At 42.8% G+C, this 72089-nt stretch overlaps 1 protein-coding gene across 1 annotated transcript; it reads left to right on the top strand.

The window, feature by feature from the left end:
• The first annotated feature begins 38095 nt into the window (after nucleotides 1-38095).
• On the top strand, nucleotides 38096-53425 carry LMO4 (LIM domain only 4). The gene is made up of 5 exons (XM_033151653.1): nucleotides 38096-38240; nucleotides 40889-41127; nucleotides 48154-48250; nucleotides 48585-48740; nucleotides 52668-53425. The coding sequence occupies exons 2-5, from the start codon at nucleotides 40892-40894 to the stop codon at nucleotides 52674-52676; spliced, it is 498 nt and encodes a 165-aa protein (XP_033007544.1). The 5' UTR covers nucleotides 38096-38240; nucleotides 40889-40891; the 3' UTR covers nucleotides 52677-53425.
• The last annotated feature ends 18664 nt before the right edge of the window (nucleotides 53426-72089 follow it).

Genomic DNA, 72089 nt, shown 5'->3' with positions numbered 1-72089 from the left:
TTCCAACATATATAAAAACATAATGAAACATTAAACATTTTTTGAAAAAACCCTGTCCCTATACAGTTCTACCTTGGTTGTCAAATGCCTTGCGACTCAAACGTTTTGGATCACCGGAAGTGAGTGTTTGTGAATGCTATTTGAAACCAAAACATCTGATGCTGCTTCTGCGCCTTCCGATTGAGTGCAGGAAGTTCCTGCAGCCACTCAGAAGCTGCACCTTGGTTTCCGAACATTTTCAAAAGTCGAATGGACTTCCGGAACGGATTCTGTTTGAGAAGCAAGGTATGACTGTACAGGATTGCCTTCAGACGGCTCAGGGAGTCGGATAACTCCATACCCTCCAACATTTCTCCAGTGAAAATAGGGACGTCCTAAGGAAAAGTGGGACCTTCCGGGATCAAATCGGAAACTGGGACGGCTTCTCCAAATCAGGGACGTCCCCGGAAAACAGGGACACTTGGAGGATCTGTGAAACTCCTGGGCCTTGCTCTGAACCTGGCATCTCCTGTTCTGCCTTTCGACACAGACGCACCCTCAGCCTCCAGTGACCTTCGTTCAGAGGAATGTGCTGGAACCCCCTCGAGCCTCTCCGTGTTTGGACATGGGGGGTTGCATAGCGATGTGTTAAAGCAATGGGATTATCGCAGGAGACGCCTCGCGAGTGCTGCGGTTCGTGCGCCAGAGGAGCAGAGACAAGAGCTCATTAACTCTCCCTCCTCCACAGGCCCACGCTCAGAGAAGGATGCTGGCACCGCGCTCCCTGCAACCGAGGAGACGGGGAAGACGTGTAATTAAACATGATACCCGATACGCAGCCTTCTACTTGCGCTGCCCTTTCAACCATTTGCACTACGGCTGTGTCTTAGGATCTCAGATAACTTGCCCTTTCATTATCTTCATTAGGGAACGGCTTAGAATGAGGATTCGGGGCCATAGTTCAGTTCTTGGCATATGCGTCTCTGGAGATAATACAAAATGTTCTGGCGGACAAAGAGCAAGTTTTTAAGCATCGATTTGATGGGAGCACCGCGTTTTGCACGTTAGCCAGCAGATGGCGCCATTTATCATTTATTGACACTCGTGAAACAGCTATTTTCTCCCTTTTAATTTAGAAAAGTATTATAACCAAAGTGTTTTCAACTTATTATTATGCATGAGCGAAAAAATCCCATGAATGTGTAAAATTTCTCCCGCATTTCCCTTTTTATAACATCATTTACATTCCGTATTAATAATTAAAAATCTTCAGGATTTTAATCACTTTTCTCATCACTAAAATATCTAATGGAGAGATCTATCCACCCACCCTCCCCGCACCCCACAACTTGAAGGTGAAATAGAGGGAAACTACTAAGCAGGGGGAAAAGAGAGTCTGCAAAAAGTCATTTGCTCAAGGTGTGCACAATTGCTTCCTGTTCTTTGTGCGTTTAATGAATAAGGTTTACAAAATCCTCAAGATTTCAATAGTCTTGATGTTAATGGAGAAAAACACACACTACTTTATTTGTTTTTTTATTTTTTTGCTGCATGCAAGTTTAATTATGGCGCTGTTTGTCTGATAGCTTGTTACTGTAAATAAAAGAGATAAAAGGAGCCCTTCACTTGAGTAGCTCCAAAGCTGTGAAATATGTACCCAATTAAAACTATTGGTGTAAGAGGCTAATAAAGTACATGTGGCTCCTCGATGTCTTATTCTAATGAATCTCGGCTAATTTGCTTTGACTGATGAATTTCGGCGTTAGTAGTAGGGGCTGAATAATTATGAAATTTATCACAAGATACAAGGACTCATTAAGTATTACTCAGGTTCAGCTGAGGAATGCTTTCTCTTGTCGTAGGCCCAGTCCTAAGCCTAAAACAATTAGGAGGTGCCTAAGAGGGCCCAGTTTGCCTCCCAGCTGATGAGACCCCATTCACAAGGGCGTAAGACTGAGGGAAGGAAGGTCACAGCATGAAGAAGGCACCTGTGTTTCATTAGGAGACACTGGAATCCGCCACGGCAAGTACTTTTCTGGAAAGCAATATTTATTGCAGCAACTGCTCTCTTTTAATCCGCCCACCAGGATACTTTTCGTCACATTTTGAAAGAGGAAACTGGGGGATAGGACTTATTATTATTGGGTTTCTGAAAAGAAAGTTAAGACTGGAGGGCTTTGAAAGATCCCGTTGCTCTATCCCCACCCAAGCTGTCTTCATTTGACAGTTTGTTCCCCCCTGTTTTCTCCCTGTTTCTCCTGTGTTTCCTCAACACGAATCAGTGTTGAGTACTTAAGAATGCAAGACATTTCTCCTTATGAGAAATTTGGTCTTAAGTCAAATTCCAGAATCTCTGGACAGGCCTTGTCTGAGTCTTCCCGGCCTCTGGGGACCAAGCCCTTCTCCTCACTTTCCATTTCTAAATGGACTGTCTACTTAGGTGGAATCATAGTTGCAAGGGACCACGAAGGTCATCTAAGTACAATCTCCTGCAATGCAGGAATCATTTGCCCAATGTAGGGATCAAACCCACAACCCTGAGATTAATTGTCTCATGCTCTACCAACTGAGGTGTAAGCAGCTTGTTGCTCAGCCCGTTCGTCTTGTGGTCCCTTGGCCAAAACACTTGTTGCGGGTCATCCCTTCCAATCCTGTATCTCCATAATCTGAATGGAAGGTGACGCTCCTGCTATAGAGAATAGACAGGCTACACTGGTCTTCCAGCCTCTTATTGTTAGGGCGCCAACAAGTTGGCGTGCTGTAGCGCAGCAGTCAGTCAGATAAGCCAAGGTCAAACAGTCCGGGTCAGAAGCCAGCCGAAGTCAGGAATCAGTATGGGGTTAGGAGAAGCCGAAGTCAGAACAGTCCAAGTCAGGAACCAGCCAAGTCAGTCAGGGAAAAGCCAGGAACCAGGAACAAGCCAAGGGTCAGGAGCAAGCCAGGAGTCAGGAACAAGCCGAGGGTCAGGAACAAGCCAGGAGTCAGGAACAAGCCGAGGACCAGGAACAAGCCAGGAGTCAGGAACAGAACGAGCAAGAGCAACCACGCACTCAGCATGTCAGTTGCAGGTGCTAGTGAAGGGAGCATTCAGCCTTTGTTAAGTAGCTGGCCTGCAACCACGTCTCTTACGAGCTACAGCTGCCTCTAATTGTTCCCTGCGTCTCTCAGCTCTACGCTCTACAGCTGAGAAGGGAGGAGGGGAAGGGCTGTTTCTCTCTTCACAAGGGCCTGATTCTGGCTCGACTTCCTCCTCCTCCTGTTCTGGTCTTTCCCCCTCTCCATCTGACTCTTCCTCTTCCGAGGAGTGCCGCCACCAGTCCTCTCCAGGTACGAACTCCTCCATTTCCCCAGGTTCTTCCGTGGGTGCAGCCTCACCAGGGGGGGGCTTGCCACCACTCCTCCTCATCCGGCTCAACCCTGACACTTATCTTATACTAGTCAATCTGGCTCAAAAGTGTGCTTAACCTCAACCTTTTGCAACATTTTTCTCCCGAAGAAAGATAGGAAAATGATTTGAAGCAGTGCCATTTTTTCTAGAAAAAGAGGTGCCAGAACTCACCACGAATGCATCCCTTGTTCTCTTATAATGGCAGTGGTGGAGGAACTGATTTTCTGGCGATTTCTGGCTGGGGGAAAAAAGCCTTGATTCTGAAAAAAACACATCCCAAGCTTCAAATTCATAAATAATACTTTGAATTTACATACAATTTAAGGTGCACTGTGGCTGAAATGTTCAAGGTCTGAAATGATACAACTTTGGTTGGGTTGTGGCCAATATGAGTCTCAGTGTCTTAAGATTAATTACCCCTTATCTATTTAAATTTGAAGTGTTGCATAGGAATTTGAAGCTGGAGATGGCCATTTTCAGATGGCATAGGGCTCGTTTTTCTGTCTTAGTCAGGGGTGCCCAAACTTTTTTCAAAGAGGGCCAGATTTGGTGAAGTGAACATACGTGAGAGCTGACCAAAGTTGTTGAGCTTTTTTTTTCAGGATTTAACCGCAAAGTTATTGAGCTTTTCTTAGGATTGAAATTGTTGTGCTTTTTCTACGGTTTTACCCCCAAAGTTTGTGAACTGCTTACAGAAGACAGTAGCCCTTCCACCCCACCAGAAAAAGAATGAAGAAGAAAAAAGGACCATAAAGGTGGGTGTGATGAATTTTCCCTAAAGGAAAGTTGGGAAAGAGGACAAGACTCCTTCTTGCACTTTTAATAGAGAGAATTTCAGCAGGTGCCATGGAAGTGACACTTGCAGATGCAACTTCCTTGCGTTCTTGTCTCACCTGCCGAATGTGCATGCAGAAACCAGGAAAGGATCTGCACAGGTCCAGATGTGCAGAGAGACCAGATGTGTGATAGGGGCCCATCTGATTTACATCAAACTCCATTCTCATACAGGCCCCCCTCTTTTTCTTTGTGGCTGAATAGCAACAGCATTGACGGGCTTCCCGCAGTATAATCTGATGCCATTAGGAAACAATGTAAAATCCATTCTGTTTTAAGAATCTCATAAATTCAAATCCACTTTTTGTTATTTTGAGGCGGAGGGGAGAAGGTTGGAATGACTCATGTTTTTTAGGAGGTTGGCAACGCGAGGACATTCAGTTACCCCAGCTGTCAGGAAGTCTCAGCGAGCGAGGGAGGATTTGTCACAATTTCTGACGTTAATTGTCACATTTATCAATTATGCTAATAACAGAGGCACTTCATCTCTGGCACTTACTTCCCATCCTTTCGCTGCCCCAAGTTGCTCGACAAGCGACGAAGCCTTGTTTAGGCTGTAGTCCTAAGCAAAGTTGCTAGAGAGCAGGTCCAATATACTCCGGCATGAACATTCATACAGGGCTGCACATAGTGAGAAGATATATGAGGATCGAGACAACTATTGTGCTCATCAATAAATGGACCGATCCTGGGCTTTAAACTAGCCTTGTTGACTTGCAGAGCAATCCTAACTATAGAAAGCTGGCGTAAATTACATTGGCATCAGTGGGACGCGGGTGGCACTGTGGTCTAAACCACGGAGCCTCTTGGGCTTGCCGAACTGAAGGTCGGCAGTTCGAATCTGCATGACGGGGTGAGCTCCTGTTGCTCTGTCCCAGTTTATGCCAACCTAGCAGTTCAAAAGCACACCAGTGCAAGTAGATAAATAGGTACCGCTGTGGCGGGAAGGTAAACGGCGTTTCCATGCGCTCTAGTTTCCATCACAGTGTTCCTTTGTGCCAGAAGCGGTTTAGTCATAATAGCCACATGACCTGGAAAGCTGTCTGTGGACAAGCGCCAGCTCCCTCGGCCTGAAAGCGAGATGAGGACCGCACCCCATTTGACTGGACTTAACTGTCCAGGGCTCCTTTACCTTTACCTTTACCTACCTGCATTGGCATCAATTATTTCGGCTCCAGTTACACCATTGAGGAAGAATTTTACTTACATTGCCCTTTTCCCAGGTAAGTTCTGCCAGGTTGCTAGGTCATGTGACTGACCCCAAAAGGGGTTTGGAAGAGGTGCAAAGCTCTCCTTACACCATCCCACCCTTGTCCAGTCCCCATCACACTGTTTGAATGACCCTTTTGGGGGGCAATTTATACTGGTGTAAGTTTCATCGGCTGAGCTGGGAAACCCCAAGATCTGCAGAATCCAAACTCTTTCTCTCTCCCCCCCCATGTCTCTTGGGTTTGGATTGTGCTGTTAGTTGGGACACAATGGATTAAAATCCCGTTGTTTTGCAGCTTGAGTTCTTTGAAGTGACTGCATAGCCTCTTCAAATCCGCCAACGGTTTGCAGAGCTCAAAAACAAGTTTTCGAGGCTGCATGTGCGTGGCTAGAGCAGGAGATGTTCTCAGTCCTTGGGGCACATAAAGGCCACACAGCTCAGAGTGGTTTGCATGCAAAAGCTCAATCCCTGGCACCCGCAGGTAGGGCTAGGAGATAGCTGTCTACAATGCCGGAGAGATGCCGCCAAGCCATGTAGACGGTGCTGACTTAGAGGGACGGATGTTCTGACTTAGATTAAGACTGTGATTCCTGAATTGTAGGGGTGTGAACCAGACAACTCTTTGGATCCCTTCCAACTTTACAACGCTATGGTCCTCTGAGTCTCAGGTAGCTTCTGGTGCTCCTACATGGTCCTATAGTCTACTCTTCTGAAAAAGCTCTGCTAGTGGCTGTCTATGCTAGAAAGGAAATGTCTAGCGGAAATCAAACCAGCATGCGGGGAATTGGAGTGCAGGACTAAGACCTTGTGAGACCAGGGCCGGGTAGCAGGTGATGTGAAGGACTGCTGCCTGAGATCCTGGGGAACCATGGCCACCTGGAAAAGACAATATTGGGTTAGATTAGGGCTGCAAAAATGGCGTCCGGGCAGATTGTTGCTGAATCGTCAAAATGTCCAGGAAAATCTGAACATATGGCAAGTAGGGAGATTTTTTTTTTAATGCTTTTTTAAAAAGCCCCAAAACTGTTTTTTGGGGGGCGGGGAGATGTTCCCAAAAATAGCTTTAAAAAAAGCATGTTGGCTCAACTGTGGCATGAATCATGTGCATGTTGGTGCCCAGCAGAAGTGCTAAACAGAGCTTAAGGCCATATAACCAGATTAGCCAGCACCACTGTCTTAATGATGCAATCCGACCTCTGACATATCAACATCAGTGGCAGAGCTAGCATCACTAAAATGGCGATGATGGAGAGTTTATGCCTGCAAAGAAGTACACAAGCCGACTAAGGACAACCTGCACAGAGTTCCTCCCCCGCCCTGCCAACAAACCAAAATACTTGGAGCCAGGCTGGGGTCTCAGGTGTCATACCTATGTTGACTACATCTACATAAATAACTGGGGAATATTGTGCGAATCATGCAACAGAGTTTCTGCAGCCATCATTTTTGTTATCGCCTTTCAATTGCGGTAGTTATTGGATTTTTATTGCTGCTTTATTAGCAATATTGCTTGTGCATTATGCGGGTTCCTATGTGCACAGAATGTGATTTGTAAACTTTTCAGATGATTGAGGGAACCAAGGGGGTCCAGATTCTCCCGTTTTAAATCCTTTCATGCCAAGCTGTGTTCGTTCTCATGAGCAAAAAGACACTTGTGGAAGAACAGCACCAAAGCCCTTTTTAGGAATTTGGCTTAGAAGTTAAGCCTAAACTCCTGGAGGCTGTCCATCTGAAGTGGGGAACTTATGAACAGGAGTCTCCAGGGGTACAGGAAGCTCCCCGCTTTGGACAGACGGCCTCCACAAGTTGATGAGCAATGGGATTGGCTGAATACCATCCAGTGTTAGAATGTGTCATATAAACAGGAGCAGCCAGGAGGGTCATTCATTTCCACTGCCCTTCCAGAAGCAAGATCGTTGGTGTTTTGCAGTTCAAGCTACTGGTGACGAGGTTGGAACACTGTGCTATCTGCTCCAGTATATAAATGCTTTATACATAAATACATACATTTAACTGGAGATGCTGGGATCTGACTCTGAGCCCTTCTGCATGCAGAAACTGTGTACTTCTATCAAGGTATGGTTCCCTCCTTGGCTCCTGATGGCTACTTCACTTGCTAGCAAGGATAGCTAACAGGTTGCCCTCTATGCTTTGTTGGACTCCAGCTCCCAGCCAGCCTCTGCCAGAGCAGTCAATAGATGACAGGAGCGAGCAGCAGTAAATCACACCGAGTGAGTTGGAGTTAACTCTTTATTAGCAAAACAGGATCTACACGGGAGTGTCAGGCCCAACTAGCAGAGCAACTCATCTCCGTCAGGTCTTGCGCCTGTGAAGCAGCTGTCGAGACTGCTCTCCCCGCAGCCGCCTATGTCTCCTCTTCTGTGGGAATACACTTCGTGGATTCGTTAGAATCCGCGGTTATTTGTTTATATTAATGTTTATTATGAACTACTTTTCGTATCCTTCCGTTTAAAAGTGAAAGTAAAAGTAAGACTCAGTGGGCACTTTGCCACTGAGATCACTCCGCCTAAAAATTGTAGTTCCAGAGGTTTTTGAAGTTGTCAATGGACGTTTATTCTGCTTCCCGCCTTTTTGGGAGGCAGCAACAGCATTTCTATTGGTAATATATCAATCGTGATGTCACACATGGTTATCAGTAAAAGGCTGAGGCTCCCCACTTAGGCACGTCTTTTGTTTTAGGTCTTTCACCTTTTAGTTTCTTAGTTCAGTTTAGTTTAAGGGGTTTTTGGGGCTGCGGGTTGGACGGGCTGGACGGGTTGGAAGCGCGTGCAGGTGGTAGTTAGGGTCTAGCTCGCGGAAGATTTGGCGGTAAAGGTTAGATAGCCTTTAGACCTAGCATAGGTTTAGATTGCGGAAGATTTGGCGGTATAGATCTAGCTAGCCTTAGCATTGCAGAAGATTTGGCGGTGCAGGGACTGTTAGTTTAGGGAAAGCTTAGCATAGGGCTAGGAACAGTAAAGTGTAAGAGCCTATGTGGGTCAGCCAAAGCCATAAAAGAAATATCGGTGTCTGTCTTTATTGGGGAAAAGGTAAAAAGATTTAATTTAAAAAACGTTAGGGGTTTCACTTAGTGCTTTAACTTTGCCCTTAGTTTGGTCGCCTTTTGCTTTAGTAACATTACAGGAGGTCGCAAGTGGTTTCAAGTTTAGTTTCGAGGCATCATCATTTCCGACTTACTCACGCAACTTCAGATTATGAGGCTTGGCCGGCGCCCGTGCCAATACGCACGTGGAACGCTGGCTGCATTTCCCCGGCAACTGATTTCCCGTGTGTAGGTAGCCTAAACTTACACACGAGAAGCTCCAGCACCGAATCCCCGCACTCTTCTCCGTGTTTTTCCCCAAGCAATCAGAGACTGCGCCTGCCTTTGCTCCTCCCATTTCATGCCCCTCCTGATTCTGGGAGAGGGGAGCTGGACGCAGTAGGAGAGAGCAACACCCATGCCTCTTCAGAAGCCTGACCCATCTCTGCTTCTTGGTCTCCCTCTTCTCTCGGTTCAGCTTCTGGACTTCTCTCTGCTACAGACTCTCCGTGCTCACTAAACTCTGTTACCTCTTCAGCTTGTGACAACACCTCCTGCCAGTCCTATCCCTCTGACCCCTCATAGTCATCCCACCACTGCTCCCTGGGCTCTGAGCCTTGTTCCCTTGCTGGTTCCTCCCACCATTCCTTTGTATCCAACCAGTCCATGACAATAGACAGGGACGGTGGAAACTACGGTAGGCCCGCAACTCCCCAAAGTCACCATGCCAGTTACCCCTGTCCCACTGTGTTGGTGAGGTACAATACACTGTTTGCAATTACACAAGGTTGTGTGTGTGTGTGTGTGTTTTAAGGTTCAGGAAGTAAAGGGGGAAGTGGGTTAAAGATACTGTATTCTGGCTACAGACGGTCCTGTGTTAGTTATGTTTACATCAAGAAAACATGTTTTTGGCCACAGCAAAGATGTTGATTTCAAAAGTCTTAAGCACCTTTAATTCTGTGTTGGGGTAGGAACCATTACATTCGGTCCCTATGCCCCAATCTTCTTCTAAACCCACAGTTGTTAAGTTATGAATACCCGGCTTGGAGCAAATGCTAACTTTTTCACTTTTGATTTTCTGCCATGCGCCTCCTTCCACTCTTTCAACTTTTATGGCATGCCCGCAGTGTGTGTGTCTGATAGGCCCAATGTGCACTGCTGTTCAGTGTTCTTTTTAAGATCCAGTAATTAGGTAAGTAGCCTGTCTGAAAAATAAATGGAACAGAAACAGGCCATTCCTGATGGTCGTTCCCCACCCCCTCCACCCCCAGAACTTTTGTTTTCTTTTTTCCAAAGGCAAAAAAATTAAAAATCAATAGTGTTTAAATGTGTGGCTAACTTGCCAGATGGAAACTGTGGTTCCCAAGCCTGGAGAGATTCTACAGCGTCTTTACAGAACAAACTTCTCCTGAGTGTTAATCATCCCTAATTTGGAGAGACCCTTTCTAAGGTTGACAGACAAAGGTCATTGTCCAACCCAGGCTGATGCTTTGTAAGCTGTGCTGGCAGCCACAGAGTAATGAAGCAAATATCTGCCAATTTGGAAGTGAACAGAGACGAACAATGTGTTTCCCATACGTTACTATAAAATGGCTGTGTTTAATTACAATTCACCTGGCTGGATATTAACCTGCGGCCTCCAGGGGAATGGTTCGGTATGTTTGCTGAGTGATCTCTCTGTATCTTCTTATCTCTGGCATAGCCGCTTTGGCATTTCAAAGGTGATACTTTGCCGACTTCCTTGAATGAAGAGGATTGAATGACGCAGTGTTCCCTTGGGGGTACTGGTCCCTTCCCTTGGCAGGACTCAAGCGATCATATTTGAATGAGGGCGAGATCAAGGCTCGGTGGTAAAGGACATGCTTTGAATGCAGAAGGTCCAATCCTTAGCATTAAAAGGAACAGGCAGCAGGTGATGTGAAGGACCTCTGCCTAGGACCCTGCTGTGCCACTGCTAGTCAGAGAGACTGTTCTGGATTAGATGGGCAAACAGTCTCACCCGAAAGAAGGCAATTCCATTAGTAAACACAGGTGGTCAAATGCCCACCTGCTTGGAAGTCAAGTGGGGCTACAGATGAAGGACCCTGCGTGAGAGACTGGGAAGGGGAAATCTCTCAGGGTGAGAAGCTGGGAGAAGAGAGGGTGTGAGCTGCTTTTCTGTATGGGACAAAAGTTAAGATATATCTGTGAGTCAGGATTCTATCTTTTCTCTGTTCTTCTATTCTTTTTCTTTTTGTGTGTGTGTGTAATTAGTTTGTCTTTTATTGTAATGTGAAAAGTGTTAATAAAAGTTTACCGGGGGTGGGAGTAAAGGAAGTCAAATGGGGCCTCCCTAAATTAAGGGAATGGTTTAGATAGATAGATATTTATTATTACGGCCATTGGCCCATCGCGCACGATTTTTCAAACAACATATATATACTTAGCCTTTCTACTTAGAACTTCGAAAGGACTTTAAAGTAACAGACTAAGCAGTAAATTTACAACATAAAACATCACCCCCTATTTATAAAATTATAAACGTCAATTAAGGTAACACATAATTACATCCTGAGTCATGATTTAAAAGGAATGTCCAATCCGCCCAGAAGTCCGTTTTTCTTCTTTTGGGATAGGACGGTGATCAGAAATCTAGCAACTGTAAGTGATCTTGGAGGGTCTTCATCATTCAGTAGGTATCTCAGTTTGGCTTCGTTCGAGTCACCGGCAATTCCCTTTAAATATGGAGCAAAAAACTTACTCCTGGACGATGAGTGAAGAGGACAATCAAAGATTATGTGATACACCGATTCTGGTGCTCTGCAATTACAGTCACATAAGAGCGATAGTTGTCCATTGGAGAATCTATTTCCCAACACGTTGGATGGGAAGGTGTTAAATCTTGCCTTTATAAAGGCATATCTATGAGCTGAGGAAGTTAAGGAATTCAAATAATTTGGGAGTTTTAGGGGGGGGTAGTAAACCAAGGTTTAGAGGTGAACAGGTACCATTACCCAACACCATTTTCTGCTGCAAGTCCATCTCCTCTAATCTACCCGTTACTGTTCTTTTAGCAGGAACTATATCCTGCTCTAGTAGTTTAAAAGGGGAGATTCCCATTGCCCTAAATTAAGGGAATAGTTTCTATATTTGTTGGGGATTTTGTTGGTATGCAGAAGTTTATATCGCTGTAAGTTAAAAACATTTGTTTTTTTAAATAATAATAATACCCAAGATGGCCCAAGAAGGATCTACCAGGTTCCAGGATTGAAGGCAGAGTGATAAGATGTTAGAATAACTCGTCTTGTGGTTCCATGATAACATGGAATACCAAAGAGAGGAGCTGGGAGTCTTTGCTTCTCCCTTTTGTTTGGAGGAATGTGCAATGCTGCACCATCGCAGCAGTGATAAAAATCTATAATGTCTGTGGGTAACTCTGATTTCCGCCTTGGAAGTGGTGCAAAACACTACACACACACACACACACACACACACACACACACACACACCTGCAAGACTTTGGCACCAGTTTGGAGAGGGATCCCAAATGTTGGGGTTCACAGTTCATTTTCCTGTCTAAAATGAAATTGTGATCTAGCAGACTGTGTGAGTCTCTCAATTTAGCCTATGGCTGATCCCTGGAATGCAAGGATGCGAGCTGAATGGGAAAATGGGGAGAAACAGAAGGCAGGAGGAGAGAGGAAGGTGGCCTCCTCAAGCATGCGGGTGTCTTATAAGGACAAGATTAGGGTTGGGGGAAATGCATGGCATGACCCTAAAAACCTTGCCTTTCTGTGCTACGCAGGGATGTTTCAGGAGGCTCTTAGTGGGAACACATCTTCATTTCAGGAGATTGAAATCAAGCCACACTATGCATTAAACTTTTAAAACAAGTTGCAGAGTGTTTGATAAAAGAGAGACATAAAAGAGCTGTGTGGGGGCACAGCCCATTGATGGCCTCCTCTTAGCAAATTAATTCTCTGCTCTGCATAGCAGGGGTTAAGTGCCACGTAAATCATAATCCTCAATGTTCAAGGTGGACAGGCAACATACTTCAGCATACTGCCTTGGCTTTCTCCATCAGTCATGAAGTCTCAGTTTATTGACATTTCTGGAAACTCCTATCTTGTGTCATCCTCAGATCTCAGCAATCTGCCATTTGCAGTTCCGTTTTAACAAACAAACAAACAAACACCCCCAAACCTTTCCCATTGCTGTTTCTGAATTGCGATTCCTGATTTCTCCGAATCATATAGAGAGCCAAAAGACAAAAGTGTCGGCCATATGCTGATGACATGCAGTTCTACTTCTCTGTAACACCAGAGGCCGGGCATGATCCGGACTGTCGTCTGGGCACAGTGGTGGGGTGGATAAGGACCAGTATCTTAGGGCGACAGAGACATTTTGAGTTGGCGGTGTGGGATATTTGCAATGCAGTCAAACCAACCATGCATGTTTGCTAGATAGGCACATGATAGGAGCTGTAGCTCACAGAGTTTTCCTGTAGGTTTGCTAGAGAGGATTCTGAGAGCCACTCCTACATAGTCATATATATTCCCCTTACCTGAATGGGCACAATATCTTTTGCTTCTCTTCCCTCTTACGTCTTCATCTCATCACCACCAAGCCAGAAATGTGAGAACAACTAAGTCTGAGTTACAGCTCAGGCTCTTATCTTAAGCATGTCTTTGGAACTGAATTACCATTTTGAGCCTGTCTGAACAAAGCTGCTGTAGCTGTTATTTCGCAACTTTGAGCGAGTAAATGGTTTTGGGTTGTTTTTACCTTAGTTTAGTTTTTGTTTTTACCTTTTACGAGATTGTTTGTGCGATCATTGTTTTAAGGAGGAAAGAAAAGGGGGGGATGCCATTGAGAATCCCGTCTGCCTTAAAGCACCCTGGATTACCGTACATCATAAACTAAAAGGCGAAAACTAGCCTATTTAAGTAGCCAAGCCTACAGCACCAGAAAAATGTGCATTGAAACACATAAAGTAACCGCTGGTGCTTGTAGCTAAGGATGATGGCAACCCAAGTTTGAGAAAGTCGGTATAGGATCACCCAAGATTTCCTGGACTGTGACTTTTACTTTTTCATTTTGTTTGTTGCTTTGCTTTATTTGTGTTTTCTTTGTATCAGTTTTTTTTAAGGAAATGTCATTGAATATTGCACCTGTATTGTTTTTAAGCTACCTGTACAACTATCTGATGTTTAGAAGACATCTGAAGGCAGCACTGTTTAGGGATTTTTTTATGTCTGATGTTTTAATGTCTTTTTAATCTTTTGTTGGAAGCTGCCTAGAGTGACTGAGGAAACCCAGCCACATGGGCGGGGTATAAACAATAAGGAATAAGGAATAATTTATTATTGGCCAAGTACATTTTCCAACATACTTGGAATTTGTTTCGGCTACATTGCAATGTAAACATACAAACACTGTTCCACTCACAATACAAAGAAGCAAAGAAACCCCACCCATAATTGACCTCCCCTTCAGCTACACAACTACGAATTTAACAATTTAATGGCACAAGGGAAAAAACTATTCTTGTGCCTGGCCGATTTTGTATATGAAGTCCTGTAGCGACGTCCAGATGGAAGTAAATCAAGCAGATGATGACCGGGATGTAAAGGATCTGTTACAATTCTCTCTGCTCTCTTCCTAACTCGGGTAGCATAGATTGTCTCTATTGTAGGCAAGCTAGCACCAATTACCCTTTCTGCAATTCTTACAGCTCGTTGAAGCCTTTTCTTGTCTATCTTGGAGGCTGTACCGTACCAAGCAGTAATAGAAATGCAGAGAACAGTTTCAATGATGCCTCTGTAAAATTAGATCAACACTTCCTGGGGCAATTAAAATTTCCTTAGTTTACACAGGAAATACAACCTCTGGTGGACCTTTTTAATAATACTATTGATGTTGCTTGACCAATTTAAGTTTTGAGAAATTATAGAGTCCAGGAACTTAAAAGACTCTACTAGTACAACCATGTTACCAAGGATGGAAAGTGGTGGCAGGACGGAAGAGTGCCTTCTGAAATCAATTACCATTTCTACTGTCTTTTGGGCATTTAGTACCAAATTATTTCTGGTGCACCACGAAACAAGATGGTCTCCTTCCTGCCTATATACAGATTCATCGTCCTCCTGGATAAGCCCAATAACTGTTGTGTCATCAGCAAATTTCAAGATTTTAACCATTATAATAATAATAATGCAACCCATTTAGAGAGTTTTTAAAAAAATAAAAAGTGGTATAATTTTCAGTTAATTAATTCACAAGTCAGGTTGTCTAGTTCAGAGCACAAATGCAAAGATCTGGGAGGATTCGCAGGAACCGTAACATAATCCTTTCAGCAGCTTTGAGATAGGCTTCTGGTTTTTATCTGTATGTGTCTGTCTATTTATATTTTTTAAAAACCTCAACAATGCCCACCCTCCTGCCCCACCTTGGCTCACACTTTATCTAGGATTTCTTTATTAACCCTCTTTAAGTTTTCAGGCTGACACCTGTGCTATTGTATGGCTTATAAAATTTTAAAGCTGATAGTATAACAATCTCAAATAATAACATTCTGGATGTTCACAGGCAACCGGGGAGATATAACTTGGAAAGTCACAGGAGGAAGAAAGAGTTCCTGTGTGTGTGTGTGTGTGTGTGTGTGTGTGTGTGTCTTCTGGTCTGAAACATGCTTGTTATTTTGCAGTTCTGGAAAGCGAAGCTGTGTTGCATCTGAGGATCTTTCTGACTAATTAGTTTCTGGCACCCAAAATGGCACATTTGCAACTCATTTGTTGAGTGCAGCCCACACACCTTTCCTATATCTCCTAGACCAGGGGTCAGCGAACTTTATCAGCAGGGGGCCGGGTCCACTGTCCCTCAGACCTTGTGGGGGGCCGGACTATATTTTGGAAAAAAATATATGAACAAATTCCTATGCCCCACAAATAACCCAGAGGTGCATTTTAAATAAAAGCACACATTCTACTCATGTAAAAACATGCTGATTCCTGGACCATCTGTGGGCCCCATTTAGAAGGTGATTGGGCCCCTGGGCCTTAGTTTGGGGACCCCTGTAGAGCAGCATTTGCTGCTTTCCCATGAGTATTATATGGGGCCGCCATATTTCAGTATGAAGAAACGTGGGGGAAATCACCACAAAGTTTGTTTCTTTATTTCAGGCCCAGTTGCGGTGTTACCACCCCCCACACCGGACAGCGGCTGAATGTAGAATGAGATTAATAAACTCAAGCAGGTAATATTCTGGGTTAGAAATGGCCACAACTTTATTGATTACAGATATAGGTGGATTTGGGGCTATGGCATTGGATGTATAGCCATTCCAGCTGCCCCAGAGGGAAAAAAATAATAATTTAAAAAAGCTAAGGGAATTTGGTTCCTCTGAGTTCCCATTCAAAACCCCTCTGGTGTTATAGGCTGAGCGACAGAATGCAAAGGACACCACGTCTGTACTACTGAAAGGTTCAGCTTTGCTCACTTCCGCTTTGTCCAAAACTCCCTACTATCGTTAAAGAGGTACAGGAGCTTTATAATACTACTACTACTACTACTACTAAAATAATAATAATAATAATAATAATAATAATAATAATAATAATAATAATAATAATAATAAATTTTTATTCGTATCCCGCCCTCCCTGGCCAAAGCCGGGCTCAGAGCAGCTAACAACAAGTAAAAATAGCACAATGTACAGTGGTACCTCGCAAGACGAATGCCTCGCTAGACGAAAAACTCGCTAGACAAAAGGCATTCGCTAACGAAAGGATGACTCGCAAGACGAAAAATTTTCACGATTTTCTCCCCGTCAAACCGCTCTTCCCCCGTCCATGCTTCGCAAGACGAAATTTTCGCTAGACGACAGCACTCGCAGAACGAATTAATTTCATCTTGTGAGGCACCACTGTACATAAAATCTCAAGTCAATTAATTAAAATACATTCTAAAATCAATTCAGAATCAAATACTGGCAACCACTGGGTTAGAGTTCTATGAGGATTACAGGAGAGAGGGGGTCAGACTGTGCCTTGGCCAAGGGCCTGGCGGAACAGCTCCGTCTTGCAGGCCCTGCGGAAGGCCCTAGTCTCTTGTGACAGAGCATTCCACCAGATCGGGGCCACGGCCAAAAAAGCCCTGGCTCTGGTCGAGGCCAGCCTAACCTCCCTGTGGCCCAGGATCTCCAAGATGTTTTTATTTGAAGACCGTAAGGTCCTCCGTGGGACATACCCGGAGAGGCGGTCCTGTAGGTACGAGGGTCCTAGGACACATTGGGCTTAAAAGGTTAAAACCAGCACCTTAAACCTGATCCTGTACTCCACCGGGAGCCAGTGCAGCTGGTATAGCACCGGGTGGATGTAATCCTCTGGCGAGGATCCCATAAGGAGTCTTGCCGCGGCCTTCTACACCCGCTGGAATTTCTGGGTCAGTCTCAAGGGCAGCCCCACGTAGAGTGAGTTACAATAATCAAGCCTGGAGGTGACCGTCGCGTAGATCACAGTGGATAGGTCAGGGCAAGAAAGGTAAGGAGCCAACTGCTTAATGCGGCGGAGATGGAAAAATGCCACCTTTGCTGTGGCTGCAACCTGCACCTCCATAGAAAGGGAGCTGTCAAAGATTACACCAAAACTCTTAACGGATGGCGCTGGCACTAAATGCACCCCCGCAAGAGATGGGAGTTGGCCCCCCAATCCCATATCATCCCGACTTTGTAGCCTGGTAGATGGAGAATGTCAGGTTTCGTTTTTGCTGAATAATTTTACTGGCACCACAACTTTTGAGGTGGCCAAATTTCTTTTTTTGGCCCTTAAACAGCGTAAGGTCAAAATCGATGGTATCGATATGGGTTTTTATGTATAATTTACTTTTACTGTATGTTTTAGTGTAAACCCCTCTGAGTTGTCTCAGGTTTTTAAAATTTGTATGGATGATTGTGTTCTGACTGACGGTCGAATAAATTGTTATTGATTGATTGATCACATGATGCAGTGCACACACACCATTTGAATGGCAATGCCCATCAACTTTTTGAGGGGGGTGGCCCCCTCAAATATTTTATTGAGGGACAAAGACCACCACCCCCAGTCGCTAGGAGTTGGCTCCTATGGCTGCTTCACCTTAATGAACTTGTTAACGGTGATTTTATCAAATGTTGTTCGCATTTTCATTGTATTTTTCTAGTGTAAACTGCTTAAGGATTTGAATTTTATTAGTGCCTGTCCACTGTGGCAAATTACATAACATGCAATTTACTTAATGAATTATGCAAATTACATAGTCATTACATTTGAGTTTCCGTGGCAGAAAAAGCAACTACTGTAATAAGCTTTAACATGTTGTTGTTGTTGTTGTTGCTGCTGCTGCTGCTGCTGCATTGATTTCCGTGCTGGACATGGGATAAATAAGCCATTTCCACTTCTGATTCTGTTGAAATTCTCTGACTTCCCTGCTCTTTGAGGGCCATTTTGTTTCAGGTTCCACTTGTGAAACGTCCAAATCACTTTACTTTTTTTGGGGGGGGGCAACTGCGAGGCTAAGGAAACCGGCCCATTTGATTCCAAAAACGTGACAGCTTACAGGTTCCGAATATGAAAATAAGGACAGAAACAGAAACTTTTACAGACTTTTACAAGAAAAATAGACAGAAAGACTCGCGAGCACTCAGCCAAATGTAATTGTCCCCGAACACAAGCCAGATCCTGTCAGCATATTGAGGAAAGCCACGGGGTGGGGGGTGGGATTCTGTCTCATTTGGTGATGTACAAACGTTAAAAAACAATTCTTTATGTTTTAATTGCAGTAGGAGTGGGAAATGTATCTGGGGACCACAGCCCAAAAAGAAAAACCCACGGTAGAGAGAGAGAGAGAGAGAGAGAATCACAGCCATAAAATCGGGTGTGTATGTTTGCCAAGCTCTGCCTGCTTTTCTCTTAGGGATTCTATAGCTTCTCTTCATTCTTCACTTCTCTCATATTACAGAAAGAAGGTAATTTTTCCTGGCCATTTACTAAAGCTCATTAAAGACCGGAGAGAACAAACAATGCTACTCCTCAGAGGCTACCATTCAAAGTCACACTGCAATTCTCTCTTCTAATACTTGAGACATATTAATTATTCCTTAGTGAAAAGTGTATAATTCCTATTCTTCATTTTGCTGGGCGGGGGGTGGGTTGGGGACAAATAATAGGAAGTTTCCATCTGAGTGAAAAGCTGTCTGAGCTGAAGGGAAATGAGGAGGGGAAAGTGTGTTGTTCTAAGACGAGTAAAAGCAATTATTCTAATAATAATTCGAAGGGATATTAATGTCTTTCTAAAGTGGATTGCTTTCAAGTAAACACTTAGGTTGAGAGAAGCTGTTTTATTTATTAATCATTCCAAAAAGTTCGCTCTTTTAAATGATCAGCTTCGTTGACACATAATGGATTTAGTTAAGTGGCAACTTGAAAACGTCGAAAAACTTTTGTAACCAGAGACTAATTTGTTTAATGCATTGAAAATGTTGTGCAGACATGAAACTACATATTAAACTTCAAAGGGAAATGCTCCAGAGACTAAATCATTTTAAAAGCAGGAGCAGTGGCACTAGCAGTTATGCATTACACATAACAGATTTTAAAATTCACCTATCTATCTATTTTTTGGTGGTGGGGGGGGGATGAAACTGAGGTGTTCATTGACCTGCTTTCCTTCATCTCAGGACTGAGGTGCAACGCCTGCGTTTAATGTCTGAACCAAAAATTTGAAAGGGGAAATATTTTCTTTTGTATCTCTATTAATTAGTCCCGTCTCCATTTGCCCAGCATATAGTGCTGTTGACATCACCTTTTCCGTATGCTTTAAAGAGTCCCAGGAGAAATCTATTGCAGAACAAAAAAACGAAAAGTTGGGTGTGTGGGGGGGGGGGAAGAGAGAGAATACATTTGGAAACCATTTTATCCCTCAATTACCAACCAAAACGTATGGAAAAGATTTACGCTCTATCTGATTTACACCATAATTATACTTTGAAAGCTTGGAAATAAGTGGCATGATCCTAGGAATCATTAGTTACTATACCCAATGTAATTGGTGTAAACTAATGAGTTTACTGGATGGCTGACCCTTAATTACTGATTAAAGTTAAAGCAGAACTCGAACCAATCCAAAGCTAGTTTGCTTTCAAAAAGCTCAGAACTCTTTATTATTATTTTATTTTAAAAGAGCACATTTCTAAAGTAAGCTGCTTTATGATTAGCTGAGGCACATGGCACAAGCCTTTTTAAAGCAATCACATGCAACTTCTTAACAACGGTACAGCAAGCTACTTTTACTCTCATTAATTAAGGCCCATCTGACAAACGTGGAATAAACTAAGGTCATGATCTAGGGCCTTTTAAACTTGAGGGAGGGGAGAGATAGTTGTTTTTGTTTGTATGCCTTTATATTGTAAGCTGCCCTGAGATGCTTGGAGGAAGAGCGGTATAGAAATTTAATTGATGGTGATGATGATGTATTTTGATGCCCTTTCCTTATTCCATTCCATCCTCTCTTCCCCTTAGATTTCCATTTCCTCACAACAAACATTCTGTGCCCACGGAGCACACTCAGTTCTTACTGAGTGTAAGGTTCCCTAAGATTATCCCTCCCCCAAACCCCCTCTACTTCTGCAGAACTTCGGCCTCCCTTGATCATGCTGTTACTTCACTCTTGCGTCTCAGGCACCTGTTTGGGCTGCTTCCCTATTGTTACTCACAAGATGTGTTCACTGTTGGGAGGAGTGATAAGACAAAGCACAGAATCCTTCAACCGCCAACTCTTCATCTGCAACAGTCGCCTAGCAGATCCAGCGTGCATTTTTGTCATGTAAGGATCCACTAGTTTCTAGGCTGCTTGGCTCTGAACCAGGGTGTCAACCTGCCTCCGTTATGGTGGGACTTGGCCTAGGAACATAAATGAGAGATTAATATATACCCATCCCCCAGCTAAAAGAGATAAATCTGTTCCTGGTAGCAGATGGCCTTTTGTGGAAACTTTCTAAGCCAGATGACAGATCGCATGATGATCGGGTGCTGTACTTTGTGGCAGCCTGACCCTATCCTAAGCTACCTCCACATAACAGCACCAGTCCATTTTGATGCATTGCTACGTTCCGTAATTGTGGGCTAGCCACTGAAAATGGCATTTCGTACATGCCATTAAAAGTGTACTCTTCATTGTGTGTTAGGTATGTACTTTGGGCCTAACCCTTTCGAAGCCTGGTCCTTAGATTCCTCACTAGCCGGCCTTCCTCCTGAGTCTCTAGTGCCGGCTTGATCTGCAGAAATCATCGGGCAATGCTTTTCTTGGCTTTTTAACCTTCCTCTGCCGAGTTTGCCCTGCTTCTCCTCTCCCCACTGCTGCCAGCACTCCCACTGACCAGAAGCAGCCCCCCTGGCTCCCTGGAAATTTTTTGGGGGTACAGCACTCTGCACTGGTCCTGCCAACCTAGCAGTTCGAAAGCATGTCAAAGTGCAAGTAGATAAATAGGTACCGCTCCAGCGGGAAGCTAAAGGGCTTTTCTGTGTGCTGCTCTGGTTTGCCAGAAGCGGCTTAGTCATGCTGGCCACATGACCCGGAAGCTGTACGCCGGCTCCCTCGGCCAGTAAAGCGAGATGAGCGCCGCAACCCCAGAGTCGTCCGCAACTGGACCTAACGGTCAGGGGTCCCTTTACCTTTACTCTGCACTGGAGATGAAGGGATGAGGAAATTCCCTTTGCACAATTGTCCCTGCACTCTGGATGCAACCCAGTCTTTTTCAATGAACCCCCCCCCCCAATAAGCAAACACAGGATTCCATCCTTAGGGTTTTATCAGTCAAAAACACAATGTTAAATTGTTTCTGGAGATGTCCAACTGGAATGTGGCAAGTATGGTGGATATAGAGTTTCTCCTCTTTTACTTACGAGTTTATAAACTTCTAATCGGAGGCTACCTAGAAACCAAAAACATCAGGCCTTCCTTCCTTAACAGAAATACTATTACAGTGAATAAAATATACAGGCCATGTTTAAATGGATTAGCTGCTTTCTGATTGGATGAACCACAACATAAATCTCTTTCCTTCAGCCAAGCAGAGTGCAGCTATTCAGTAACGGTAAGATGAGCAACTGTCACTTTGCTGCACCAACATACATCAAGGCAAAAATAATTCCATTTTCATCAGTCATGTAGTAAAATAGAAATATGCAAAGCAATTGCAAGAGAATCTCAGGATCCAGGATACTGACTCTGAAAATAAATCTCCTGGCTTTGTCTTCTTGTTGACTTTCTATAAATACCACAACTTTGCCACGATATCTATTTAACGGCAGGAAGCCATTATCCGACGGCGTTCTTTTCCATTAAGAGTAGCTTTTAATTGCGAGATTGTCACAAGACTTTGCAATCGCGAAGTGGCAAGTGTGTGCAGTCTGCTGCAGTTAGGTCTCATTCAAGCATTATTCCCTTCCCGGGGCATTGCATGATACAACTTCCACTGGATTGGCCTATTGGGTAGGCTTGCACAACAATTTGACTGGTGTGCCTCTTTTTGCAGTCCCAGGCAGGCAGCAGAAGAGTTATTGAATCACTGGTGACCTATTGTCATATGCATCAACTTATCTTAATTTTAGAAGCTCTAAATTGGTGATGACATAATTTAAGACGCCTTTAATGGAAATTGGCTGGATTTCTTAAGTTTGGCCAGCTTAATTAGACCAGCTCCATCTTTTCTTAAGCCTCAACCCTTCCCCCTACTACTGTTAGCAAACCTCCAGATGTTATATGAGTAAGTTCAGTTTCCTGTGTAGGAAGCCTATCTTACACAAAGGGCATGGGTAGAATGTGGGTTCACAGCCATGGAGAAAATATGAAGTCATTATCCCTACATTTGCATGGGATTGGAAAACCTCATTTGCCTAGTTGTCTGTGATTAGTTGGTTTGTCTATCCTTTCTGTCTTTGGCTACATGGCTCTTCCTGACCAGGGGCGTCGCAGGGTGGGGGCGAGGGGGGGTGGGCCGCCCCTAGGTCAAGGGGAGGTGTAGTGACACTTTGGCCAGCCCCTCTCACCCCGCCCCGCTGAAAGGAAGCAGAACAGGCGCATTGAAGCGCTTGCTCTGCTTCTTTTTGCCCTTTCCTCCGCTTTTTTCCGGCAGGGGGGGCCGACCAGCGAGGGGGGGTGTCAAACCTGTCACCCCTTCCTCGCTAGCCACCACCCCCTGCCGAAAAAAACGCGGGGGGGGGGGGCGGGAAAAGGAAGCAGAACAGGCGCATTCAAGCGCTTGCTCTGCTTCTTTTTGCCCTTTCCGCCGCTTTTTTCCCGGCGGGGGGGGGCCGACCAGCGAGGAGGGGGTGTCACGCTTGCCCCCCCTCCTAGCTGGCCACCACCCCCCGCCAAAAAAAAGCCTCGGAAAGGGGGAAATTCCCCCTTTCTGCACACACATGCATCGTGACGCCGCCCCCAGCAGCACTGAGGCTAGCTACGCCACTGTTCCTGACGACTGTAACCAATTGTTTTCAAAACCAGAGAATAGACATGGGAGATTCAAGCAGGAGTTTCTTGGTAGGTAAGGAGAGAGATTCAAGCTGGAACTTCCTTTCAATGGGGTAATCCTCCTGTTTCTTGATTCTGAGGCAACTTGGGTCTGCCTTCATTTTGAACCAAACCATATTTGGATATCGGGCAAGACTGCATACATGCCATTAATTAAAAGCACATAATCCTGGGAACTGTAGTTTAGGGGTGATAATAATTGTAACTTTGTGAGATGCAAACTAAAGCCCCCCATGATTCTGTGAGGGGGAATGTGCTTTAAATGTACTTTCAGTCTATGATTTGCATGCTGGCCACGACATCTAGGACCATTGGTTGGTTGGCATCTTGGGACACAGTGGAAGAGTTTGTGCCTTTGGAGGTGAAGTCAAACCATTGGAAAGTTACAGTGCCTGCTGTGGCTGCAGAGACATGTTTTGTTGCAGCTGGGACAGATGAAGTCATCTCATTGTGCTGCTAAAGATGCACTACGGTGTTTTCCTCCCAGTGGTCATTCGTCGTCCAGTCACTGCTGTGGATACACAACCTGACTGTCTGCAGTCACTCTCAGATAATAACCCACCACACTTTTGTCTTGGCAGGTTGAACGGACTCCCGTCACTCCTTCAGTTGAGTTGAAGGCATGTGGCAGCAACAGAGAGAAGAATATAGAATAATATGTCAAAGAGAGCTGGGGCGAGAACACAGCTCTGGAATCATAGAACTGTAGAGCTGGTATAAAGGTCTATTTCTACAGAAGAAACTTCTTATGCTTTTTGCTAGTTTCAAAATACTGCTTCCCTTTTACTTTTAGATGCCATGAAAACTCTGGTTTCCTTTAGAATAGTTCCCCCCCCCCCTGATTTGAAAGCACCTGCCCTGGATTTGTCCCTCTCATAATTTTTTTGGATCCATTTTCCCAGACTGATCTCAATATAAATACTGGAGTTCTTTGAGATAATTTATTCCTGCATTCTAGCTGCTTCAGAGAGATCAGATGGTGTTAGAAAACTCTGGATTTTAATTTTTTTATTTTTTACATAAGTTCTCAACTTTAAAAGTCTATTTTGCAGAGCAGACGATTGATTAAGAACAAAAAAAATCAGCATGCCTCCACACCTCAGATTACGCAACCATCTTTCTGCTTGATTTAAGGAGGGTCACTTAGGTTATGACGTATTTTCAGATTCCAATTAGAGACTCCTCTAATGAAATGGAGGGGGCGGGGGGGGGAGAGGAACATAACATGCAAAAATGAAAAATTGTTTCAGAAGTGACACATCTTGTGGAGCTGATTCATATTAAAATGTTGTTGAAACAGTGTGTGCCACCCGTAAGTCTTCGTGTAGCTCAAGCAGGAAACCAATATGCAACTTGGGAACATAGGGAGTTGCCTTATTGACAGGAGAAAGCCAGCAGTAAATCGGGCAGAGCAAGTTGGACTTAACTATTAGCAAAAACAGGATCTGCACAGGAGTGTCAGGCCTAATGAGGCAGTAAGTCATCTCCGACCAGTTTTGCAGAAATTGAAGGTCCCTGGCTCCCCACAGCTGGCTAAATCGCCTCCTCTCCAGGGTTTCCCTAAGCAATCTGGAACTGTGCCTGCGTGAAGTTAACTTCTCTGCTCTCTTCATGCCTCACCTGGTTCTGGGAGACCAGTGCAGAGGGGAGCTTGTCACAACAGGAGGGAGAGACGCCAGCACTTCTTCACCAGCCAGACTCATATTTGTCTCTTGGCCTCCCTCCTTTCCTGCTTCAGCTTCTGCCTCTGATTCTGGACTCTCTCTGCCATAGACTCCCATCGCTCACTAAGCCCTGTAACCTCTTCAGCTTCTGACACCTCCTCCTCCTAATCTTCTCCCTCTTCTCCCTCTATCCACTCACTGTTGTCCTACCACCAATCCCTGGGCTCTGAGCCTTCATCCCTTGGAATTTCCCCAGCTGATTCCTCCCACCATTCTGCTGCATCCAACAAATCCATGACACTTATACGGAATCAGGCCCTAGGTCACTCTAGCTTGGTACTAACTGGCTGTGGCTTTGCAAGTGTTTCAGGCAGGGGACCTTCCCAGACCTACCTGGAAATGCCAGGGCCTTCTTCATGCAAACCAATTGCTACAATCCTTCCCCAGAATTCAGGATGAATTATTCTGCAGAGGACATGTCAAAGAGGATTCCATGTGTCTTTCTGATCCATAGAAGATTCTGTTGACTTGAGAAGCCAGTGACTGAACCATCTATGGCCATCTTCAAAAGACCCTGAGGAGGGTTGAAAGTGGAGGGCGTTTTTTGGCTTGTAAACCCCACACCTGAGAACAGTCGTCTCAAATGAAATCCTGCATTGAGGTCTCCACGCAATGTTTTGGAAGGAAGTGGGAAGCAGTTGGAAGACACCCAGGAAAAGTAGAGAAACATGATGGCCAATAGGGCAGATGCTCAACTACAGCAACGGCCCCACTTTTGTAACATACAAAGCTGCGTTAAACAAAAGCAGACAGTTGGTTCATCGAGCTAGGTCAGTATTCTCCGCACAGTATTGTCCAGGGTTTCATTCCCAGTCCTACCTGAAGATCCTTGGGATTGATCCTGGTACCACTTTACCATTAAGCTTGCTGCCTTTCTTGCTTCCTAGCAGGCAAAAATAAGACATCAATTGTAAATACTGTTTATGCTGTTTTGAAATTATCAAAACTTCACAATATATAGTCGTTGGCAATGTGGTAGTAAACAATTCATTCCCTTTCTGGGCTGATAACAGGGAAATATGCTAGAACTTACTAACTATGAGACACTAGTTGTAAGAAGAAATTTTAATGCTGCCCTAAATATTTATCTGGTCAGAAAGGAAGTGAAACAATCAAAATGAACCAGTCGATGGGTATGCAGTCATTTGGGTGCAATGCTAATATCCTCTCTGAATTTTTAAAACTCACTTGGCAGAAACATTTAGAAAAGAAAGCTAAAGTTGCTTAACTTTTTATTCTTCCTGTGGAACAAATTATTCCTGGATATTGTTCTTTATTAGCTACTCTCTTAAGTATATTTTCGGAGCTGATTCCAGACTGCAGCGAAAGAGTGAGTGAAAATATAAAACCCGGGGACGAGGGTCTTCCTCCCCGCCCCCCAAGCTAATACTATCTTAAAATTAACTAGTGAAATCCATGGTCACTTTGCATTCTGAAAATATTCAAAACAATTATGGTATTTCCTGTTCTTTACAGTGAAATGACTAACATATTAGATTTTACTGCTGGAATATTCTGAACTAAGGCCAGGCTTAAAGAAACAGTAGTGATTGATCCAAAACAGTTTAGTTATGATGCCAGAAAGGATGAATCATGCCATTGTGACACATACCTTGTGCTAACTAAACCAAAAACCAGTTGGATCAACTGAATTAGCCAAATTTACTTATTCATTTTAAAGTCCCTGTTTTATTTGTTCTCTTAATTTGCTCACTAAAAATATTATGTGAAATTTTGTTTTGCAGCACCATGTCAAGGGTATGTGGCAGGAGAAAGATGAGCTAAAATATTTCAATGTGGGCTGGGCTTGGGGAAGGACCATGGCAAAGTCCAAAAGCCTGACCTTAGATTTTATTGAAATAATTGTTAATATTTTCAGTCTCAAACCTTAACAAAATGTTTTAGTGCTGAGCCCTATCTACCCAATATTCCCCTCACATAGCTACAATTCCCAGAGTTCCCTGGGAAAGAGGATTGCTTGCTAAATCATTATGAGAACTGTAGCTCTATGTGGGGAATGGGGTCTCCTAATAACTCTCAGCATCAGGGCTTTTTTTCAGCCAGAAATCGCCAGAAAATCAGTTCCATCACCTCTCAGATGGGTGCCATTGCCATTATAAGAGAACAAGGGAGGCGTTCATGGTGAGTTCCTGTACCTCTTTTTCTAGAAAAATAGCACTGCTCAGCATCCTTAACAAACTACCATTCCCAGAATTCTGGGGGGGGGGGGGAGCCATGATGGTTTAAATTGGTATAATGGAGTTTAAACTTATAGTGTAAATGGGGCCCAACTGTCCTTTTCCAAACACGCCCATAAGAGCGACATGATGCCCTCACACTCTGGGAACTTTTGAGTGAAAAGAGTGGCAGCTACCAAATGGCTAGAGTGAATTTGCAGTGGTGAATTTTGCACCCTACCCCACAATTTTGGCTCCCCCTCAGATCACCTGAATTCCCTCTCTGCCTCCTCCCCACTTTCACATCCTTATGAACGAGGCAAGGAAAGCAGAGGGGGATATTTATTCACTCAGTATTAATATATTTTTGGAAAATTTGCCGGAACTTTTGCTGCATTTTTTATAAGGCTGTGTATGCACCATACATTTAAAGCACATGGCGTCCCCCCCAAAGAGCACTGGGAAGTGTAGTTTACCCATTTCAGAGCTGCAATCTCCAGCACCCTCGACAAATGTGCTTTAAATGTATGGGGTGTGTGCAGCCGTAGTTAGCAAAGATATAAGAGAGGTGGTGAACTCTCCTTCCTTGGAGGTTTTTAAACAGAGGTTGGGTGGCCATCTGTCATGGATGCTTTAGCTGAGATTCCTGCATTGCAGGGGGTTGGACTAGATTATCCTTGGGGTGCCTTCCAACTCTTAAGATTCAATGATTCTATGATGTGGTCTGGAAACATGGGGAAGACACCGTATATTCCTGCCCATCCTAAGCAAGCCCATTGGTTTGGATGGTTCTGACTTCCACTCCTGATTTTTTTTTTTGGGGGGGGGGTAGCCTGATCCAATGCATATTTGCTCAAAAGTGCATAGAGTCTCTTGGTCTTACTCCTGTGTAATTATGCTTGCAGTTGCAACCTGAACTGCACTATATTGAACTAAATGGTGAAAGAAATCAGAGTCTGCAACTCTGTGCTGACATAAGAGTAAGTCCCAATGAATTTAATAGGGCTTACTTCTGAGTAGATATGCACAGCATCATGCTGTATATCAGAAATTAGCCAGTTGGCCAGGATAAGCCAGCCAGCATTCAGCACTGTTAAGTCTCATTGATTTTAGTGAGAGAGCTGAGCATACTCCAAATCTCTCCCAATAAGAACTTAAGACTCCTAACTTTGACTGGATAATGCTCCTTTTCTAGATTTTTCTATGGGGGGGGGGGGCATACTTAAAGTCAGTGTCCCTGTCTGGACATGGAGAAGTTTGTAACTCTCAAAATATTTTGGAAGGGAGATTGTGTGTGTGTGTGTGTGTGTGTGTGTGTGTATACCGGTATATATCCTAAGGCTACTTTCCTATCTATAGATAACAGATTTCTGAATAATCATATAAATGATGTGCAACGCCAACAGCGAAATTTAATAACACAGATAACCTAAGCTTACCTGAGAGGTCTTTCTATTAGAATGTAATTAAAGATAGCTATTAACCACATTGTAGGTTGTAAGCAGCACTGAACTTCTAAAATAGTACCTGTAATAGGTTTGTCACTTTTCTTCCTGTGGCCAAACCACTTGCAAAAAGTAGCATACGTCTGTCTTTGAAAGAGTGCCGCCCCTACTGTTAGGCATAGGGATGAAGTGAAAACTTCAGGTGGTAGATATTCGGGGGACAAGTGGCAACAAGGTGTTGGTGACAGAGCTATGTGTGTTGTGGAGCCTGCCCTTTGGCCTCAAAGCTAACCTGTTGCCCCCAAGAATAGCTGAGGACACTGCTAATGTCAGTATTGAAGTAAGATTTAGCTGCCAGTCCAGTTGCAATGAGGGAGGTGCCATCTTGTCCTTTGCCTCAGGAAGCAAAATGTCTTCGACCAGCCCTGCTTTTAATCATTGCTTCCCCCGAATCCCATATACTGTATAGCGGTAGGTGGAATTGCAATTTACAGATATATGGGTGAAGGGGTATTGAAATCCCCATCACCTCCCACTTTTCCTTCAGGTAATTTCTACCGAAAGCCTGACTCCAGTGAAACTGGATGAAAGAAAAGTGGTGGGGCAGAAGAGGGAACTATAGGGAGAGCAGTAGCAGGTGGGAGGGTTCAACATCTCTTACCCACACGACATTTATGTGCCCCAAATCACCCCATCTCCCACTTAACACATAATTCAGCTCCACATTTAAAAAGACATAAGAACACTTTCCTTGGCAGGGAGAAAGTTCCCATTTATGACAATGCAGAAAATAATTAAGACCTATTATTGGGGCGATAAAATAGGTGATAAATTAATTTTAACAGATTTTTTATTTTAATTAAAAAAACTAGTTCAGTTGGACTACTCAGATCTCAGTGTGACTTAGATAGAAGGGTGTAAATGGGTTGTTTTAAAATTGGTTTCGTACTGTATTGTTTAAATTTGTTAAATTGTTTTACTCTGTGTGTATTAGATGAATGTGTTTTGCGATGTGATATGGGCCACATGGCCGAAATAAACCTACCTACCTACCTACCTGAAAAGTGATGTATCTGTATTGGTGTTTGCTTCTCACACGGCTAATAGACACAGACTCACTCTCTTGGTTCAAGCATAATGGAAAACCATGGCTTGTCATTAGGAGATTTGGTGTATGCAAGCCTTGGGCTCATGTGCTGTTCCTGAATTCCCTCACATATGATTAAAGATGAAGTTCGTGCTTTTGCCTTTAAGCTAACCACAGTTCCGTCTGACATCAAAACGCAGGAAACTGTGTCTGCCCCCCCCCCCTAATTCTGGTTGATTCAAACAAACCAGGATCAAACCATGGTTTGATATTCTAATTTGTTAACTAATTATAGTTAAAACAATCCAGTTTTCTCTATTTAGGGAACTCTGGTTAGTTGACAACATTCAATATCAATCAAAATTAGAAGCAACCAAGAACGCATCAGTCCCCAGGAAAAAATGTATTGTTCAAACAAGGTTCAACTGGAAAAGGAAACCCTCATACTTCCTTCTGTCCAGAAGGAACCAATGGTCATCCTGAATGAAAGGAATCAGTCCAGTGCTTGAAACTCCTTTACTGAGGAGCTGTCGGCTTATCACGCAGGGCAGCCGTTTACAGGTCCTGACACAGTCCTCCTCCTTCCATGCCTTTATTTTGCAAGTCAGCAGGGTATGTTTCTATGCCAGGAAAGCTTCACCTAGTGAAACTCTGCAGAGCAAGCTACTATGAGAAGAGCAGGTCGTGCTGACATTTTGGTGCAGGATGCAACATATTTGACTACAGTATTTGCACCATCGCTGCTGAAGCTGATAGGGAAGGGCCATAGCTCAGTGGTAGGGCATTTGCCTTACATGCAGAGGGTCCCTGGAAGAAACCAGCCTCTTTAGGTAGGTCTGGGAATGTCCCCTTCTGAAACCCTGGAGAACTGTTGCAGGTCAGTGTAGTGACACTGAGATAGGTGGAGCAGTGGATCTGGCTTGGTTTAGGGATGCATCCTATGTTCCTTGGTATGGATAAAAAGTGATGGGAAATGATAGCCTGCATATTTTCTGCATTTCTGGTTTCCAGTTAAAAGCATAAGAAAAGGGTCAGTAAAAACGGAGGGGGGGGGGAGATAAACAATTGTGACGCTACTGAAGTGTATATCACCTCCACCTGCCCCCTGCCCAAAGGACAGGTGGTCTTACAAAGATGCAGAGTGGTGGAGAAAGCTCCATCTCTTGACCATCTGCCTACGAAGAGCCTCTTAAAGGCACTCCTATTAATCTAAATAAAAAGACGCAATATGCATAAATAGAAAAAAGTATCAACTGCATTCTCTCATCTGAAACACAGTTGTTTAACGCAACATTTTAGTGGTGCTGTCAAAAACATGGAAAAGTAATTTTGCTTTTCCTTATGTTTTTCCAGACACATACTTTTTATCATATATCCCCAAAAATATTATATTGCATTGAGCTAATCTTTTGGTCCTGCTGAGGCCACAATTGCAGAAATAAAGGACACCCAAAGGTGGCGCTGTGGTTCAAGTACACCTATATACTGTATAGATATATATTTATTAGACTGAATTATAATCATTCATTTTCTCACATTTTCAAAAGGGATAATGTTAGTCTTTGCATCATCACCATCATCTGTAAAGAAGTATCTGTGGCTAAAATCTTCCTGCTAACATATGTTAACACATTAACTTTGCAAGTTTCAGGGTACTTTACTGCCTTAGGTACTTGCCAATGCACTGTGATCACTGATTACTTTCACGTGTCCCTTTACTCTTGTCAGTGGGGCTGTTTTGGTCAATTGTAAGACATGGGAAAACAGTTGTTCTTTGATCATGCCAGGGCAATTGCGGGCTTGCCCGTGTGCATTGCTCCAACCCCTCCCCCAACAATAGAAACCAAACCAAAAATCTGCTGTGATCACTTGCATGCAGATAATGCAATTTCCCTGTCTTGAGCAAAGGGCCAACTGTTTTCAATTGTCACAAAAGTGGCTCAGGAAAAAGCAGCACCGTGTTGCTTTGATTTATTGGCATGTGAAAGTACTTCTTGAATGTCAAAGCAAGACCTTGTTTTTTCTGCATTAAGGATAGGCCAGGAGCTCAGTTGAGAGCCCCGGGGGCTTCCCATTGGACCCTCAGCACAGCCCCTCATTCTACAGATGCAGCTTACAAGGTACCTCTCTCAGGTGTTTTTTCCTGGCCAAGTTAAGCCCACAAGCATAAAGGATCTTGGACATTCCCCATCCTCATTTGAACACCGAGAGCAAAACTAGAAGTGGGGGCTGCAGTTCTGCATGTCAGGGCATCACTTGGCTCTACAGAGACTTTAGTGGAGCTGGATATATTTTATACTTGTACTAAAGGTAAAGGTAAAGGGCCCCTGGACGGCTAAGTCCAGTCAAAGGCGACTATGGGGTTGTGGCGTTCATTTTGTTTCAGGCCAAGGGAGCCGGCGTTTGTCCACAGACAGCTTTCTGGTGAACCAGAGCAGCACATGGAAATGCCGTTTACCTTCCTGCCTGGAGCAGTACCTATTTATCTACTTGCACTTTGACATGCTTTCGAACTGCTAGGTTGGCAGAAGCTGGGACCGAGCAATGGGAGCTCACCCCACCGCGGGGATTCAAACTGCCAACCTTCTCATCGGCAAGCCCTAGGCTCTATGGTTTAACCCACAGCGCCACCTGCATCCCGCAGATTACCTTACTAAATAATATAATGTGTCATCTGGGTAGGTGGAAGCACCAAAACCCTTCCTAAAATAAACAATTACCTACCATTAGGCAGAGTGTGGCAGCTTCCTCAAGTGGCAAATGATGGAGTGGGCAGGAGGAAGGGAGTGACGCTGAAGGTTTGGAGGACAGAACAGTGTGTGCCACAAAGTCATTCCTGTACTCCTCCCCAAGCTATCCTAATTCCATTTGGTATGAGGGAGAATGCTGCCCTACCAGTCAGTACATGGAATGGGAAGTTGCCATCTTGTCCTTCAGCCTGCGAAGCTACTTTTTAAAACTTTCTCTCTCTTTGGTAGTGATCTGGAACTGGAAGCATTGCATAATAATAATATTTGTATACTGTCCTTGCATAAAAATTCCCAGTGTGTTTACGTAAAGGGAAAACATTTACTTTACTGAAAATAATTTAAGGCTGATTTTCTGAGCAAATGCCTATCCAAAGTAGCTTACAATCAAAACAGAATATAAAAAACAATATAAAATGCAAACACGGTACAAAATGTAAAACTTTATAAATGTGATGGCAGCAACCCCAGGTCTTTAAATGCAGGCCTGCCCCAATTGTGTCCAAAGTGGGGGTGGGATTTAAAGGGTATTTGGGCACCAGCCCTCATCCTGCCTGTCTGTCCTGCAAACTAGCTCCTCCAATGTAAATTTTCTCCCAGCTGGGCTCCTCAAGGTGGCCAGATGCAAAAGAGGACAGGGCTCCTATACCTTGAGGAGTTGTGCCATAGAGAGAATTTCTTATATACCCGCAAATTCTGTATTCTACACAAATATTAAAGGTACCAGAGCCTCATCAATTTTTGTATCTGGTCACCCTAGCTCCAATACCACAGGTAAGTAAGTGTTGGGACAGGGTTGCCAACTAACTAAGGAAAGATAAGACACAAAATCAGCCTGGCCTTTCCTTTTAATAGAGGTTTGATACACTGAAATAAGCTGGGTGATGTTTTTCATGGCATCTGTTAAATGCTATAGCTAAAACTGATGTTAAAGGGGCAAGGAACCAATTATAAAGTTGGCAACCCTAAGCATGGGGTGTGTGTGCAGGAGAGACAGGTTCCACAGCTCATGTTATGCCCTCAATTTTCCCTCCATCTCTGCTTTGCACATGGGTGAGGTAGATTAGTATTTAAAGCATAGGAAGATCCTTTGGGAAGGATAGTAGCTAAGTGGTTGGGCATCTCTTGCATTCACAAAGTCCCAGCTTCAGACCCCAGCATTTCCAAATAGGTCTGAAACCCTGTAGAGCTGCTGCCAGTCAGAGTAGAAAACACTGATCTAGATGAACCAATAGTTTGACTCTGTCTAAGGCAGCTCCCTATGATCTATCACCATTCCCTGTAATTTGGCCCACAGGTTATGAGCTGAACTGTCTAAGAAACTTATCAAATTGTTCTCCCAGGTTTATGCATTTTATTGCATTTATGATATGTCACTCTGAGTAGATTATTAGATATAGGATCCTGTTGCCTGTGATATAGAAACATAGCACTGAATATACCTACATCCCCCTTACCAATATTTCTTCTTCAGGGGCTGTTTGCTTCTGGCTTTGGTTAAGTATGGGCTTCAACAACTGTCCTTTGCATGGAATTAATATTTCATTTTTCTATTAGAATTTTACGCAACTGGATATTTAATTCCTTTAACTGGGTCCTCGCTCTCTTCAAGTCGGCTCAGTTGTTTGTTTTAAAGAACGATGGTATTGCCTTTTTAAATGGCACAATGCGCTGTTAACTGCCAGCCAGACGTAAAACATATTCCTCTTTTAAAATTTTATGGGGTATTAATAACACTGAGTTACAGTAGCATTAATTTTTAAGCTTGAACTCCCCATTGATTTCAACAAGGAGTACTTAAGAATCAATGGCCACTGCTTTGATGAGAGGGACACGGCTAACTTTTTCTTTTTCTTTTTTACTTTTCCAATCAAAGGATCAAATTTTGTCCTAAGTAGTACACCACATGAAGAGCTGGTAAAGTGTTAAGTGTGTGAGCATAGGACTGAGTCCAAAGTGCTCTCTGAAATTTCTGAGGAAAAAAACAGCCTAGGAGGCCTGACCCTATATTCCTTCAATATCAACATAATCAGTGCTAATACCTCCAGCTACACTTTGGAGGAGTCCCATTCCATTGACCTCAGCCAGTGTGCCCTGGAGTAAGTGGTTTGAGGATTGCTGCCTTGATGATCTGCACCCTCTTCACTCTCTCCTTCAACAGGAAGAGTTATACTTGTTCATTATCAATAAAGTGGCTTAGAGAAGCCGCTCTAAATACAAATTAACCAAACTCCAACAACCAGGGTGGAGAGAGGTGGACATTCAGAGTTAATATAAGAAACTTTGGTAGTTCGGTAATGGAGCTAAACATCTTTGCATCATGAGGCCCTTGGCTTCTCAGTCAAGGAAAACTGGCAAATATCCATTTACCTAACTGCCTATGATAAGAACTGCATCCAGGTAAGCAGATATGAAAGCATTTCAAAAGTTGTTTCTCTTATTTCACAAATAGCTATCATGAAGTATGTGGGCAGTCATTTTTCTAGGTTTATCTGAAAGACTAGGAAATGTTTCTGCCCAATAATAAAGACAGTCACTTTTTCTCTTTGGTAGGTAGAGCTGAGAAGCATAGCATGTTTCACAAAAAGGCACAGGTGAAGAACCCTAAACTGGTTGTGATTTTCAGAATTGTAGAAGGTGCTGATATGGCCCTTATAAAGTAGAATGTATAGAAAATCTGTTTTAATAGCTGTTTTAAACCAACACTATCACAGGCACTGTAAAGAATACAGTACATAGGTGGCACTATAATTTTATCAGAATGACTACAGTCCAGTTTAGGAAGATAAACATGAAAGGAGAGAGGCTTGCCTGCAAGCTAAATGCAAGAAAAGAGACACTGAAAGTGAGAGTCTATTTTTCCTCTCTCTTTTTTGTAGGGCAAGAGAAGAGTTTCGTTTATACAGCTCTCATACAAACACAGATACCAAGGCTGTGAACCGATGCCCACTTGCTTGGGAGCAGAAAATCTCCTCAAACTCACTTCTAAGTAAACATCTAGAGGACTTAAAGGAAAGTAAAAGCCCTTTTCAAAACTGAACTTCCCACTGCAGAGTCCTCAAGTTCTCTGCTTCAGCACTCAGCAGGAAGGTGGAAGGAGGAGTATCGGAAAAGGAGTTATGGAAAATAGTTACAGCGGCGTTTAATGTTGGCACTAATCCTCTTTGGATCTGCCTTAGAGCTTAGCACTGGGGAAAGTCACAGTCCTGTCCAACTTGCAAAACCTGTTGAGCCAACGTCCCTGCTACAAGCCCCTCCATTTGAAGCCTATGTGGTTCCACAAAGAGGAAAGATTGGGAAAGGCCAGCAGGGCAAAAGGTGCTAAAAGTCAGGCTTTGGGGGCATTATAGTCATCCTCAATTTTACTGAAGGCTACCCATCTATCTAGTGCAGTGCAGCACACATTTGTTTAGACCCAGTAACATTTCCAGTAAGTGAAGGGGAGCAGCGACAGCAGTTGCTGAACTATTCAGCCCAAAGGAGCCAGCATGGAGCAGCACACTGAATTTGGACTGGGGTTCACTGGTTTGCTCTGCTCCGGGGAAGCTCTGGTCAAATAAATGCAAACACTGTATTTACTTGAATCTAATGCTCACATTTTTTGGCCAAATTACGCTGCGAAAATTCAGGTGCACATTAGATTTGATGTCACATTTAGATTTGCCAGCAAATACTTTTTTGGGTTTCAAGGTTCTGAAAATTGAGGTGTGCATTAAGATTCGATGGCGCTTGAGTAAATACAGCAGGGTTGCCACCTGTTCTGTATAATACAGGATTGTCCCATATTTTCATGTAAAAAGCTACATCCTGTATCATGGGCATAGCCAAGATTTTTGTTAGGGGGAGACACAGCTCCCCCCCCCCCGAAGATCGCCCACCAAAGTTCTTTAGCTTTTTTTAAAAAATGGGTAAAAATACACCCCAGCCCCCAAAAAGAGGACATTAAAAGGCAGCAAGCTTTTGCTGGGGACAGGCATCTGCTGGGGGTGGGGAGAGCAGAACCTCAATTAATTGAGTGCTTTCAATGCTTTTCAGTACAGTATTTTGTGTGATCTTTTGTGTTCCCCGCCTCCATGCCCATGTCCTGTATTGATAAGAGTTTTGTTCTGTATTTCAGGTATTTCTCTCTCTCTCTGCCAAGTTAGGGCCATCCTGTTAGGCTGCAACAGATTGTAATGGATTGCTTGGAAGTCACTTCAGGACCAGATTATTTTTTTTAATTAAAAAAAAATCGTCCACCAACCACCCCATCCTCATTGATTGAATTTATATACTGTACCGCCCTATACCCGGAGGTCTCAGGGCGGTTCACGGAAGAAAATCAGAATATAAAACCGCAAAATGTTCTGTATTTTGCCAGAATAAAGATTATCTAAATCTACTCGCAGGGTGGGGTGGGTATTTGCAAATGAGCTTTTTGAAACCTGCAAAGCAATACTCTGCATGAAGGTGGTGGACACTTGATAAGCGAGCACCCTGATAAAAAGTGAGCATCTCGTCACCCTAATATTTCAGAGTTTCGTCGGGGTTCGTTCCCAGCAAAGGAGAAGCCCTCATGAGGGGATTACACAGCCCCGCGCCTGTTACTTTTGGGCGAAAAAAGAAAATTTTGTTCTCGCGACCCCCCGTTGCCTTGACGCCCCTGCGCGTTCTGCCCAGAAGTTTAAACTCCCAACGGAATTTAACGGACTCCGCTCCCAAAGGCGCGCGCAGGAGGCGACAGCATAACCTTAACCTCATCCTATCACGTCTTCCCCCCACCCCGCTGGCTCCGCTCCCTCAGGTGATTTTAAGTTTCGGTGCTCGCGGCCTGCGATCCTACGCATAGTTTGTGCTCGGGGAATTTTGCGTTCGAGTTTTAAGCGCGTGTTAATAAGTGCTTCTTGTCCCGAGGAAGGGCGCGCAGAAGGACTGGGGCCTTTAATGACAGGAAGGAAGGACTGGTAAACACGGCGGCCAAGGAGGAGACGGTCTGCCGGACGAGGAGCTGAGTGAAGCGGACGACAACGACGTCCTGCCCCCTCCTCGCTCGCTCGAGCTTCTGCCGCCCCGCTCGACTCCCCACCTGACTCGACTCCCGACTCCCTCCCCCCCAGCCCCGTCCCTTTGTCCTCCCGCTCGCGATTGGCAGGTTTTATTATTCCGCCTCAACAAGCCGCGGGCGGATTGGCCGACGCGGCTGTGACGCGAGGGGCCGAGCCGCGGAGTAGTTGGGGTTCTGCTCTGTCAGTAACACATGGGCAAGAGCGGCGGAGAGAGGCAGCTAGGAAGGCGCCAGCGGGGAGACGGAGGCCTCCACTGCGCGCGTCCGGAGACGAGGCAGTGCCGCCCGGGGAGCCGCGGAGGGTCGTGAGAGGAGGAAGGAGAAGCAGAAGAAGCCGCCGCCTCCTCAGTCGTCGTCGTCGTTGTCGTCGTCTTAACAGCAGCAGCAGCAACAGCCGCGCGCTCCGGCTCCTTCGCTGCCCCACTCTCGGGACTTTTCCCCTGCGTTGGCCGTTGGCGGCGAGAGGCTTTGGAAGCCGCCCGAGCCCCGCTACAGGGAGGTGGCGGCGGGAAAGGGGTGGGGGGGAAGCGCGAGCGAGCTCGGAAGTGCGGCCACATCTGCCAAAACTTAACCCAGCTATTGCAGCAGCAGCAGTGAGAGCGGCGCCGCCGCCCGTGCTCGCCTTTTGCAGCAGCAGCAGCAGCACCAACTCAGCTCTGCATCTCCCCTCGAGGGGAAGCAGCGAGAGTAGGACGAAGCAGCAGCAGCAGCAGCAGCAGCAAAGAAGGAAAGGAGGGCTGGAGCAAACGCTTCTCGGACATTTTCAACACCACCTCCTCCCTCCCAGCCCCGGGGCTGCTTGCAGTTCCCTGACCCGGACTGAGGTTTGCTGCTCCTCGTATCCCGGCGAGCGCGCTGGGTTTGGTGCTGAGCACCCGCTCCGAATTTGTCCGCCGTCAATCGGTATCAAGCCGGGCCAGCCCACCAGCACCACCCGCCGGTCTCCCCTTGCGAGAGCTCTCCCGAAGCTACAGCCACGTTGTCCACGGCCTCTTGCACCATAGAGGGGAAACAGGTAAGACGTGGGCGCGGGGCGGGAGTGGAGAAAGAGAGAGCTGCTTGGTGGTGCGTTTTCCCCCCTCTTTTGGATGATTGTAGCTGTTTCTCCTTTCCTCTCCCTCCCTCCCTCTCCACTTCGTTGTGGTCCGGAGTGGGAAGTAAACACGGCCACCCCCGCCATCGCCTGGAATCAGATGGGGGGGGGGGGGAAGCTGGCTGCACCTCCCGGGAGCCAAGCGACGGCGGGGCCGCCCGCAGCCCGGCGTAGCGGTACAAAAGGCTGCCTGCTTTGCCCCGCGCTGCTTCTCTCCCCCCCGCCCGCGCCCGGTTCTGCCTGGGAGTCGCGGAGGAGGTGGGAGGAACGGTCGCCCACTTTCTTTGTAGTAAAAAAACACTTATTTTGAAACAGTGGCAGGTTTGGAGGAGGAGGAAAAGGAGAAAGAATAATCTTAAGTGAGGAATTTGCTCTCTTCTCTCCCTCTCCTTTCTCTCTTTCTCTCTCCCCTCCTTTTCTCCTCCTTTTTGTTCAGGGGAAATCTGATGAATCAACCTAATTAAAACCAAGCCGTGAATTAAGCATCCATTTTTTTTTTTTGGTACTACAAATTGCAAGCTCTACGCTTGTCCCTCCCTTGGTCTCCATTAAAATCACCAGAGACGTTGTTAAAAGGAGGGAGGGGGTGTGTGTTTTGCCTCTAGCTGCCAGCTCTCCTTTCTGTTTCATTGCCTCTGTTCCAGGACCTAAATTGCTTGGCTGTGTAATTACCAGAGTAAGCCTATTTAAGTTAAAAGCTTTCCTTCTCTTTCTCTGCCCCCACCCCCCCAACTCCAAATGAAACTTGATGAGGGCCCGTCCTTAGTTATCAAGGGAGTCACTTTCTGGTCAGTCCTCTTGATTCATCTCTTTTAGATTTAATCAGCATTAAGGTATTGCTTGTCCTTAAGAGCTTTAGCTTAATGGGGTTACTGGATGCTTCTGTCAGTGTAGCGTTTCCTTTTATATATAATATTTACCTTTCAACAAAGACAGTGTGGGTGGGAGCAAGGCAGTGGGGCTTGTGTGGGGTGTTTTTGGTCTTGGAAAGATGGGAAGTAGGTTTAACATACTTTAGGAATCCTTTTTGCTTTTAATCAGAAATAAGAAATGCAGATTCATATTGCTGGAAATGGTAACAAAAGGCCATTCCGTGAGTTAAATGCATCAGAAATCAATTTACATAAAGGTATATGATGCATTCAGAGAAATGCAATGCTAATGGCTTTTAGAGTGGTTCTCTTTCCCAAGTCTCGGGGTTTTTAGTTACAGTCTTAATTGGTGCAGTTCGCAGTCTGGTTTATTGTGTGGTCAACTAAACATATGATCAGGAGTTATTTTGAAGGAAATCCTGTTTTGTTTGGTCCTTTAAATTTTTTTTAAAGTGGCCTATTTTAAGGACCCTGAAGCTTCTGTTGTAACTAAGTTGGGCAACTAAGTGGCAGGAAAAGTTTGCCCTCTCCTCTTCACTCGTTCGCTTCAGAGGTATGTCTTAGCAAACAGCCAGATGCTTTAGCTTGAGCATGGACAGCTTACAAAGGACAAAGGGAAAACACACTGCTTAATTGGCAGTAAATAACTTGATCTTTTTATAGTGCAAATGACTGAACAGTAGCCTGTTCGACTACTGGATTTGAGGCAGAGCAAATTAATCAGTTTGGAGTAAGCTTTATGAATTGGTTCCATTATTAATCTCCCTGTTGCCCTGCTTGTACAAAGCATTTATTAGAAAGTGAGAAAAACACTTGTGGGTTTGCATGTGTGTCTATTTCCACCTCCACCCCTCCCCAAGCAGTACTTTTACAGCTAGCCGTGCTAGCTGTTTCCTGAGTGGGGCATGCTTGATTGTTCTGCCTCTCTGCTTTTACGCAAAACTTTTTTTTTTAGGGCAACAAAGCGCTTAGCATTTAAATTGCTGATCAAGGGCAGATTAGTGAGACAAAAGTAGATGTGTTTGTATAGGAAGTTAACAGGCTTCTGAAAGTTAAGTGATCTATTATCCAGTAAAGCGTCCTTTGGGAGGGGGACCCCCACTTTCATTTGATCTTTTGAAGAAATAATAAATAAATAGGGACGATCCTGGCTGAGCCCTTGCAGATAACAATAGCATGAAAAGGAGACCTTGAAAAACTAGTTTCACAACTTTCTCACAGTTTTCTCCGGAGCTTATACTTGCCTCTCCTGTAAAATAGACCAAACAATCCCCAGAACTGTTCCCATCTAGTGAGCTACAGCTGCACTCCCAAGAGTTGTGGTCAGGGATTGTGGCCTCATCCCAGCTGTTTTTTAATGCCATTCTCGTTTTTTAGGACTGTGGGGCCCAGCAATTTATATCTGGGAGGGCCATGTAGACTGTGAGACTCCAGGTGTGTGTACTTTCCTGGCAGCAAACAAAGCGGGGGTCACTCTAAGTTTGACAGCAGTATTGCAAGCTAAAACTGTCATTGAGCACCACCAGCCAACTTGGAAGGGGAGGCAGCTAATTAACCCAGAACAAAGGCTTTGAAAAGTAAACAAGTTGCTGCTATTCCCAATCTTTCTTGGGCGTGGAGGGGTAGGTTGCAAGAGCTCTTAGTCTGAGAATCAATCCCTTCGTCTCATTTTTCTTTATTTCTTATTCCCTTATCCAGACCATGGTGAACCCAGGCAGCAGTTCGCAGCCTCCCCCGGTCACCAGTGGCTCCCTCTCATGGAAAAGATGTGCAGGCTGCGGGGGGAAGATTGCTGATCGCTTCTTGCTCTATGCCATGGATAGCTATTGGCACAGCCGGTGCCTGAAGTGCTCCTGCTGCCAAGCCCAGCTGGGAGAAATTGGTACGTCCTGCTACACTAAGAGCGGCATGATCCTGTGCAGAAACGACTACATCAGGTGAGAGAGACACAGGGGAAGGTAGGCTGGTTAGCTGGTTTCTTGAATACACAAATCCATACTTTTCCTATGAAGCAGAAGGAACTGCAGGCCCGAAATACCTCTGGTTGCAAGTGGTAGTTCAAAACTAGAAGCCTGATTTCATGAAACAATCCTTTTCCTGGATTACTGTAGGAAACTTGGGTAGATGGCCCGAGGAGAGATGTGGTAGAATAAAACTCCTAAAGTGATCCTAAACTTTAAAGAGAGAAGTCCTGGTTTAAATCAGTTGGCTGCCCAAAGCTACTATGGTAGTGGGGCAGAAGGATGCTTGTTTGGAACCTAAAGGGGTGAGAACAAGCATAGAGTTTGCTAGAACAGTAGCGGAAAAAGGCTAAAACAGTGAGAGATCTACCCTTTTAGTATCTGATTTATTATATTATTATTTGCATAAGCACCTTTAAATAAAAATGGAATGACTCATTCTCTGTAATCATTGTGAAAGAGTTGATTAATCGTTGAAGGGACTGTGACTGCCTCCTGTGCCAAACACTGCACACCCAACACAGTGGTAATACTGTACATGCTTTCCTATTGCTGTGGAGCATATCTTTCAGTATAAAAGTGAACATGTGTATAGTTTGATAAATGCTTAAAATATTTCTAATTGCATCTGGTATTCTGCATCTCCTCCACTTTGCATAACAAAAATGTGTTTGTTTCTTCGCCCCACCCCACTAGTTTTAGAGCAATTAATAGAAAGAATTTAAGAGGTCCAGGTGCCCATTCAGTCTTTTCAGGTGAACTCAAGCTCCTTTAAACTCATTTTGAAAGGAGGCATTTTGAAGGATTACACATTTAATTTGAGTAAATGACTTGATAGACTGATGCACATGAATGCTTTGAGGAGGTGTTCTAGTTCAGCAACCAGTAATTAAACAGCCCCCTCCCACCTTCTTTGGCATATAAAGAATGTGAGGTAAAGGCATATGGAGTTTTTTTCTGGATAGTCTTGATTTTCATACTTTAGAATAGATTTGAAAAAGTATCCCAGTTCTTGGTAGGAGTGAGCAAGCTTTAGTGGTTAAAATCATCTCTTCATGTCTATTTCTTCTGGAATTTGTACATTTAACTATGTAACAACACTGTAAGTTGCATACTAAATATTACTTTGTTCTGATTCTGGAAGCAACAGCATTTTGAAATAGTGACACCAATAAGGAGACCCTTTCTTGTTCTGATAATGCCTCTTCTTTATGCTAGCACCTTCAATCAGCTAAATAGAATACAGAAAACAAAATGGCAATAGAAAGGTTTTAAGGGATTGCAGCATTCATTTTGCTAAGTGTGTGGATTTTTAAAGTAAATGCTTGAAAATCAGTGTGTGCAGGCTTACAGCGATGCGTTCTTGATCCCTGTCCGAAGCAACTGCATAAGCGAGACAGAATTCTAATTAAATAGAGCAGAACGGTTAGAAAAAGAGGTTTGTTTGAAGTGGAAAAATTGACACTACTGTTCAGATTCAATGAACAGTACAGATTTCGTCTCTCTCTACTAAAACCATCAAACAAACCTCTTCTGATCACTACTAATTAAAAAGAGAAGTTGTCTACTGTACCCCTAAGGCAAGTTCAGGCCAGCTTATTGGAATCCCTGCCTCAGGTTTTTGTGTGGCCAAAACTTATTACAGTTTTAATATAGGCTATTATAAATAGGGTGCTTTATCAGATGGTAAATTTGAACTGATTTTGTTCCATCAGTCTGACTCTTCACTAGAACTGAATAGCTTGTCCAATAAAATACAGATACTTGAGTGTGCACTTCTGGAAGCTTATTTGTTCCATAGGATAAAGGTCTACTGACCCAAGTACATAAAGTTCCAGCATTTTCATCTGTGACCGTGATGACTTTCAGACATAAGTAGCTGCATGTCCTAATCTACTAACAAACAAGATTTTACCATTTTACCAGTGTTCTTCAGTGTGTGGTTTTTATTGAGAATCATGTAGGAAAATATATAGAAACAAGTCGTGATTTTGTTCTTTTGACTGCTTGCAGATATTTCCAAGTTGATTTTAAGGGGACTTTCAATGAGATGTTTGTCATAAAGCTTAGAGACAATTGGTCATTCAGCCTCTGAGGTGATAGGGACTGGGCTGCTTGAAGTCTCTTGATAGGACAAGACAACTGGGGTTTTTTAAACCACCACTATGGGCCTCTACAACTAAATCTGGGTAGTGGCTTTACCAAACCAGCCTTACCTTATCTAAGGATTGCCACAGATTTTATTGGCAGCGGAGGGCTGTGGGGTGTGCATGTAAGTAAAAGGATAGCAATACATTGACTCTTCTTTGACCCCTTAACTCACAACCATAGTACCCTAAGCAAAGGGAGGATTTATTTGGAAGGGAGAAGGGTGATGGGCAGCCCTCCCAGCTATGAGATTCTAGATAAAGCAGCAGCGTGGCAGTGAATCTGCACAATTAAGAGCTTTAATTAGTGTCTCCTCCATTTTCTCTTAGTTCTGATAGGTTTTATCTAATGAGATCTCGTCCCTGGCTTAGATCTGCCTGGAATGACGTGTCCAAATGAATGAGAGCTGTGTCGCAACAAAACATTTAATTAACAAAATTGGCCTTGGAGAGAGCAAGAGAGGAATAGGCTTGGGGGGGGGGGTTGAAAGAGGTGGTGGGGAGGGAGAAACAAACTAGGCTTTTCTTAAAGGGCTAGTGCTGCTTGAGAACTCTTTCTGTACAAATGTCTGTTTAGTATGATTATAATCTCTTATATCTCACCTGGAGTTTGCTACTGAGGTGGCAGTGGAAATATATTTTTGGGTTGGGGGGGCAGGTGAGGAGCATATAGCCTTTCCTAGATCATGAGAGCATGGTCACCTCCCCCCCCCCCCAAAAAAAGTGGCACTGTGCTTGACATGCCGGGTGGCAAGCACCTGATTCCCATTCCAACAGGCAAAAGATGTTCTCTGTTCTCCTTGCTGCTCATTGCCATTCACTTGGGCTGTCTGTCCACAGTATGAGCCATTTGAGGAGGGGAGGAAAGGGAGGGAGCAGCCAGGCAACGAGTTCATTTTTCTGGTAATCAACAGCAAGCTGCTATATTCAGGGAATGCTGTCCCTTTAATTGAACAGGCTAGGTAATTAAATGGCATTTTTCCAATAGGACGTGCTAGGTAAATCTAATAGTTGGTTATTTAATATCACTTTGAAGTCTGCCCACTCAAGCACAATGACAGCACAGGAGCATGTGAACTATTAGCTTGGAAAAAAAATCCAGGATCTCAAAAATTAATTAAATCGCATGCAATTTAGGGGGAACGTTTATCTTGATTTGTCATAACAGAATTAATTCAAGGCCTCCAATTCACTTGGGGGCAGATCTGTTACTCTGAATTAACCAAGCGTAATTTGGCTGATATTTTTTCCTCTCTCTTCCCCCCTTCTCTCTCCCTCTCCCTCTAATGCAGCACTTGCACAGCCGCCTTCCTCCCCCTTAAGTATCAATAGCTTCTGGTGCTTTTAAGGTGCTTGGGCTGTAGTTATGCTGAAGTACCTTTAATGGACTTGGCTGTAGGCATAATTTTTTGCGTAGCCTTTGTTACATCTGATACAGCTGGCACAGAATTTGGATCTGGTATAGGAAATCTGATGGAAAACCAATTGCTTCTGGATCAGTAGCTTTGGATGTGCTTTTCTTTCAGCTAGGAAGTTTGGATGCTTCTGGGTACAGATATGTCACCCCCCTCCCTTCTCTTCCTCTCTCCTCTCCCCGCCCCTTTCAGGTGCCAGGGGAAAATTGAACTGTAGGGCTGGCAATGTAAAACTCTTTGTGGTGCAGAGCTGTTTGGTTTCCACAGCATGGTAAAAATAAATCCCCACACTGCACCTTACTTTTCTGTAGTTTATTTTAAAAGTGTTCCAGTTGAATAAATAGAAATTTTCAGCTCCCCCCCCCCGCGCGCCCCCATCCTCTTGTTCCCATCTCATCACCTCTGTTCCCTTCTTAAGGTTTTGAATGAGGAAGAGAGTTGTGATTAATTTAAGGTGGCATTACATAATGCTGCAAAATGTAGGACCTTTCATCCATATATGGAACATCTCAGTGTTAGTGATTGATTGTGTTGCCCAAATGTTGAAATATTAACAACCTCTTTGGACTCCAAGACCCAAAGAGAGGAAACTGAAACCACTTCTGTCATCGCAATTAAAGAGTCCCCTGGCTTTAATTAGCCTGACCTGGGGTATCTCTCCCCCATTGCTGGAGTTAAAGAGAAAAGAGCCCATTAAAGTCCAGTCTGAGACCAATAGTTACTTAATTGAGCACCTAAAGCCTCCAGCCTTTTAAATTAAATACTGTCCTGGACAGTCTCCCTGATTAGCTAATTAACTCTCCTCTCTCACAGAACCCATATAAAAACAACTTTTCAGGATGAGGATAGTTAACAATGATTGTCTTCATGGTGAAACAAAAATTATCTGAAGCTTCTGATAAAGTGCCGCAAAATAAGAGTATTCTCATTAGTAGGAAAGAAAAGAAAAGCATCTAAAAAAAGTAACAGGCAAAGTCCTGGACATTTGCTTCAGTAGTAGCCTAACCCTGCAGATTACATAGACTGCCTTAAGTTAGTTTTGGTTGTGACTTCCAAAAATTCAAATTCTTCCAGAATGAGGTTGGCGCTCTCTCTCTCTCTCTCTCTCTCTCTCTGTGTGTGTGTGTGTGTGTGTGTGTGTGTGTGTAAAATGATGTACAAGTAGCTTTTGGGATTACATTTTTGACTTGCAATTATTAAAATTTTATTTAGATGCACAACCACCATTGCACAGGGAAGTTTGTATGATACACACATACTTTATGAAGAGAATGTGTCACAGTTAAAGCAGCATGATTAAAAATGATTTTATAATTTTGTGGCGCATTTGAAATCCTCGCCTCTTCCACAGGAGGCTGCGAAACAGGGTTTTTTTTTTTCTCTTGTCTTGCCTCCTTTAAAAGAGGGGTGTGTGCCGGTGTGTACTTCTGGGAGGAGAGTATTTCTACAGCTATGAGATCTTCCTTTTGCCATTCTAGAAAAGCTTTGTTGTATTTTTTGCTGCCACTTTAGTCACAGTTCTGCAGATGGACCTAAATATGCCTTTCTCGCTGCCTCTTTAAATGACTGCCTTCTAGATCTAGAACGTTGCCACTGATAATGGGGAGTGGTGGAAAGAATACACACAGTGAAAGCTCTCAGTGAAATCGGTTGTCCTTGTAAATACTTTGAAGTCCTCCTGATCCAGCAGATGCTAGAATAGCATCCATCTACTTTTTTCTGGATGGTTCAGCCCTTTTTAGGCTGGAGGTCTTGGCAGTATATTAGTTTAGCTTTCCCTTTGTATCCATTCTGACTCGCAAGAAAGTGTCAGTGTGTTGCGGATCTCAGACTAATTAGTTTTGAAATGGAGTTTTGATTGAACTCTTCAAATCGATGCTGCTGCAAAATTTGTTTCTCAGGCTTCCTATTAAAAGCCATCTTAAGGGGCAGTTTTACTACTCTCCCTGTCGTTCAGTCGATACATTTAATACCAACTTACAGGCTATTTTCAATAAAGTGGCGACAGCAAATTAGTAGTTTGAACATGACAAGCCTCCCTCTGCAAGCACTGATTCTGGAAAACTCAAAGCAATTATTTTCGTCCCCCCTCCTTGATACGGAGGCACGCAGCAAACATTCAGATCACAGCATTTTCAGTAGTAACGCGTCCTCCAGACTGATACACAAGCACAAATGTATGACTTTACTATTGGGCAAAAAAGGCAATGGAAATAATTAATATTATGACACCGGTACATTTATTTTATAGATGCTATTGCACTCTCTCTCTCCTCGCCCCCCCCCCAAAGCACCCAAATCCTATGCTATGGGAGGGGGACCCTGCCAGCTAGTTCAGATTCTTCCTTCACTATGAGATGGTCCATCATTGTAATAGCTGTGGATGCAGTGAGAAACTGCAGAAAAGCAAACAAGAGAGAAAAAAAACCATTAAAAAATTCTAGCATACATATTCTGTAAAAGTGGGAGATCAATATTCATTAAAGTATTGTAGCTCAAATCAGTATGTTGTGCCTTTAAATGCATTAGAAGAATTGTGTATATTTTCTTTCAGTCCTTCCCCCCTCCTCCTTCTGCTTTTCCTCTTCTCTCTCTGTCTCCCCCCCCCACCCCATGGCAGATGTTGTGGTCTCATTTGATTGCATAGGAAAACTGCAGTGATACAGCAAACACCCAGAGAGATATGATGACAAATGGGTCCAGATCCCGGTAAATTACTTTCTGCTCAAATCGAAATTTCATTCAGTTTGTTGCTAGCAGAGATGAAGTAATCTAAATTGTGGACTCAGGAGCAGATAGAGGGAAGTTGGAGCAAGCATTTCATTATCAAGAGAGAGAGAGAAGGTTAGGATGAAAGAGATGAGCAGAGGCAAATCTAAAGTGTTGACACCATGATTGAAAAGGTTAACCCATACACATTATATATCAACCTGGATAGCCGAGAGTTTCTAATGGAAACTCTGCCCTGCTGGAGGTTTACTGGAGTTTCAATACACTGAGCATGATGTCGTCTTAGATATACAATCAAATCCTCTTAACCCTTTTGATGACTCATCTCTCAAGATATGATTAAAGTACAAAAAAGTTCTTCATATAATTTCAAGGACACAATGCATTTAAACTCCAGTCATGAATTCTGCCCCCTTTTTATGACAAACCCAGTAATCTGATAAAAAATGTTGTACAGAATTGGTTTTTGTTGCTGGATGCAAGTTAATATTTTATTAGATCCTGTGCTTCCAAGTCTTGAGAGGTCTAGGGTGCTCCTGTGGCAATTTGGCTTGTGTTGCGTCTCTTAAATTATCACGCCCCAAAGTATGTAAACAAGCTTCAGGGGTGGATTTTGACAAGTTGAAATGGCTCTTTCAGAACTGGCTTCTTGATTCACAAGTGTCTCAGGTGGGGGGAGAAAATAATAAGCATCACCTTTTTGTTTTCAGGTTATTTGGAAATAGCGGCGCTTGCAGTGCTTGTGGGCAGTCAATTCCTGCTAGTGAGCTGGTTATGAGAGCACAAGGGAATGTCTATCATCTTAAGGTAGGAAAAAAATTGTCTTTCTGACACTGTCCCCGCCCTACACCCCAAATATTGCAGCATCTGTGCACAGATCTATATTGGAATAAAAGCAACGTCTGCTCTAGATTCGTAAAACGGGCTTAGTCATAAATGGAAAGGGATTTGAAGTTGCGTATGTTGTCCTAGTGATTAGTTGTGCTGCAGGTCTGAACACACTATTGGGTTCCAACAGGTGCAGCTTCCTGTCCCATATATCCCTTAACTTTGCCGTAATTCAGATTATAATATTTTTTGGCTGTTTTAATGCCCCCCCCCCCCCCCCGTTTTAACTTTGCATTTTGTTCACCCATTTCAGTGTTTTACGTGCTCTACCTGCCGGAATCGCCTGGTCCCTGGAGACAGGTTTCACTACATCAATGGCAGTTTATTCTGCGAACATGATAGACCCACAGCCCTCATCAATGGTCATTTGAATTCACTTCAGAGCAATCCACTACTGCCAGACCAGAAGGTGAATATTGAACAATTGCTAATGGACCTTATTAGAGTTAAAACAAGATTAATACATTTTCCAGCCTAATACTGAATATCTTTCAAATGGCTTTTCATGATGGAATGTAGTGAACGGGGTGACGCTCCAAACATGGAGGTGCTTGAATTGTGAAGTGACTCCAGTTTAATTTGGGTCAAGTCTCTCTCTCTCTCTCGTGTGTGTGTGTGTGTGTGTGTTTGTGTGTGCACGTGTGTAGGCGCATTTGCCAAAACAATTCTGGCAGTCAAGAAGACTTGTGGGATATAATCTGGATCTCTCTTAACAAGTGCATGTACTTAATTGTAGCATTCTAGAGTCAGATAAGCTAATGGCACAGTAGTGGTTTGTAGAATCATTGCAGTAGCATTAGAAAAAATAGTTACATTATTTGGTTCAGTTAGAGTTGGCTTGATTTTCAAGAAAAATGCTTTAATTTCTGTTAGCACCATTTGTTCATGTCCGTTATGTCTCTTTAGTTTTTGGTATTAAAGTGTAATATGGCTTACTCGCTAGCAGAGTAGGGAACAGTTTTAATCAACAGTTGTTCTGTACCTCTGCTGTAACTGGACAGTTTTTAGATCTATTTTAATCTCCCTAATAAGTCCCATAGCTATGCAAGTGAGTGCATTTTGATAACTGCTATGCCTAATTTATAATAATTACTGTCAACCTTCAGTTAAGGGACTGTTCATTCCACACTGGTCCAGAAAACACTGAATGCACAAGTCTTGCACATAATTTTATTCACATCATATTTCATACTGATTATGTATTGATGACATTGATTCATTTACTCTTTACAGCGCCACTTGCATGGATATTAAATCTTATTGACCACAGATGAATTTTAATTTCAGATTGGTGATGGATTTTTCCATCAGCTCTGATAGTATATTTGACTTTTTCATCATTAACCCAGGCAATCACACAGCACTGAGTTATTGCATTGAAACAAAGTGCACACTTCACTTGGTAATTCTTTATGGATTTACAATAGGGACTTCATTAATGTCTGTTCCAAGGATAGCAAAAATAACATTTATCTGTTAGTAGGAATTTTGAAGATAAAGTCTTTTTTATAAAAAAAAGAAAAGGAAGGAAAGAAAGAAAGAAAAAAGAAATAGACGAAGCAACCCTTGGGCAACTTATGAAGTCTGCAGCATCAGGGAATCTTTAGAGGCTTAATATGTTCAGAAGAACATGAACCTGCCCCTTAATAGGGATGCATTGCTTTAAGTACGTGTGTTCTAGAAAGCCACCCTAAATTTAATAGTATGTTAGATGTAGTTAAGGACTCCTATGCATTCTGTACTCCAAGGAAAGTCCTACTGAGTTCAATAGGGCTTCTTCCTGTGTAAGTGAGTTTAGCAGGACTGCCTTCTTTAAATATTGTTTTAGAATCCCCTATAGGCCAGGTGGTATCCTCAAGTCCCTGTTTCTAAATAACTGTTTAAAATATAGGGAATACTTCTTGCATCAAGTTCAGCTTTTTGTGTATCTGTTTGTTTTGTGCATACAGTAACAGTTTAATATGCTTTATGGTGCTTTTGTTCTTGCTGTGCTTCAGCAAAAGTAATACTAATGTTGGCAGTTACAGAAGAGAGATAAGTGGGAATAGAAACAGGGCTGCAGGGGCTGCATAGCTGTATTCATCCTACATGTAACTCTTTGTGCAGGAAGACTTCAATAAGAACAGTGACTGGATTCTGTGGCTATTAACTGCATAGCTACAGTATGTTAAGAAAAATGCAAGGGGGCGGGCAGACGACAAAGTGATGTTCTCAGCGGGTGACACTAATATGGCCTGGTGAGTGGCTTATCAGTTCCACAAGTGGGGTTGTGCGAGGGTGGTGTACTATAAGTTAAGCTCAGTTTTCATGGCCGAAGTTTAATAGGATTCTAGAGTCCGGGAAGAAAGTGGATTGTGCGCTTTTTTGGTACCTCATCATTTTGGGTTACTAATCTATGCATTACTCAGAGGGGAAAATTGGAATTCTCAGTCCAGTAAGCTTGTTCTGCTAGTGCTACAGAAAGCCCTTCGCAAATGAAGCTGTTGTGTGTGCTTGTGCTGTGTTACTTGCTCCCACCCCTCTTCCTCACTCCATTTTTAGCCAGTACCCTCTTCCTTTGGCTTCCTATCATTTGAATTGTAACTCGTTGGACAATGAGTGCTTCTGATCTCTGCTGCTTACACTACCCAGCATAGCCTTGCTGCTTTAGTAAACGTTAAGGGGAGCCCGAAAACAGTTCTGATGTTGCACCCTATATATTCCACCTATAGAAATAGTAGCCCATACTCTGCTTTGCCCATTGGCATTTTATTGGTGATGGACAACCTGAAGACAGCCAAGCAAAACCCTGGAATTAGATTAATTGCATTGTGATTTGTTTGCTCTGGCCCTGGTTAGTATCATTTCTGCATGATGATCAGGAGTTGATGTTGGTCTAATAAGATGGTTCCAGAGTCCTTTATTCCAGAAGACATCAACTCCATACAGCAAGGATGGAAAGCCTGTAGCTTCCAGCATGAACCACTTCTTAAACCATATCCTTACTATCATAAACAAAATATTGTACTACCACCCCAACTATGAACAGTAAAATATACCCCCCCAAAAAGCTGGGTGCTTGATGGAGGTTTATGATGTCCTGTGCAGATTTTGTCACTTTATAGCTGAGGAATGTTGTCTAAAAGCTCATCAAGTTTCTTTCCTACTCCCTACCCCTAAAACCCTTTTCACAAGGTATAAGTTTTCCTTTCATTGGTGATGATCAGAGCATTTGCTTGGCTCTAGCTCCTATACTTTTAAATAAAGCATGAGTTAGGTTACGTTTTGCTATTCTGTCTGTTGCAGAGAATCTTCTAGTTTACATATCGCTCAACAATTCCCTTGTACTTACATAATTGGTATTGTCTGTGTCCATAGTAGAGGACACTTGATGCTCATTTATTAAATATGCTTGCTGGCTGCTCCCTAATCTTTGTTCTGGACAGACAAATTACCTTTCTCACACTGAGCATCAGCTCTGGGGAATTAAACCTCCAAGCTTCCACCACTTTAATTAGCTGGAAAGTGGGGGGTTGCAGTTACTAATAGACCTCAGGCTTTTAGTAACTTGGGGAAAGGGTAAAAAAAAAACTTCCTAGGAAGCTCAAAATGTCATTTAAAAACCATAAAAATCTAATATATTATTTCATTTTGGTAATTGCAAACAGATTGCATTTGAAGACTGTCGATCGTTTCTACTTTATCCAGGGAAGTTAGATTTCTGTTGAGCTAGGCATTTTTAATTATCACAATTCATTAACACATCACTGTGGAGGCACATGTTTGACTTCGTATATTACAGAGTTTATGTAACGTTAACTAACATAGCAGATGAAGAATCTTAAATGGGAGGAAAATATTCCAAAATGTCTATATTTAGCTTTTGTGCTATGCAGCATGTTAACTAGCGTTGCCTAGGGGAGGGTATCTTATTTGCTTTAGACAGAATTTTTCCTAATTTAGAAGATCACTTTACTTTGTGTGCTTCAAAGGCAAGGCGTGTCATTTCATCCCTGTCCAAGGGAAATGCATCTTTTATAAAAGAAAAAAGGTAACTGTAGGATTTCCCATCAGAAGCTTCTATCTTTCCTTAGTGAAAAATGTATCTTACGGCTGTCAAAACTTAAAGGATGTTGTTGTTGTTGTTGTTGTTGTTGTTGTTAGTGTGGTCTGTTTTGGTCCCCCCCCCCCCGTTTGAACAATTCAAGGACTTGGATAAGTATTGCAGAAAACCTTTAATAGAGTTGTAGTTGGAAAGTAATTTAATAAGATAAGCAAATAAGGAGAATGCGAAACCAGTCACATTTGACTCAAATCAAGCATTTTAGCTAAGATGCCCATTTTTATTTTCTTGCAGGTCTGCTAAAAGGTCAGAGTACTGCAGAATGCGTGCCTTCATCTCAAACTTTGTTCATCACAGATGGATCCCATGTCTCCAGTAGACAAGTCACCTTTGTAGCTAGCATCAATGCCAGCTCCATGCCATTGCACCTTCTTTACTCTTGGTTGCCCTTCCCACATTTATTGGTGTATTAAAATGACTGAAAATGAACATTAAGGACTCCATGAATCTGGGCTATTGGGAGACTGTAGAGGAAATGGAGAAAAATGTCCACTGGAAGAGAACAACTTTGGGTGGGGAGGGAGTGGGGAAAATGACTAATGAAGCTAATTAAGATAAGCTTTCGAGTCTGCTTTCTACCCTCATTAACAATTAGCAGGGCACTGGTCAGAATTTGTACCCTGTGTTTTACCTTAACAACATTCTCTTTGCTCTTTGTATATTTAAGTGTTGTAAGGAAATGTGTTTCAAAACTCAAAACATGAGATAAAGGAAAGATGGGGCTCTTGTGATATTCTATCACAAACACTTTTATTGTATCTCTGTAAAATACAATGTATGTATGCATGTAAGTGTTTTTTTTTGTCCTAATGTTGCTACTTCCCATGACACAAAAAAGAAAAAAAAATCAAGCTCATAGCAGCTACTATGTAGAAATTTTCACCTACTCCTAATTTGCTGAATGAAGAAGAAGAAAACTTTTATTTGTGATACTTTCAGAGACATTTGCTCTAGTATGGTGTATTTAAATAATAAAACTTAAAATGAAAATACTTGTAATTGGGTGTGACTTCAGTGCACTATAATAATAATAATAATAATAATAATAATAATAATAATAATAATAATAATAATAATAATATAGTAGACTTCAATTCAGAAATGAATTCTTATGCAGCTTTTAACTTTAGAATCTTTTTTTCTGCTTTCTAATGGGTTTATGAAAATAAGGAATGCATTTAACTCTACAGAATAGGTGACTTTTGGCAATGGTACAGAACTCAAAAGTGTTGCTGAGTGTTTCAAATATGCAGATAACGGCAACATTAACCCTGTATTGTGATTCATTTTTTGCTCTCATCAGCTAAGTCATCTAGGCTTTGTGAACAACAGGAAGTGTGTATTTCCTAACACTATTGCGTTGCTCTGTATACAGTGCAGTCATGTGGGTTGTCAAGCTAAAAACTCTTGTGTTTTGAAGACTCTTTTAAAACTTAGGTAATGACACAGCACATGTTCGAGCAGAATTTTCACTTCACTTTAAACCTTTCTGTATCATTATGACTGGTGTTTGGGAGTGGCCAATCAGTTTTCTTCCGGCTATAGGCCTTTTGATTATACTGTCGCGAAGTGCTGCACAACCCTTCTGATAAATGTTATTAAATGGTCTGCCCTGGAAGGTGAGGTACGCAGAGCCCTTGCATTGTATCCAGTTAACCTGACAAGTCACACAACATTTGCAGGCATGGGATACTATCCAAGAGCACAGGCTGATATACAATATTCATGGCAAGCAATACACAAACTGTGTGCAATTGAAATTATGCATGTAAATGAACAAACTCCCCTTTTGGACAATAAGGCTTTAAAATTGGATAATAATAATAATAATAATAATAATAATAATAATACCATACGGCATAAAAATTGGAAAAAGTTAACACTGTAAGATTGGCGTGAAGATTGGCATTATGTACAACTAAGGAAGTTCAAAGTTATGCCAAGCTTTAGTAAATGGGATGCACGTTTGGTCCCTTCCTCAAGTTGTCCCTGTTGCTGCCTTGTAAATGTCTCCCCTGGAAGTCACTAGTTTGGCTTACCTGGGGTCAGGAAAGTCACCTCTAGCAGGCAAGGACTTACTCAGAGAAGGCTTGGTGAGTATACCCACACAGTGAGAGGAAGGTGTGTAATGAATTGTTCATAAAAAGATAGAGTCTCGGGACAGTATTCAGTTTGATAATATAGCAGCTGATTTCCTGGAACATTGGACAATTCTTCCACATGGGAATTTCTGCGCTATGACAGGGTTAAGCATATGTGGAGGATCTCTTTCATTATGGAAATAATGGATAGTTTGGAGCATTAGTTGGAAGTCTGAATGGAAGATGCAACATGCACAGTTCTGGATCTTTACTAAATGCCACTGACACACGCATCCTCCAAACTGCAGGAATAAGCAGGATTTCCCTGTGGAAGGCATACTTATGTGAGTTGCAGCTTAGTAGTTTGAACGATGGTGCTGTGCCTTATCTTAGTGTGCTTAAGGGAGCTCTGTATGAACCTGATCCATGCAAGCTGAGGAATGCCACTGAAATTAATGTGGATGTCCTAAACACACTATCGATAGTCTTTGAAGTGAGAAATGCCCATCCATTCTACTGCTAGCTGGGCAAAAATACAAAGGCAGAGAAGATTATATCAAAATTAAGCTGCACATTTTAAAGTAATGGTTTCATTTGCTGGAGTGCCCGTCAATGCTTTGGACTTGTTCGGTTGTAATATCAAACCTTTTGTTTGTTCATGAATGAAATTTGATTGCCTTCCACCCTTCGTGCTCTGGCTGACTTCTAGTTTTGTAGCAAACCTCAACGTGTCATTATACATATGTACTGGGGAAACTGAGTTGTCTCTAACTTTAGTCCTCCTCAAAGTAGACCCCTTGACATTAAAGGGCAGGCCTAACTTAGGCATATCAATTTCAGTGGTCTTTGTCAAAATGTAGTTGCATAGATTCACAGCCTTCCAACCCTGTTTTGCCGCATTCAGATGTGTTCCCTCAAACAACCAGGTCTCAAGCAAATAAGCAGTTTGCTGTCTTAATATGCATAGGAAGGACTTTCTCTCTCTCATTTTACTAAACAAGAATTTCTGTGTCACTTCCTGAAAACAGTTTTGGTGAAAACCTGAAGACCAAGCAATGAAATACAAAGCAATTTTAGATTATGCCGCAGAGGTGAACCCTAACAATGTTTGAGCCAATGGGTCTTTTGAATTATGCTGTCTGAATTCTTTTGAGAAGATCTTCTGAGACATAGGAATATAAAGCTCCTGTATTAGTGCTGTTGTAGATATCCTTTTAAAATTCATTCTTTCTGCCTATAAGCGCTCATTCTGCTGCTGTGAAAGCTGTACATGCCAGGTTTACAGTTGTTTAATATAACCTAGAAGTACTAAGATGATGGCTAATAATTTTCTGTAAGTAATATAGTGTGGCATTTAGCAACGAAGAGGCTGAAGTTCATTAAGGCTTTAAATAAACTATTATATGACTGGTTCTTAAAGCACAGCTACCTATTTAATAGCAGGCTTAAAAGCATTTCTTAAGTTGGAGACCTATAAGATTACAAATGTCACTCATGTTAGCATAATCCACATGCAAGTGATGAAGCCTTTGCTTTGATGTGCTAAATTGGAGGAGGACTGATGGAGCTATGAATATACAATGGAACATATTTAACTAGTATTCTTGCCTGGGGTAAAGCACTCTCGAAACTGGAGGCATATCAAACAATAAAAACAGGTTCTAATGGTGGAAGGCTGTGTGTGAGTTTGTGTGTTGGGATATTTGGATTTGCTCTTTATGTGAGCAAATGTTTTGGGTGTCTCCTCCCCCTTAAAATGCATTGGGGATTAACCACACTTAATCATACTTGCCCTTCTCTCCCTGCACTTGTTACAGTTGATTTCTAGAATCCATGCTATGTACCGTATATGTATCTGTAAAGATGTAGATCTACTTTGTCATTTGCCAGAAATTCTAGTTATGAAATCTACCCATCCTAGCAGGCACATGGGCACAGTTTCCAAACCAAATTCTGTTTGCCATAAAATATACTGGCTTTCTGGTCCTTCGTGGTTTTATTTGGCCTGGTTAAGTAGTATCGGAGGCTACACACACACAAAACAAACAAACAAACAAATAAACATCACACTATTTAGAATATCACCGCCTTCCCACATTTCCCCCTCCCTCAATCTGCATTTTCTCCTGCCAGGATACTCCCAAAAAGGAGAGAGTATGAGAAAACCCACACTGAGAGAGGAGAAAGTGTGGGAAGGCAGTGACAACAGAAAACTAATGGAGCTACAGAAGTTTACTATCCACGTTAAATGACAGTATGGATGAGCCACCAACCTATGTTACTTAGTATTCAGGTTTTTCTTTAAAAAGGGGGGGGGACACCTGCTACTAAATGAGATTGTATTTATTGGTCATCTAGGTTAATTGAAAATCTCAAAAAGTTTGCAGCATGCTGGTACTGAATGTGCAGTACTTGCATCTTGAAAAGGCATTTCAGTGATGAGAAGTGAGGTTGTGGCATGTATAGCTCCTTTTATGCTAAATGCTTTTGGTGTGGAGCTACCTTGGCATTGTGGCTTGTTCTCCTCCGCCGTGACATACTGTGCAGAACATAAAGTTCTGGATTTCCATTGTCGTCCTCTTCTTTCAGGTGCATGCCTGCTTTGTTAGCCCTGCTAAGCCGCAATAAAATTTATTACGGTTAAGTGGCAATTTGTTGCCATGAAACTGCAATTAAAGTATTACCGGGCAGCCATTTTAGATTAACACACATTTGGAGCATAGGCAAGCGCTGAACGGGCTCTTGTTATCTTTACTGGATCGGAGCTCCGCATAACAGTAAAACTGTGACACATTCACCTATGTCTTTTGTCAAGTTAAAGAATTTGAGCTCTCAGTGGGAGCACAATGATCTCATCGCAAGCATACTAAGAGCAGAGACAAGTCAGGGCTGATTTCTGCAAGTTCAACCTGCAGTGTATAAAGTTATTGCCATGTTTGGGAGATGGAGGTGGGGGCTTGTGGGAAAGTGGGGGGGGGTGGCATTGCTTTGCTGAAATTTCGCAGGGATAGGGATGCATTCAAGAGAGCGTGCTTTTGACTTCAGACTGACTGTTAAAACGGACTGCAAGCTGTGGACTCTGATGCCAGTAATGTGCAGCGGGTTCTGACTTGTTAGAGTTTTAAAGGCGGGTGTCTTTTTCTCCTTTTAACTACAATTAAACGAAAGGCTAGAACAGAACCGATCAGAAGGCATTGTTTCCGAGATGGTCACTCATACATCCCTTAGGTATTTTTACTTTTAGTAAAAACGTTGGCCAAATCCAGCACAGACATCATTGTTCCGAAGCCCATTTACCTCAGTCAACTTAAGCGTACCATCACCCCATATCTCCCAATGAAACCTTACTTGACTGTGAAACAGTATGAATGAAAATTCCCGAAACAAACCCAAAATATGCTTTGAACAGTGAAGCAATTATTTGATTTGTTTGTATGTTTACACCCCACATTTCTCAAGGCAGTATGCCTGCATCTCTCTGTCTCTGTCTTATCCTCTTAACAACCCTGTGAGGTAGGCTGAGAGCGAGCAGCACTTGGCTCTGTCTCTTATCTGGTGTGTGATGCTGCCCTCTCGGCTTCTTCTCAAACTTTCTGCAGCACAGAAAATGTGCAAAGAATCCCGTCCCCCGCAAAACAAAACAAAAAACCCCACTCCATTCTTTCTACTTAGTGCAAGACATAACATGAATTTGTGGACCTGTCGAGAAAGAGGTATGTTTCCTCAGACTCTTTATTCCCTTTCGTGCATGCATGGACACACTCTCTTTCTCTCAATCTTTGAGGGCAAAGATATGTGAACAACCTCTGATGGCATCTAGGATTGCTTTAATGCATCAAGTAATTTGGGTCATGCAGGTTGTCTTTATAATTAAGGTTATCATTTTGCTGTGCAAAATTTTAATGAATTTCAGGGCACCAGCTTAGTAAAAAGAGTCGCAGAAGGGTGACCAAATATTTATAGAATAAATAGAAGCATCAAAGGAGCAAAAATATTATGTCTTTACCACAGTGGTTTAATTGGGCTGATTGAACATAGGGAATTATTAAATGTGTGCCTCTGTTAACTTAATGAATGTACAGCGGGGGAAACTTGAAGCCCCTGCTAGAAACCAGAATACGGGTGTAGAAATCTGTGGCTGTTCAAACTCCTGTCATCTCTGCTTATTGGCCATGCTGGTTGGGGCTGATGAGAGTTCGAATCTTAACATCTGCATAGCCACATATTTCCTCTCCTTGGACATGTGTCTTGCTGTTCCGTACACTAACTGTTTCTCAAGCTAACCTACCTCATAGTTTTGATATGAGGTAAAACGTGGGTTTTAGTGGCAAATGTATGCTGCTATGAGTTGCTTAGAATGTCAAAAGCAAATGGACAATATTTAAGCTGCCATTCTAAACTAGGTAAGGACAGAGTGTGGTACTGTGTGCTTGCATTAACTTCTTAGCTTTTCTGAGTGGAGTGATGGAACATAGATTAGTATTATCTTCCTTCTAAGCTGGGCTTCGCCTTATAACTACTACAGACAGGAGTTGCTAACACTGGCAATGCGCTGCTATTATTATATAATAATAGGTAGGTTCAGAGCATCTTTATAGGCTTGAATCCCAAGTTTGCATAAGAACTCCACCAATGGAATACTTTTACTGGTAGTGGCGTGGAGAGGCTGTTTTCGCCAAGCTCACTTCCTCTCTGCCCTTGCGGTTCTCTGTGCCCCCAGAAAATCTGTTCTGGAAGACTGGAGAATAACATGGGAGGTGGTGTTGGGGGAATCAGTGAAAATTTCCTCTCTTCATATGCTCCAACATTTCTCTGATGAAAATAGGGACGTCCCATTCCACAATGATAATTTTACTATTTATAACCCACACATCTTACTGAGCTGCCCCAGCCACTCTGGGCAGCTTCCAACATATATAAAAAACATAATGAAACATTAAACATAAAAAACCTTCCCTATCCAGGGTTGCCTTCAGATGTCTTCTAAAGGCTGTATAGTTACTTATCTCCTTGGTTCAGGCATTGCATAATTCCATACCTTCCAACATTTCTCCAATGAATATAGGGACATCCTAAGGAAAAGTGGGACATTCTGGGATCAAGTAAGAAACCAGGACAGCTTCTCTAAATCAGGGACAACCCTTGAAAATAGGGACACTTGGAGGGTCTGTTCCTTCCCTTTTGCCAATGGGAGCCTCTGCTGGACTGGAGTCCCCCAATGAACAGAATAGCTGTTTGGGCACCAAGCTAATATGTTTCAAAAGTGGCCTCCCTTTCAGGCAGCTTAGAGGGAGAGGCGCACTTAGCACCTGCAGGGGAACTGGGTCATTTGCCATTCACTCATGCTTCCTCCTGCACATTGACCTTGTGATGTGTAGTGCTGGCAATGGCTGGGATCCAAAGAACCACGTGCACAGCTGGTTCCCATTGTCGTCGATGGAATGCAAAGAGCAAGCTGTTCCGTAGCTGACAACTGGGAAAAGCCATGTCTGAGCTTTTGGTATTCAATTGCTGCATTGTGGCCAATATCATTCTATGCATAAAGTCTGGATTTCACCCAAGGAATTAAGGGAGGGGAGCTTTCTTGCTGTAAATGTAGAAAGAATGCAAAACCTGCACAGCAGCAAATACTCCAAGCAGGTACTGGGCCATCGATCATACTTGAATATGGAACTGTCCAATTCTGTGATTACATAAACAAGTGTGGTGCTTTATTACAGAATACCAAAAGACTTCGGGTTATTGTAACATGGCTCCCTCGGAGTTGCTTGACTCAGGTATGTATGTGTATATATATATAAAGATAAAATCACTTTCTGATGATCCAACTACAGCCTTTCTGTATGAGGCATAGGTAATGAGGCCTTTGTGGAAGTGTACATGACACCCTTCAGAATTATAATTCTGGCTTCATCCCTAAAAGGCTCTTGGGAAGACTTGGGAAGAAGAAGAAAAATCCTTGCAAATGGACTACTGTTCATATTTGTTGCTTTAAGGAGAGCGTTTGCAGGGGTGTTTAAATGAAATAGATCATACCTTTAATTACATCAAAGCAGAGCTCACTCTGCTTTTCAGTTTAATTGCTATGGCTCAAAGAGGCATTGAAAATTGGTAGCGGAGTTACTGAAGCCTACTTGGTGGTGGCTTTAAAAGGAGGGGAGAATGTTACTCCTTCAGATATCACATTTTCTCTCTATTAAAATGTTATTTAGGTTTTGCAGAAGGTTGCATCTCTTGGGATTCTTGGGAGCTCTCTGTGCAGGGAGTAGAAGAGTAGAATGACAAGAGGAGAAGAGAATGAGATGGGCTCTTTTGAGACCAGCACTTTGGAGAGTGTGTGTGTGTGTGTGTGTGTGTGTGTGTGTGTGTGTGCATTGCTGGTCCAGTTTTTCTTGCAGTGCCAGTCATTCTGCACAGCTGCAACTTCTGGAGTTGCATATTCAAGGGTAATCCTGCACAGGGAGCATTGCAGTCGTCTTTAACTGAGAGGTGACTAAAGGTTGAGGGGTCACTAGCTAAGCTTTTCTTGGTCCACAAACGGCCATAGCTGGCAAACCAACCAGAGATGGTGCTCCTGAAGCCATTAGCAGTGGTGGACGTTGGGCTCTCAAAATCTGCCTCTTGCGCTCCATTCTGCAGCATTGTTGTGAGGGCCCCTGCAGCATGGTGCCCAGTTCGGCTACACCAGCTGTTCCACCCTAATACCACCTCTGCCACCAGGTTTCTAGAGATAATGATGTCTCCAGTAGCATCCCCCAAAGTTATGGACCTGCTTGCATAGAACAGGCTGCCTACCAAACTCCTGGCTCCACAAACTGTACTTTGATCTTATCAGGATTCACCTTCAGTTTATTGGCCCTAATGCAGTTCATTGCTGCCTCCAGGCATCTATCCAGCACCTAAATGGCTTCTCCTGATTCAGATGAAACGGGAATGGAGTCGCATGCCATCTGCATACTAATGGCATCATACTCTGTATGTCTGTGTGACGGCTCCCAATAGCTTCATATGGATGTTAAAGAGCATCGGGGACAAGACAGTATCTTGTAGAACCCTACAGCATAAGTGTCAACAGGTAAAGAAGGAGTCTCCACCTGCTAGTCTCTGGGATCAGTTCTTTGCAGAACTATTGTAATACAGTGCCTCTAACTCCCAAACCATAAAAACCAATGCAGGAGAATACCATGGTCAATGGTACTGAAAGATCTTGAGAAATCAAGGAGAACCAATATAGTGTTACACTCCCCATGCCCATCTCTAAATAGCACTAATCAGTCAGGGTGACCAAGGCCATTTGGGTGCCAAATCTGAGCCTAAATCCAGATTACAAGCAAGTCATATCTGTTGGGCAAGATAATTATTCTGTTGGGCAAGCTGAAATGGCAGAGCGTGGCATTTAATTCCTTCCACAATTCTAACAACATGTACATGGTAGGCCAACTATCAGGAGCATTATGCCTTAATCCAACCTAAATTTGTTGCATTCCCGTTGATTTCAATGGAAACTTAAATCATAATGAAGTTCTGCTATTGATTTCAATGGGATCCAAGGTCAACCACCAATGGGCTATAATCTGAACCTCTGGCCTGCAATGGTGGGACTTGATGGAGCTGTTTCAGGGGTACCCAGAATAAAAGTAGGGGCATCGGGATGCTGGCAGGAAAGGTCAGTGCTGTAGAGTAGATAAGAGCTTCTTGCTGTGCAACATGTACTAAATTTGGTACTGCTTGGAGCATCTATTGGCCCAGTGGACCCCAAGGAGCACCATATTGTGGTCTGTCTGATGGCACCCGATATTGTTGAGTGCCTCAGTCTAGGGAATGCTCAAGTGGAAGAATATTAGGCTGACCATGTAAAAAAGAAGAAATGTCTCACCAAGATAACAAAAGAGGGTACGGATTTACATATGCTAATTTATACATATAGATGCTAATTTGGAGATAGCTTTAAAATAGTATAATCTAAATGGAAATACACTATCTTTCATTGTAGTGGAGCAGGTGGCCTACATGCCTGCTGGATGGGCAACTTCAAGGCCCCTCTTGCTTTCCTTCCTTAAGGTTTGTTATCTTTGAATTGGCTGGATAGCTCAGCTGGTTAGAGCGAGGTGCTGGTGATGCCAAGGTTGCAGGTTCAATCCCCGTATGAGGCAGCTACATATTTCTGCATTGCAGGCGGTTGGACAAGATGATCTTCAGGGTCTCTTCCAAGTCTACAATCCTATGATTCTTTGACTGGACAGCACTTCAAATAGAAAAGTATCCACTGTCCCAAAGGGCACATGGTCACCTTGATGAGTGGGCAGGAGAAACACACAGACTGGTGTGTGTGTCTGTAAAGCCAATTGTAGGAACAGAAAGCAAAGAAAAAGATAGCACACACAGTTTAGAGGTGTGCATTGTTTCTTTGGCCCTGTTTCCATCAAGCACCTCTCGATCCAGGCTGTGCTTGATCTCAGATTCTCCTCCTTGCCGAGTAGAATAATTAAAGCAAATGCAATCCATCACTTCTTTGACTAAATATATTTTCATTTGGTTTGCACGTGAATGTGTATATATCACTCAGCGCATATATATTTAGAATATGTGATACGACATTATGGCAACCGATAAATCCTGCATGCTTACTATATCTGCATTATTTGCTGCAACATTAAGCTCAGTAAGAATTTTTATATGTATCTTGTTCCAGAGCGAAATATATTGAAGAATTGATGCTCGGTTATAAACAAACACATAACTTTCCTGCACAACGTAGTGAAGGTGGCAGCTTGTAGCTTGTGTGGAGATGATTTTTTGTAAACAATTGTAAGCTTTCACGGGGGGTAAATAATTTCTATTTTTTTTTTTTTTAAGGATCCTTTTAAAACTATAAGGAATGTGAACTGAATGAATGGATCTTTCTCTCTCTCTTTCCCTCTAGTCCTAAACTGTGAACACACAGCCTTTTACTTGGGAGAACTTGCTTCTAAGTAAACATGCCTAAGATCAGGCTGTTAATGGTTTAATAGTGCGCGCGCGCACACACACACACACACACACACACACACCTTGTGCTGTGAATTCAGAGGAAAGGCATCCCAGCTTCATTCCATTTAAGTGGCTTTTGTGGATTATCTTATTTCATTACTTTCAATAAAGCCATGCCTAGGCTGCCAATTCAATATGCTGATGTGGTTCATAGCAGAAGCTCAAGATGTGCTCTTAAACACTCTAAGCTTATGCAAGGCCTTGACATTAGTAGGTTTTAGACATCAGCAGAGTTGGCAGTTCTGAAGAACTGATATGATACCGACGCTTTACAGGTAAAAGCGAGCAGATCCGGTGTGAAATTGAGATAGCAGGAGCAAGACTGGTATACAACTTTTTTTTTTATTGATGAAGTTTGGGGGGAAAGATATTTTAGGCCAGATGTATTAATCCTGTAATGACTTGAAATATAATCAGTCAGCTACTGCAGGGGGATATGAAGAGGGAGGTGGGGAGGTACAGATTTCAGGTTTTGACTGTTCAAGCTTTCCCAGTTCATTAAAAAGTGAATCAATCAGGCAGACATACACAGACTTGATATCCAAAGGGCTCGAAATTCTAAATAGGATTCAGACATTATTTAAAAGTTGCAGATGGTCCTTTTTCCACGGCGAGGGTGGTACAACTCGGCAACCGTCTATTCCTCCGGGTGATTGTTTTTCACCTTTTTAGAGCTAGTAAAATGTGTTATAAATATGAAAGGAGAGAGAGATTTGGCTGGATATGGAGAATTTGAAAGCCAGGGAGAGACTTTGCTGTGGGCCATCGAAAGGTGCTATGTAATATATGTCTAAACAAAATGCACAGCCACAAAGTTTTGTTTTATGTTTTCTAGAATGTAGATTTTATTTTATTTTTCCAGCAGGCAGAAAGGCAGAAGGTTCTTGCCTACAGGACCTCGTTCTCCCCCATCATCTCTCTCCTCCCTTTTTGCAGGCAGCTGGCAATGGTAATTAACTCATTACTATTAATTTTTGCCAACTCTTGTTGGAGAAGCGATGTTGTTTTTCAACTTTATTTACAAAATGGAAATCTCCCGTATCGGGGCTTGGCAAATTCCGCGCGCCTCTCACGAAAGGAATGCATGAAAAGGGGCAGAAACCCAGGTGCCAAAAGAAAACAATTCTTGCACAGTGACATTATCAGCGAGTGAAAGGTGGCAGTGAATACACCCTCCAGTCCTTAGTGGGACTGCCATGCTGGAGAAGAGGGGTGGCTCTAGACCTCAAAGGGCAAAGACATACAGGGAACATAGCAGGGGTTCGGTTTCATATCTCCCACTGTCCTATCTACTTTGGTCCTTACCTCTGGCAAAGTTAACCCTGCACCAGCCCTTCCATCCTGATGACGGTGGCTGAGAGTTCCTTCTTGCAAGTGCACTGGTCTGCATTGGAGATCCTGTAACTGTAATTGGATGTGGGTGGCGCTGTGGGTTAAACCACAGAGCCTAGGGCTTGCCGATCAGAAGGTCGGCGGTTTGAATCCCAGCAATGAGGTGAGCTCCTATTGCTCGGTCCCAGCTCCTGCCTACCTAGCAGTTCAAAAGCACATCAAAAGTGCAAGTAGATAAATAGGTACTGCTCCGGCGGGAAGGTAAACGGCGTTTCCATGCGCTGCTCTGGTTCAACAGAAGCAGCTTTGTCATGCTGGCCACATGACCCAGAAGCTGTACGCCGGCTCCCTCAGCCAGTAACACGAGATGAACGCCGCAACCCCAGAGTCGGACACGACTGGACCTAATGGTCAGGGGTCCCTTTACCTTTACCTAACTGTGCTACACTGCAGTGCAATCCATCAACATGATAGAGGCCACATGGCTCTGCCATGCGTGCATGGTAAAGGCAACCTGTAGCTTCGTACCTGAGTAGGTGCAAATTAAATCCGACAGCGTCATACTCAGAGCAGGCTCACCGAAATCAGATTGCTGTTTTCATAGTATTATTAGAATTCAGAGTATTATTTGCATTATTTTATTTATTTAGGTTTGGGCTCTGCCCTGATCATGTGTACTCTACAAGAAGGGCTCTCCAAGCATGAGAGGCTTGGAGCCCAGGGACTGGACAGATTAGAGAGCTCTTGGAGTGAGAGACCAAGAGCTCAAGGACAGCAACAAAGGAAAATGCAACGTGTAACAGAGAATGAAAAAGAGATACTTTATGGCTATTTCAAAGTAGTTGCCCACCAAGAAGAAAGATACAAACTGGAAAAGAAGAAGATACAACTAAGAATGTCAAGTCCAGAATTGGGCATGATGGAAACAACAAAAGAAGATGAAGGAGCTGGAAAGAGAGGACTTTGTGTGGGGGGGGGGGAGATCCGTGGGGGATGGGAAGGAAAAAAGGGGGGTTAGAATGATTAGGAAAGGTATGGGGTGAAGGCAGATTTTTTAAAGGGGAAATGTATATAGCTGACCACGAAACTCCGAAACCAGAGGGGGGAAAACGGTGTAAGAGAACTGGAAGAAATGTATAATAATTTGAAAGGATGTGATTAATAAATATTAGAAATTGGAATCAGAAGATATATAGGCTACAGTAATCAGAAGTTAAGTTAAGAGAGGATATAAGAAGTTGGAGTTGTGTAATGTTTATTTTATTAAGAATAAGATCTTAGATATATGATGATTATGATTAGTAAGATTAAGTTTAATTGTGAGAAGGAAGATTTTACAATGTTATAAAGTTACTAAAGAAGATTAGAAATAAACGCAGAAGAGAGGATGTGAGGAAGTCCCAAAATAATGATTTGAAAGAGGATAAGGTTAACTAAATAAGTGTGTGTAAGTTTTCTTTTTTGTATTGTTTTGTGGTTTTGTTTTTGTAGTGTGTATTGTATTTTGTGTGTTTTATGGTTAAAATCCAATAAATTTTCATGAAAAAGATCATGTGTACTCTGATTAATAAACTGTTAGATAAACATAATAATAATAATAATAATAATAATAATAATAATAATAATAATAATTTATACCCCACCCATCTGGCTGGATTTCCCCAGCCACTGTGGGCGGCTCCCAACAAAGTATTAAAAATACAATAAAGCATGAAACATGAAAGATTTCCTGATACAGGGCTGCCTTCAGATAGTTGTTTATATTTCCTTGACATCTGATGGAAGGGCATTCCACGGGGCGGGCGCCACTACCGAGAAGGCCCTCTGCCAATATAAAAATATAAACCAATATAAAAATAAAAGCTTTTTTTTAAAACAAAACAAAACACAACAACCCCAACATCAAAAATTTTATCAGTCTGACCCAGCCTGTTAATGGGGAGGCCAGTTCATAGCCACCAGAGTACACTTGTTTCTGAAAAACACAGGTTAAAAAATATATATTGCTTAAGGTTTTTTTTAAAAACTTATATAAGAATACCAAATGTTGACCTGGAGTAAAATATTGAATGCGGAAGAAACCTAGTCTTATGCACCGGTGAAATTCAAGTGAAAGGAATTTCCAGAGTTGCATTTCTATGTGCTCTGGGTGTGGCATGTATGATAGGCTGCTCTTAACTGATTTTATAAATCCACAATGAGAGATGGGGAAGAGATGTTCTGTTAGGTTTGTATGGTCTAGGATTAAATATGGCGGCTGCTCAACAGGAGAAGAAACTGCTTCGGAGATTCATGGAATGAAATGAATGGAAGAGGCTCCATCTAGCCATAATGGCACATGAGCTCTCTGAACACGTAACTCCCCCTCTCCCCGACAGGTAAGCCCATGCCATGCAGATCATAAAGTGCCACACTGTGGGTTGTGGAATGCTCTCCCTAGAGAGGCTTGCCTGGTGCCATCATTACTGGGCAAAAACATTCCTCTTTATGACTATTAAATAATCAATGGCCTGTGAAAGTGTGGGGGAATAAAATAGGATGTCTATTTTATTATTAGGCTGTCTGTCAGTATGCTTCTTAATGTGTTTTTATAAATGATGTTCTGTAATGTGTTTTTAATGTTGTACACTGCCCTGGGATCTTCTGATAAAAGGGTGGTGTGTAAATTGTATAACTAATAAAAATAACAACAAACAAACAGTATTAGACAAAACAATGCGTTGATCATTGGGGGTGGGGGTGGGGGTGGGAGAGAATGTCCATGGTTCTCAGGTGAAACAATGCTAACAGTTTCCACCCTACACCTGGCTAAGAAGACTGAGACGTTTCAACACCTCTCGTCCGCCTATCCTGCTGCTGCTATCGTTCTGTGCAAGAACTCTGGCTAAGGGATGGTTGCCCATACCTAAGAGTGGACGCAGGCTGGACAACATCAGCCTAAAATCTCAGGTGCTTTGTGATTTTGATGAAATGAGACAGTACTTTAAGCTGGGAAATAACATCTGTGTTCACTCTGAGCCTGATTCGGCCTCCTTTATTCATGCTAAGTACCTCCTTACCATGGGAGTTCAACGGGGGCTTTCTTGCGGAGCAATGTGCTCCACATGGACTGCAAGTATGCTCTCGTCTGCTCCGATGTGCTTGCTTAAGCCACCCGTACATTTTAAGAGGAACTTTTATTCCCCGAGACAGACGGAATCGCAGCATTATCTTTTCACATTTTCCTTTTCATTGTCTTAAAGACAAATCTTGGGCTAGGATACGTTTTAATCCCCCTTGACCTGCTTTGCTGTATGTTATTTTGGACTAATGAAAGCCTATTTTGAATATACTTATCTGGGCGGGTGAACTTTATGACGAGAGATCAGAGTAATCTACACAAAGGGTACATTAAACTTCTTGCAGAGGCCCTATTTAAATCCACCACAGAGAGAAGCTAAGGCTGAAATTGTATCAGGTTTCATGCTGCTTCTTTCCCTACGTATTACAATGATTTCTCAGCAACAGCATATGAGTTACGGCATCTATGCAGAAAACACAGTAAAGATGTCAAGCCCTACATGCTGAGATTTTATAAAATGTTTCTCGTGATTTCAGCAAGATGTTCAAATTATTGCTCTCTCAGTTTAAGCCCCCACATTAAGGACTGCTTAGGATTTTTGTAACGGAGGCTGCAGCCCTAAACATGTAAGATGCTGTCTTAGACTGAGTCAGGTTAACAGTCCAACTCAGCGTTGTCTTTGCTGATTGGAAACCGCTCTCCAAAGACTCTAAGAGTCTTTCCCTCCCTGGAGATGCCAGGGACCATTGAACCTAGGGCCATTTGAATGCAAAGCATCTGCTGTGCCACAGACTCTTAGCTTACGCTTACCTGGCAGTAAGTCCCATTAAAGTCAACGCAACCTATTCCTATGCTGACATGCCTAAGATTGCACTGAAAGTCTGAAACTGGGTAGACTGTCTAGATTAGGAATGGTGAAACCTGTGGTCCTACAGATGTTGGTCTCCAACTCCCAGCATGGTCAACTTTCAGGGATGATGGTATTTCTAGTCCAATAACATCAGGAGGGCCATAGGTTTCCCATATGAGCCACCCTAGGCTCTTGAGGGAAGAAGAACTGGATAGAAATCAAATCAATTAGTAAGTAAAGAGACTTGGGAATTTATTTTTGCGTCCCAAGTCATTCTAAATTAGTTGAGAGGAAGTAATCACGAAATGCCAAATTACTATGATTTGATTATGCTCACCAGATAATGGGGCAAATTCGGAATCAAAGAATTGTAGAGTTCAATCCAACCCAAATAACTTTATTGTACTAGCCATTGGCCAGTAGTGTTGGAAGGGAACCCGAGGAACATGTACTCCAACCCCTTGCAATGCAGAAATAGGCAGCTGTCCCATGCAGCGAACTTGCAATCTTGGCATTATCAGCACCACGCTCTAATCAACTGAGCTATCCTGGCTGACAGTGAAACTGAAATAAACTACCAGTGCAATCACACCATTGACGGCCATGGAATTATTTGGCATATTTCCGTCAAGTAGTAATTTGATAACCTTTGATTCAGCTACAGCTAACCATGACATGTAATCTCACTAACTTCATGAAACCACCAGCTTGCTTCAGTTAGGGATGCATATGACAACGCCTGCATATCTGTGCAGGAATCCTGGAAGCGAGCATAGTGCTCAGCTATTCTTAGAAAAAAAGGCCAATCTGTGGACTAGGAAATCATAGACCAAAGCTCTTGACTTGACCTCTGATTGCCCTGTAGACTCTAAAAACAAATCTCCCTGCTATAAGTAGTAGGTATGAATCATAGATTTTCCAGCAACATCCTATTTGTCTCGTTTCCTTGTTTTTCTAGGCCTGTTAAAGCAATCCATCAGGTATAATGAATGTGCGGAGGAAGAAGGAGTGGGATCATGATGGTGCTGTTTTTGGCGTTCACACAGTCAGGCGAAGGTCTGTACAAAGCCTACTCATGTACACCTTGGGCTGATTCTCTTTGTTCAATCATTTTGTCTCTGAGTTTCCTGCTACTTAGCTCCACTACTTCTTAGGGCCCCAAGTGACTCATTTTCCTACACTTTACTAACTCAGTTTTCTAGTTCTCAGTCTGCCTCAACTTCTCCTGTCCTCGGAGACTGTGTAAGATTTTTTTCCCTGGTAGATAAACCGGCCTCCCACATCCATTACAGAACATTCTATGTAGTCAGTTGCATTTTCTGAGGCATTGAAATTTCATGAGTATTCCAAGACATCAAATCAGCTCAACCAATCGGTGCCAGAGGCTTCATCATCTCTGCCATTTCTATAAAACCCCTTAGCACAATAGAATATACATTTACACATATCAACACACTGGATTACATGTAGCTGGAATAATGTGTGGGGCAGGTCAGACCAAAGTCCCTAAGATGCATCCCCAAGCCTGCCATGTTTATCCTATTATACTGGCTGCCAGCTGTTAACTTATTATTTCAAAAGTAGAAACCTCTTAAATAGAACCACAACCCAATTAATGAAAATTCAAAATAATTCTTTCTGTAAGATTTACTTGATAAATCAATACATTTGTGTTTGTTTGTTTAAGTTATAAACCATGTAATATCACACATCAAAGTGGTGAATCATAGAATCATAGCATTGGATGGGACCACAACGGATATCTAGTTCAAGTCCCTGCAAAGCACAGATCTTTTGCCCAATGTGGGGCTCAAACTCATGACCAAGAGATTAAGAGTCTTCTGCTCTACCGACTGAGCTATTTTGGCATGACAGTGTTTAAAAATACATCAGAGATACATGTGATACACACACACACACACACACACACACATTTTTATACATTTTATTTATGTATAAATCAAAATCGAATAAGTGTTGGAAATGCAAAGAGAAAGAAGGTACTTTATATCATATGTGGTGGTCTTGCAGTAAGGTTAAAACTTATTGGGAAACGATATATAATGAATTGAAAAAGATGCTTAAAATCACATTTGTGAAAAATCCCAGAAGCTTTCCTTCTGGGAATTACAGGGGTAGAACTATCTAAACAGTATAGAAGTTTATTCATGTATGCGACTACAGCAGCAAGAATGTTATTTGCCCCCAAACGGAAACAACAAGAAGTCCCGATGAAAGAAGATTGGATACAGAAACTTACAGAAACTCATGGATTATGCAGAAATGGTGAAACTTACAGGAAAAAAATAAGAAATCAAGACAGCAAACTCTCTCTCTCTCTCTCTCTCTCTCTCTCTCCACACACACACACACACACACACACACACACATATATATATATATTGGAAATGTTTTATGGAATATGTACAAATAAATTGTAAACAGATAAGGACATTGGCAGGATTATTGTAATAACCTGCAGTTTCATAAGAATGAAAAATTTAAAGTAGATGAATAAAAGAATAAGTTAAGTTAAATTAGAATATGCAGCAAATGATAAATATAAATTTAAGGAACCGCAGAAAGAGGAGGAAGGAAGTCAAGTTTCGAAATGTCAAAATGACTGTAAGACTATTGAAATGTATATAACTGAGAATCACAAAAAAATAAAATAATAATAATAATAATAATAATACATCAGAGATAGTCTTAAAATCACAAAGCATAATTAAAAACCCTTCATTGTAGATAATATTGGCTGCAAACGATAAACAGCAATTCATGAGTTCAATCTGGATGTGAAAATTTCTGAAGCCAGAAGTATACTTTTCATTTTGCTTTTAGATTATACACGTTGCCACAGGAAGCATCTTCTCAGAAGAGACATTCTGTCCTGGGTCAGCAACCCTTCTTGCTATGCCTATTGTGGAAATTGTAAATGTCACAGCTGTTGTGCTAGCTCCTGCACTCAGGATCAGGTTATTAGAGAGGCCTAAAAACAGCATTTTTCTCAGAAAGTATATAATTTCAGCCTCTCTTTTATTGTTGGTGCGTGTTATATATTTAAAACAAAGTTATGAAAGAGCTGAGTTTTCACGCACTCTTTGCCAAGTTAAACAACTAAACAGTTGGTTGCATAAAAGGATTCAAAGTGACAAGGGAGAGGAATGCTTCGTTACTGGAGAGTTTCTTGTAAAATGAAATACATCCTGGTTGTCTGAAATAAGCATGAACAGGTAAGATCCGTTTATAACAGGAAAGCAAACAAGCAATTGCTGAGCCAGTAAGAGAGGGCTTAGGAT

This window comes from Lacerta agilis, chromosome 6 (assembly GCF_009819535.1).
Source record: "Lacerta agilis isolate rLacAgi1 chromosome 6, rLacAgi1.pri, whole genome shotgun sequence".
Lineage (NCBI taxonomy): Eukaryota > Metazoa > Chordata > Lepidosauria > Squamata > Lacertidae > Lacerta > Lacerta agilis.
The sequence above is the reverse complement of the archived record's forward strand: the minus strand, read 5'-3'. Positions and strand labels throughout refer to the sequence as shown.

What these genes read in the sequence shown, in the direction of transcription:
- LMO4 (XM_033151653.1), top strand. Translation starts at nt 40,892, where the DNA reads ATGGTGAACCCAGGCAGCAGTTCGCAGCCTCCCCCGGTCACCAGTGGC. An exon ending in TGCAGAAACGACTACATCAG is followed by an intron (nt 41,128 to 48,153) that starts GTGAGAGAGACA and finishes TTTTGTTTTCAG; the next exon opens with GTTATTTGGAAATAGCGGCG. An exon ending in GGAATGTCTATCATCTTAAG is followed by an intron (nt 48,251 to 48,584) that starts GTAGGAAAAAAA and finishes CACCCATTTCAG; the next exon opens with TGTTTTACGTGCTCTACCTG.